Consider the following 72089-nt stretch of genomic DNA (forward strand, 5'->3'; position numbering starts at 1 on the left):
ATTAGATCACAAAGGAAAAATCCAAAATACTGATAATAATCTCTCAAAAATAGTTGTGTTGTTAAAGTCAAGAAGTAAAGAGAGAAAATATGAAAATACGCTGTCCAAAACTTAAGTTGTCGACCTTGTGAGGAATAATAATAATAATAATAATGTCTAGAAAACCTTAAAATAAAATTTTAAATAGTTTACCCTAAATAAGGAAACAAATTAATAAAAATCAGAAATCCTGTGGATTAGCCAACGACATTTGTGATAGCTTATCAGGAAGCTTGACGACTTATCACAAATATCGTCAGCTTCTACTTCAGTTTTGGCTCTTTCAGCTTAAGGCTGAAGACAAACTTGATAAGCTATCAGCTGCGTGACGGCCTATCACAAAATGTCATCAAGGCTTTGCTTCAGTTCTCCTTGCCAGCCTTAGGCTGATGATATTCTTGATAACTTATCAGACCCTTGACGGCTTATGACAAAATGTTGTCACAACTTCCACTTTAGGCCAATTCTCTTTCTACAGATGACGACCAACCTGATAGCTTATCATAGGGTTGACGACTTATCACAAATGTCGTCAGCCACACTTGTCTTCAGATTTCTTAAAATCTCAACTTCTTTGCTTTATTTCATGTTGGTTCTCTATCATATCATCTTAAACTACAAAATCAAACATAAACTAATCAAAAATAACTAAAGTTACTCAAGACCTTGCAATTATTTAGAGTTAAAAGCTTCAAATATGTTAGCATATGCTCGCACATCAGTGTTGCAATATAGGATTAAATAGTTCTTTTCATGGTTGTAATGCAGGCTAAGGGACGAGTAGGAAATATTTTGGAAATAGTGACTAATCTCCCTAAGCACTTTAATACATAGCTACCTTCAATTAAACTCACATTCTTTTCAACCAAACTTTCCGCTTCATTATCTTTTGACATCCATTGTTCCACCCAGATCTTTTAAAGCACATTAACATCACTTTGGCAAGAGTATTTTCTTTTATATTTCAGCTTTTTTTCAAATCCCAATTCTTGTTACGCACCCCTATAGTATCTACCTCAACCTAAGCAATTTGCCTTAGTTGAGGTGCACATTGTCCTTAACAGACCAGGGTCAAAACAGGTTCATTGTAATGCAATAATTGGGTAACACTAACAAAGAATTTTCATCACACATTATTTTGTTAACTCCTAACCATCACAATTAAATGCACAATTTACTTCTCTTATAGCTTGACTTTTCTCGTTTTCCCCTTTTTGTACTTCCAATTCCCCCTTATTCCATTATTTAAATTAAAGCACTTAGGAAATATGGATCAGATTAAGGTCTTACCAAAGAAAAGGATTCTGCTTCATATGAGGCTACTAAAGAAATCAAGCTATAGGCTCAACGGGGCTGACTATGAATATGCATAGGGGTAAAAAAATAAATTCTTTAAAATCTGGTTAACAAAGAAATGCCTAAATCACTTCCTACTCCCAACACCCTTTATTTCACTTTGTAAACACACCGGGCAAGTTCTAGCCATTCCCATACATGCAGAATATGAACAATTACTCACACACTCAGTGCATGCTAAGAATCAAGTCGGATCCTTAGGGTCTCCGACTTTTTTTGCACTTTATCAAATTCAATGATTAAGTCAATCAAATCGACTAACAGCTATTGAGATTTCACTTTTAAAAACACAGAATTCGCCCAACACTAATAGTTTTTAAATGTTGCAATCGGGATCTTACTACTTTCTCGGCTTCTAAAGACGCACTCCCCTTAAGACGGACGTCATCCATCAATCATAGAGGAAGGCATTAACTAAGACAATTTCATAACTAAATTTTTCAAAGAGGGCACACATAATTACTGTAATCTGAAATTATACCACAAAGGGTAAAAATAAAATACTATAATTAACATAAACCAAAAAAAATTCTTGCCAAAAAGGGCAATACTTGTCAACTTACAATTTTACCAAAAACATAAAACAAATAAATATTGTTCATCCAACCAAACCAAAACAACATAATCAAATAGAAGAGATGAAGATGAAGACTGACCACTCCATACTTTAGCCGAGCAATGTCCCAGTGATAGAAAAAAGGCATGGTGGCGTAATACTCCCTTCTCAGTCAAATGTCACCATGGCCAGCACATCATCAGCTTCAGCATCATTGCCATCACCAACATCATCGCCGGAGTCATCATAATCATTAGACTGTTCTTCTTCGTGGGACTCATCACAGAGTATGCTAGGCACCTCTCCTCATTTGTAGGGATATCATCATCGACAGGCTCATCAAACTCATCACCTATCCATAACATATTCTCAACAAAATGCCCTAATGGATAATCTAACTCTACATCTCAGATTTTCTATTGGGTGGATGCTCATCCAAAAGCCCTCAGCAGCAACTTGGTAAACCCATACATCTGGGCCATAATCTCGTCATTTTGAGTGTGATGCTCAGTCATAGTCAAATTTGTCCCATGAGGAGCTGGCCTTTTTGTGCGAGAAATGTAAAGTGGCATGTCACTGACAGGTGGTAAATAACCTGCATCTTCTTCTGTCACCCCCTATTGCCTCAAATATCTAGTCAACAATTCACCAAACCCGTATCTACGCCCCATAGAAATCTAGCCTTCCTCATTGCCGAGAAGATAATTGGACCCACATTCAAGTCCACATCCTTACACATGAATGCAAAAATCAAAAAAATTCTATCGCGGGTTACCTCCAACATGTGTGTCCCATGAATCAAGTAAGCATAAATAATTCTGGCCTATAAATGAGACTCCCTATTTAGATGAGTGAATGGAAGTAAAATATGCGTACCTCCTTCTTTATGGCGAATCCACCTCATCGTTGATCATGTACCGCAAAGAAGGTGACATATTTACTAATAAGATGGTGTGATTATTATCCTCTTCAAAATCTCAGGATCATCATAAGGGGCATATGCACCTAACAACTCATTGACAGTGTCTGCCGTGAAAGTGATTGTCCGACCACACACTTCAACTTTCGACTCTTTCGAGTTCCAGTTTGCGTAAAATTCCCTTACCAAACTTAAATTACATTCCCCTGGCTTCTTGAAAAGAAACCCCTTATGTTGAGCCTCAAGCTTCCTCACCATTGAAGGATACTCCTTCATCAAAGTCCTTCGATTGATGAACTGGTCAGTAGAATATTTGGATTCCTTGTGCTGCGAGTACCACTTTCTACCCACTTCTGCTATAACTTTTGTTCCAAACCTGTGGCGCCCCCTTGAAACATATGGTGCTGCTGGAACATGATCAGCTTGCCTGCTTCTTTTTTGCTTAGGCTCAGAGAGTCCAGTTTTACCCTTTTCCTTCACTTGGCATTGTACCTATTCAACATAACAGCCCCAAAAGTTCATCAGACAATAACCTTACTAAGTAGCAGCCATTAATTCTGCAATTCACCCTACACTTAATGTCTAGCATAGGTTTATAAACCGGTGAATCAAGGTACTCAGAATTCCCTTGTTCACCTTCAATTCCCTTTATCACTTATCCAACAAACAACAACATTTAATCTCAAAGGAGTGACAATACAAAAATCTATCATTACGATAACTTATAGCTCATCTACCACTTTCAAAACACATAATCCTCTGCTTAACATATTATCTTTCTTTAACCATTTCACAAGTATGTAGTCAGTCTCATTAATGATCCATGGTTTAATGTTGTGTGTATGTGACAGTGGTGCAAAAGTGGTAATTTGCTAAAAAAAATTATACTATGTGGTCAGTCTACGCTAAAGTTCGTTAAGCTATCATGATTCATCTGGTTAATTCAACAATATATGAAATTGCAACATCATTCAGCAACACAGTTCATCTATACAAAAACTACTTTAGCTTAAAGAGCAGGTCATTATTTCAGCTAGAACAAAAAAACACAAGAAACCCCATTTCATCAATACAAACATCACCTTCTCACAAACTCAATACTACTTCAGTGCATCCCACAATTTCAACAAAACATTACATGGTATTACTAAACTAAGTTCAATTGAACCGTCCCCTGATTTACACAAACACTACCACAAATTCAATTATGCGACCCTTTCTTTCACCTAAATTTCACAAGTCAAAACTAAGTCACATCCTATCTCACTATTCATTAAGCATTAAAATCATTACTAGTCATATAAAACAATTTGAAGAAAATGAGACAATGAATCTTACCTTCAACTTGGTAAAAAAAGAAGGGAAATTGGAATGGGATTCTTGATGCCACAAGAAAAAAAATTAGAAGAAATTAGTTGTTGGTTGGGGAAGGGAATTTAGGGGTAGCGATGGTGCTAAGGTTAGGTTAGGAGTGAAATGAGTTGAGGTGGTATTTATAGATGTGACCCAGAAATGAGGGTCGACGCGATGCTCTATATATCGCATTGAACATTCAACGTAACGCGTTAAGTTCGCATCGTTTCTCTAGAATTTACATTAAATATTGAGTCTAAGTGTTGCTTGCATGACACCCAACGTGGAGCGATGCTTAACGCTTCGACGGACTGAATTACGTAAGAAAAAGTGGGTTTCCTCCCACCAAGCGGCTTATTTTTGGTCATGGCATAACTCATTTTTATTTTTGTTCTTCAACTACTAAAAATTAAACTACCTATTACATTATATTTGTGGGTTGCCTCCCACATTGCGCCTTATTTTATGTCGTGGCACGACTCAGCTCAGCATCACTCATCAACAAAGGTGATAGATTCCTTGTGCTTATCCGAATGCTCCATCCAATAGTACTTTACACGATGTCCATTCACCAGGAACTTTTCGATCTTCTCTTTATTCTACAACTTCATAATTTCATGAGGTGTCAATCGCACTACCTCCTAAGGTCCAGACCATTTCAATCTCAATTTACCCGAAAACAACTTAAGCCTTGAATTGAACAACAAAACAAGTTGTCCAGGTTCAAATACTCTCTCCTGAATTTGCTTATCATTCTATCTTTTAGTCTTCTCCTTGTATAATTTGCATTTTCATAGGCATGAAGCCTAAACTCATCAAGCTCATTCAACTGCAATAACCATTTCTCCCTTGCAGCCTTCATCTCAAAATTCAACTTCTTCACAGTCCAATATGCTTGGTGTTCCAACTCCACAGGAAGATGACAAGATTTACCATACACCAAGCGATATGGATATGTTCCAATGGGCGTTTTGTAAGCTGTTTGGTAAGCCCAAAGTGCATCATCTAACTTCTCCGCCCAATCTTTCCTCTGACCATTTACCATCTTCTAAAGTATTTGATTTATCTCACGATTGGACACCTCAACCTGTCCATTAGTTTAGGGATGGTATGCGGTGGCAACCTTATGCCTACACCATACTTAGCAAGAAGATTTTTGAACTAGGTGTTAATGAAATGCGTACCTCCATCACTAATTATTGCTCTTGGTGTACCAAATCTGGAAAATATGTTATTCTTTCCAAATTTCAACACCACTCTTACATTATTAGTTTGACTCTTCATAGCTTCCACCCCATTTAGAAACACAGTCAACCACTACTAGAATGTACAGATTGCCTTTTGAAGGTGGGAATAGGCCTATGAAATCAATCCCCCAAACATCAAAGACTTCAACTTCTAAAATATTATTGAGGGGAATCTCATGATGACTAGATATGGTACCCAACCTTTGACATTGATCACAATTCTTTATGAAAGCAACTACATCTCTAAATAGGGTAGGCCAGAAAAACTTGATTGCAGCACTTTTCTCACTGTCCTCTCGCCTTTATGACGTCCACCATATGGAGATAAGTTTTAATCTTGTAGCAAGTCTAAAAATTCAGCCTTTGGGATACACCTACGAATGACTCCATCTAGACCCTGCTTGAAGAGATACGATTCATCCCAAATGTAAGCACGAGAATAATGGAGTAATTTCTTCCTTTGTTGTGTAGTGGCATCAGGAGGGTACACCTCACAAGCTATAAAATTCATAATATCAGCATATCATTAGAACTCAACTGCATTTACTCATAATAACTTCTTATCAGAAAACTCTTCCTTAATACTAAGAGAGTCATCAATAATATGGTCTCAATTTTCTAGCCGTGACATGTGGTTATCACTTGATTTTCAACCCCTTTCCTATCTCACACCTCAAGATCGAATTCTTGTAGTAGCAGAATCCTACCTAATTAGTCATGGATTCATATCCTTTTTGCTTACAAGATACTTATTGGCAACATGGTCAGTATGAACAATGACCTTAGTACCAACTAAGTAAGATCTAAACTTGTTGAATGCATACACTACTGCCAACATCTCTTTCTCTGTAACTGTATAGTTAACTTAAGCATCATTCAACACTTTTCAAGCATAGTAAATAGAGCGAAATACCTAGTCTCTTCTCTGATCCGAAACTGCTCCCACGGTAATATCACTAGCATCATACATCAGCTCAAAAGGTAACTCCCAAGTTGGTGTGATCAGAATAGGTGCTTCAGTCAACTTCTTCTTTAGTTTTTCAAAAGCCTTATGGCAATCAGCCCCAAACTCGAACCTAGCTTCTTTCTCTAACAATTTGCACATGGGACTTACAATCTTTGAGAAGTCCTGAATGAATTGTCTATAAAAACCTGTATGTCCTAGAAAGCTCCGCACTTCTTTGATTATGACTGGATGAGGCAATATCTCAATCACCTCAAACTTTGCCTTGTCCACTTCAAATCCTTTGCATGACACTTTATGGCCTAGGACAATTCCTTCCTTAATCATAAAATGGCACTTTTCCCAATTCAGCACCAAGTTTGTTTCTTCGCATCGAGCTAAGAATCTGTCAAGATTCTACAAGCACTTTTCAAAAGAATTACCATAGACAAAAAAATCATCCATGAATACCTCCACAAAACCTTTCACCATGTCATAGAACATCGCCATCATACATCTCTAAAATGTAGCAAGTGCATTGCATAAGCCGAAGGGCATGCATCTGAATGAATATGTACTATATGGATAAGGGAAAGTAGTCTTCTTTGGGTCTTTCGATGCTATGATTATCTGATTGTAGCCAGAGTACCCATCTAGAAAATAATAATACTTTTGCCCCTCCAATCTATCCAGCATTTGGTTAATGAATGGAATTGGATAGTGATCTTTACGAGTAGCTTCACTCAACATCTGATAATCAACACAGATCCTCCAACCGGTCACCATGCGTATGGGAATCAACTCATTATCATCATTGGTCACTACCATCATTCCTCCCTTCTTTGGTACACAGTGCACCAAACTCACCCATTTGCTATTAAAAATTGGGTAGACAATACCACCCAAACTCAGCCATTTGCTATCGGAAATTGGGTAGACAATACCATTATCTAACCACTTGATCACTTTTTTTACCACCTCTTTTATTACAGGGTTCAACCTTCTTTGGTGTTGTACTCTAGGTCTATAACCCTCTTTTATGTAGATTTTGTGCATGTAAAATACTGGATTGATTCCTATAATAACGGACATCTGCTAACTAATTTCCTTTCTCTTCTTCTTTCGAACTGCTATAGCTTCCTTCACCTGTACATCTGATAATCCTGGAGATATAATAACAGGAAAAGTATCTTGATGACCAAGAAAAATGTATTACAAGTGAGAAGAGAGAACCTTAAGCTCCAAGTCAGGAGCTTCTTCGACTGAAGGCTTAGGTGATGGACCAATTGGCCTATTTAAAGGCTCAAGAGGCACTTTCTTCATCTCAACCACTGCCAAATTCATAACTTAGACCAATTCCAATGCTTCTACATCTCCATACAGATCATGACTCATCAATGATTGCTTTAATGGATCATCTAACAACAACAAATGCCAATCTGAAGCAAGATCAATCACCAATATAGAATACAACTCCTCATATATGGCTGGCAGTTTTAACGCTTTATACACATCAAAAAATTCTACTTTATCGTGTGCTCACACTGTCATTTTTCTATCTGCTACATCAATGAGTGACTATTCTGTTGATCAAAAGGGTCATCCCAAAATAAATGGAACAATAGAATCAACCTCAAAGTCAAGAATTACAAAATCCATCGGAAAGATTAAATATCCTACTTCCACTAACACATCTTCAATAATACCATCCAACCTCGCAAGTGACCTATCTGCCAACTGCAAAACAATAGTCATGGGTTTGGGACTCCTAAGACCCATTTTCCAGTACCATGATGTGGGCATAAGATTTATGCTAGCTCCCAAGTCACAGAATCCATGTGCATAAATAGTCCGTCCAATAGTAATCTGCAAGGTGAAACTACCTGGATCCTTAAGCTTTGTGGGCAATTTATTTTAAATCTTGGATGTGCACTCTTGAGTAAGTGCAACTATAGCGTATTTGGTCAACCGGTTGTTATTTGCAACAATATCCTTCAAGTATTTCAAATATTTTGGCACACTCTACAGAACGTGGACAAGAGAAAGGTTTGCTTGAACCTGCTTTAGAAAATCTAGGAACTTCTTATAAATTTCTTTCTCCTGATGCTTCCTTGCCCTTTGAGAAAAGGGCATATGAAGAGTCTTCTTGTCTACACAAATTTCCTCACTTGAAGCTTTTTTCGTGACTTTTTCTCTACATTATCTTTAAAACTGTCATCAATGACTGTGGGGTTTGGCTGCTCCTAACCCGTCTCCTTAGTTTGTAGCCCACTCCTAGTTGTTACCACATTCACCTGCTTAGGATTGGCCTCTGTATCACTAAGTAATGCTCTTTGTGGCCTTAAATTCTACGATCCTACCATTTGACCCAACTGCAACTCTAGATTTCTTGTAAGCAATTATTTACTTTAACTCACCTACAAACTATGCCTTTTTAGTCATTATATCTGCTGTAAACTGTGTTTGTTGAGCCATAAACTGCTTAATTAATTCCTCCATATTTCTAGTTTGAGTGGAAGCCTGATTATTCTGAGTCGGCTGTGGATTTTGTTGCACTGGTCCCTTGTACTGATTTGCATTTTGTGCCTGATTTCCACCCCATGAGAAATTAGGGTGTTTTCTCCAATTGGGATTATACGTGTTGCCAAAATTCTGTTGACCTTGATGATTTGCATTCCCCACATAGTTAACTGAATCTAGATTAATAAAACATACATCTATTGTGTGCTCACCACTTTCGCAAACTTTACACTAAGAATTTACCTGTTGGATTGTATTTGTTGCGGCTGTTTGTTGCGGCTGTTGTTTGTGTCACACCCAACTTTAGGCTGTTCAGCTGAGTAGTCATATTATTTTGATTGCTGCAATCTATGCTTATAATGCAGTGAACTGATCTACCTCCAGTACCCCTATAACCTTCTTGGGAGCACTCTTTGATTCTGCATGCCAATCAGGATTCCCTTGTGAAATTCGATTCAATAATGTATACAAGTCTTCATAAGTTTTCTTCAAATCTTGGCCTCCTACTGCTGAAACCAAGAGAATCTTTGTATTAGACTCAAGGCCTTCTATAAATATGTGCACCAAGACATCATTCGATTGATGGTGATGAGGACAATTTTTTGAGCATGCCTTTAAATCTCTCTCAAGCTTGGTAGAGATTTTCTCCATATTTTTTTCTGAAACTCAAGATCTCACTCCTCAAACGCGCAGTATTCTGTGATGGGAAGAATCTAATAAGGAACTTTCAAGCGCAATCTTCCCATGAAGTGATGGAGAGTGGTGGAGCATATAACCATCTCTTTGCTTCCAACATTAGAGAGAAAGAGAAGAGTGTCAATCTGACATAATCAACATTCACCCCTTCAAGAATGTATGTATCACTTATTTCCAGAAAAGTCTGTATGTGCTGCTACGGGTTTTTATGTGAAGGACCTGTGTATTGCCCTACTGAATTCAACAGTTGTACCATATTCTACTTCAGTTCAAATCGACCTCCTAGCTCAGGCTTCCAAATGCTATTAGTCATATGGTTCGTGAGTAAGATTGTCACCTCATGAATAGGTCTTGCGACTGGTTGAACAGGAACAGCTGGAATAACCGGAGCTAGAACATTTCCAGCATTTGGATTAACTGGAGCATGGGGGTTAAGAACATTCGAATCTCGTATTTCAGCCATCTGATCCTGTTGAATGAAATGTTAAGCTCTTCGCCTTTGATGAAAAATCAATTTCGATTCTGCAAAAGGCTCTACCAACTCTTTATCTCTAGCCAATCCAGTATTTAGCTAGACCTGTAAAAATTCAGTCGCTAAGATCTAGTTTTTAACACTTAAACTTATTATCAAAAACCAAAAATTAAGAAATTTACTAATTATACTAGTCCCCGGCAACGGTGCCAAAAACTTATTGCGTCTCTATGCACACGCAAATGTACGTGATCGTACAAGTAGTATAAAGACTTAGACAGTCAGATATCGTTCCCACGAGGACTAAGCAACTAGAAATTTAACCAACTTTTAGTTTTAGACAACTAGGTATTAAGTGTTATAGAGTATCAAGATGTTTGAAAATTTGTGAATAAAAATGTAAATTAGTAAAGAAGAAAGAACAAGTTGTGACTAAAGCAAAGTAAGTAATGGTTGCAATCGATAATGATGAGGATTCCAGGGTTGAGGCATTTCAAAAGGTCATACAAATATCCATTCTTATCATAGTTTAATTGGTTATAGGGTTGTTGATTCGCAAGGTTTATACCACGATCTGGGTCTCCCGACCTCAAATCTTCTATCTATTGAATTTTGTAGCTACAACTCCCGCATAGATACAATAATTCTTCTAGATTCATAAAGTTATCTTCTTGCAATTGAACCAAGCAAGGCTTCTAGGTATATCCCTATCCTAGATGCTTATTCAAACCTCTTATTTTATAAAAGGATAAGAACCTTACTCCTTAATTTCTTTGTTTTATCCTACGATTCTCCTCCCAGATGCATATAGAAATATAAATATATTCTAATGGTGGTCACTCATCAAAATAGTAAGCTCAAAAAATTAAGAACAATCCAGATAATAATCCAAAAAGAAACTACGAATAAGAATATCAAAGAGTAATCATGTTATTGACCTCGACCTCAGAACAAGGGTGTTTAGCCACTTATGTTTGAATTCAACATCCAAAATAAGTAATTAATCATACCCAAAATAATTTTTGAAGTAAAGAAGTTCAAAAGAAATATTAAGAATCCTAAAAGAGAGAATTTTATGCTTTTCTGCCGTTGTTGTGCTTACCAAAGTCCTTGCAATTATGCTTACGTGTTCCTTTTATACTTAGTAAAATTTCACCAGATATGCACTCTTGATGCAATGCATCACAAATCGCATTGAGCTAACCAACGCATCGCGTCAACATCGCGATGTCACACTGGAATTCTTCTTTGAAAATCAGGTTAAGTCCATTTTTTCACCACACAACGCGATGCCTTGACATCGCGTTGTGTCACTGGAAGTTGCTCCTTAATATTCAGCTAAGTTTCAAGACTTGAAGTATCGACACGACACATTCATATTGCATCGATGCACTGAAGTAGCACATGGAATTTCTGCTGAGTCACAAAAATCATGCATCGACGCGATGCATTGACATCACATCGATGCATTGGAAATTGTTCTTCAAAATTTAGCTAAGGCACAATATATTACCAGTTGATGTGACGCATTGAGATCGCGTCGTGTCACTGGTATTTTTCTCCAGTTTTTTTCCTTCATCTCGTAAATCCTCAGCTCCTTTCTTTTCTCTTTTCTCTAGTGTATCTCCATATGTTTTTGCCTTTGATTCACATGGTCCTTTGCCTCATCATGATATGCATCCCATTTTATTCCAAATCCATGAGAAATAAATTCTGTTTCTCTAATCACATCGGTTAACCACAAAACACAATTTAATTAGTAACTCAATATGTTTAGCATACTTTTTATTCTCGAAACAAGTCTAAATATGGATAAATAGCGGTGTTTGGACATATAAATACACCCAAGATCACAAACCTATCAAGGAAACCTTTGGCCAATGTCCTCCAACTAGTCCATCTTTTCAATTCTTGAGACATGAACCAATATAAGGATTCGCCGCTTAAGTTTCAGCTGAATAAGCACATCAATAATGCTTCATTTTCCTACCCCCACCATTTGATCACAATACCTTCTCAGATGGGCCATTGGATTTCAAGTATTGTCAAACACTTCAAATTTAGGGACCTTGTATCCTTCTTGTAGATCTACTCCAGGGTGAACATATAGATCATCGTAACCCAAACTATCATTACCCCTCGTCCTATGAAATTCCCTGATCCTCATAATCTCTTCATTCATGGCAAGCAACTACATTTCATGTTTGGTCCCCCACTTTTTTTCCTTTTCCTCGTAATGTTTTACCTCATGATTGGGAAAGAAATTGTAGATTTGATGAGATATGATGACATGAGAAGGATTTGGAAAGGTAGCTTGATTTTAAGGATGAAAGGAGGTTGGGTGGTAGGTGGGGAGGACGTTTTGGAAATTAGAAAAGTTTTGTGGAACTTGAGAGTAGTTTGGTGGGATCAGAGAGATATTTTGCAGATTTGGAAATGAATTTGTGGATTCAGAGATGGATTTTGTAAATTTGGGAGCGAATTTTATGGATTTGGGAGCGGGTTTTGTGGATTTGGAGATGGATTTTGTGGATTTGGAGTGGGTTTTTTGGATTTGGAGATGGATTTTGTGGGGTTAGAGATGGATTTTGTAGATGGTAAGCATTTGGATTATTTTCTCAATTAGTGTTTTGGACAAGCTGAGAAGCGGAGATGGATGATATATAGTTTGGATGGTCCCTGAGAATAGGCGTGCTAAGGGGAGGGATTTACAGTGGAATTCCATGTCCTCCTGGAGCGAGGGGGTTGACATAGATAGCCAAATTAGCCAAATCTCAAGTACAATTCATCTCCTCCTGAAGCATATCTAATTTTCTTGTGAGTTCAGCAATCATCTCGCTTTGTTCCGCTATTACATTGTCCCTGATGTCAACACATTTTCTTCATCACTTCCAGACATGTTTGAATGATGATTAGGGTATGGAATCTTATGCGCTTTTGATCGAGTGAAGTAAGGATATTCTACCAGCTTATTTAAACACGGAGTAATTTTTTATTATCTGTAAAGTAAAATAACTCAAAGGTAGATGTGTTAGTTTCCATATGTGATAAGTAATGCAAGATACTTGATAAGAAGTAAACACATAGAGTTGTTTTGTGTCATAGCCAAACTGATCCATGGGAGCATAGTGGATAAATTTTTCTTTGACTCAAACAAACACACATAAACACATAAGGCAGTTATATCACATAAATATTATAATAACGCGTATCCTAACTGGGGTGACCCTTTTGAGCCAAGGGTTTAGGCCTGGCGAATTTTGAAGAAAATATACGCCTTTTTAAAGGCAACTCATTATCCCCCAAAACCTTCATAGGTATACATAAATGGCATAAATGCCTACAAAAGTTGCACAAAAGGGATACCGTCTTTAGGGAAGGGGAAAATAACATGAGAAAAAGAAAATATCCCGCGCAGGGATAGGAAATACTAGTTCCTGAATGCTCTCCTATCGGCCTTCTCCCTCTTAGCTTTGTCCACTTCTTGTCTTTGGCAACATCTATTGATGACCAAGCGATTTTTGTATAACTTTGCTCTAAATCATTAGTCTACAAAATCATGCAACCGTTCAAATCAATCAACATCTTGTCTGGCTCGCTATGATTAAAGCATCATTACACGAAAGTAAGCAAAGTAAGCCCTCTCCCAACCCCAAAGGATAATGGATTGGATCAAATAAATATATATTTCTTCAACACATAAATATGATTCATCGGTAATTGACTCGAGGTCAATAGATGCAAGGAACGTTTTCTAATGGGCCTAATACCCCCTCGGGTATTGGTCGTCCTAGGCTTATGCCTAAAAGAGAGTTTTGGTTTAGCTCTATCTTAAGTGTCTAGAGTGGGTTTGGAAACAGGTTCCCAAGTGGACAGCTTGAGTTTGGAAACTCGAACAGCCTTGACCGCCTAACGTGCCAGTAAACTGTCGTGTTTCCAATATTATATTTGGAATTGAACAACAAGGGTCGGGACATCCACGAAATCCCAAAACAATATAATAATCAATGCAGGAACATGCCATGAAATGCAATAATTAAATTCCAAAAGAATCGAAACACATAAACACGTAAAACAGTTAGTCGAAAAAAGACATCAAATATTTGGTTAGAACCTAGTGAAATATTCCCAGTGGAGTTGCCATTTTTGTTTTACAGAAATTTTAACTTTCAAGAGATTCGCCACTTAATTTTGAAAAAGACTTAATAAACCTTTATAACGTTGCTTTAAACAGTCCAAAATAGAAAAAATCATTTAAAATTAGAAAATTCTGTGTAAGCGGTTCCAATTAACGTTTTAGGAAGTGTTAAAGCACCTAAAACATCCGCTAACTTGAGGTTATTCGAACTGTTTGAAAACTATCTTTTGACTAACTTCAAAAAGATTGATTTGTTGAAAAGTGGCTGATTTTAGGAAAACAAGTTGTGTAAAAGTAAGTTTCGAGGCCCAAATGAATGTATAAATAAATAAATAAAATAAATAAAAACAACCATAAGTAAATAAAATAACAAATGAGACTTTTGAGTCTCTTAGCCGCTTCAAATGTGGGACTTTAACCCCTCGTCTTCTTTGATCTCCTCTTATCCATGCACTATGAGAATGTCTCCTTAGGGCCTTCGAAATTGACTCAGGGAGATGGGCGTCAATGGCTCACCTCGACAATGCAACTATGGGAAAGATTCCGCTTGAACTCGAAGGCGGGTTCATGCGAAGAAAAGATACATGAATTAATATACGTTCGCAAGAATTCTAATTCACATAACACATATAGACATATGAACTATGAAAGCACCTAAATACATAAATTCTAGGATTATAAGATTACAACACTTGCGGGCTCATAGTTAATGATTAAATCAATTATAACACTCCACAAATGAACTCACACTTCATAAACCCAAATTATTTGCACATGAATGTATGCTTTGGTCATTTCTAAACAAATGAGTACAAAACACATAGTATCCAAACTAATGCACCATAATTAGGATGAACAATGAAAAAAAATAATATACAAAACTTAAGATATATAGAGACTAATTTATTATGCTCAAATATATGAACTCTGACTTGATAGATACTTACAGTCATACAGTAAACAAACTATGAATACATTCGATGCTTTATTCTTAACAATGTGAATCATTCAGCATATCAATAACTCAGTTGTCACTTACAATAAGATGAACTAGAACTCTCAAATATGCAAACATACCACCTATGATCGATTAAGGCATACGAATAATTAAACTTAAAATTCTAGTCACATGGGCTTTGTAAATACATACTGTAAAAGGAAAAAATAATTACAACAGTCATGATAGAAAATAAGCAAGTCATGACATCTAATCATATTCAAATGAACAACCTTCAATATGCAGGTACAAAACATGTTAGTGTATAATTCTATTAACTTGAATGATGCAATTAAATGGAGTAAACTTCGTACACTAAAAAAGGGGGTCAAATGCCGGAATCTGTAGACGATGCTAGTTCAGGACTAGGGAAGTATAAAGAAATGCAAATCACTGAAGCATTTTCTCAACCAGAATAAGGCAAGATGACTAAATCAAAGAAACCAAAGAAGGTCATGCTTAAATAGAGAACACAACTAATTTTATCCCCATACTAAATCAAACATTAAGTCGTAATTTTCTATGAATCAAATGACACCAAAATATGATATTTTCATGTTACTAGAAACAAAAGAGAACAGTTTGCAGGTTATTTTGAGAACTTCATGCCTAAACATCACCACGCAATCTAGCCCAAAAGACTGAATGGACACAAAAATAGAAGCAAAAATGACATATAAACGCAAAATCCATCCGACAGGAGATATTCAAAAAAATAGACAGTCGTGATGCTCCATTCCCGTGATGAAGAAAAATCAGACTATTTTCTAAATGGACATATTTGGATGCACAATTATTGTGTTTATCTCTCTAACCCGACCACATACTGAAAAAAAGCTCTAGAGAGACAAAAAGAGGTAGAAATTCCAATCCACATATGCGAAGACATAGCAAATAAAGCTAAAGGGGAAGTGATGGGGCATTATTATCAACATCATCCTCTTTCTGACAAACTAAAAATAAATTTTGATAGCCAGAATGGTCATCGACGAATCATAGGATTTGCTAGGTTTTATTAGATGTATCCTCATTATTATTTATCATTTGAGAAGCCGAAGAAATCAAGAGGAAGTCCTGCTAACATTAAGCTAATAACGACAAACAAGTTGATGATAAATACTAACAATGAACAAAACACCCTCAGCCCAAAATCATTAAACAAGATCGAAGCAAAAAGGTTTTAACAATGAGGCCAACTACAACAAAGCACCATCAACCCAAAATGGTCAAAGCACGAAACTTTAACATAAAATCAGCTATAACAAGATACCATCAACTCGAAACTAACAAAGTACAAAATTTTAACATAGAATTAGCTATAATAGGATACCATCAACATGAAAAAACTATTAAACAAACTCAAAGCATGAAACTTTACTATGAAACAAGCTTATTCAAAATATCATTAGCCCGAAACTCTTAAACAAATTCAAGGCAGGAAACTTTACTACGAAACCAGCTTATACAAAACATCATAAACCAAAAACTGTACAAAACTAGCTTATTCAAAATATCATTTGCCCGAACTGTTAAACAAATTCAAATCATGAATCCTTGTCCCGAAACAGTTATTCACCTCAAGCAGTAAACAAAATGAGAGTGTTACATCATTAATTCATCAACAATATCAAGATTAGGCGACAGTATTTAAAGCTTAAGCGAAATTAGCAAAAATTGCATATTCGCCCGCTATGACAAGGATTATCCTAACGTAACAATACAACAAATTACATCTTTACTAAAAAAAAACTATGGCTTTTGAGGCCTCCACAACAAACAACCCAGCACATAATGTTCATAAAAAAATACTTATGGCTACAAAATAAGAGATGAAGCAGAATTTGATAGAAACTTAAAGGGAAACAAAATATTACCTATTTTAGAGTAGTAAAATAGGGCTATGAGCTGACGTCAAACTCCACCACCACCAAAAAATTCAACGTCGTGACTTTGAAAGCTCCGAGCATTCGTCGACCTTTGAAGAAAGAACTTATACTAAAAAAAACTATATTTCCTTTCTTCAGAATTTTTTTTCTTTCAAATTCTGAACCAATATTTCAAACCAATATTTTCCCCCTCTTCGAACCAAAATTACCAACCCCTTTTTTGATCCTCAAAACAACCTTTTATAGAGAAACTTCTAGGGTTTATTTTAGGGCTCCAATCGATGGGAAATGGGGTCTTTAGGGGGGTAATTTCGAAATTGTTTTGAAACGAAATTCAAAAATTTTACCACGAATAAGAGTTTTCATCACCAACTTGTACCAAATTTAGATTTTTTGGAAGAATTTGAAAATTGGGACATTGAGAAAAATTGAATTCCCCTCTCCACCAATCAAAATCGCCCAAATATGTACCAAATTCATACCATATCCTGAGATTTACAGATTTAGACGTTGGATGACCTACCTAGGCATGTTTCTTAAAGATCCTTAGGCCTTTCCTCATCATACCACTGCATGGTGTCATGTGAGGAGAGAAATCAGGTTGGATTGGGTATTGTCGGACAGATTCGAGCTGGCACGGGTTGGGTTCGTCGGATTTAAAGTTGTTGATGTGTTTTGTTATTGTATCATGTATTGGGGGTTGTTTGTATGATGGGTTGCTATTTTGTTGAAGAAGGGAATAAGGCAAAATGGTGGGCCGGGTTGGAGGTATTTTGGGCCTGGGCGTGTTGTTGGGCTGTAAGAAAAAAAGATGGGTTGCTGATGGAAATAGTGGTTAATTGGTATGTTAGGTAATCTTTGGGGTTATTTAATTTTATTTAATTTTTCACTAAATTAAAGATTAATTGGCTGATTGCGTTGCAATCATGGCTAATTTAATTTCAATTATGGCCCAAAACTAAATTGAAATCTTATACGAATCAATACCCCATTTAATCTCAAGTTTCTCGACTCAATAAAATAAAAAATACATATTTATCCAAATAAATTATTTTTGAGAATAAAATATATTTTTATCAAGACTTTATTTATTTAAAGTATTTTTCAAGACGGTCCTTAATTAAACATATATTTTCTTAAAATAAATATAATATAATTTCGTATAATTGAATACGATAGTGCATAATCTTTGTTTAAAATGATAAAATTATCTAGATATACTTTGAAAAGCTTTTCATTTGGATGAAATAAATGTTATAATTTTATTTAAAGATCGAAGAAGCTTGAAGTTAAACTTAGTCGTGGAGGGCAAAAGTTAGGTGTCAACAGGAGTTATTTGGGGGTTTGTCCCATCAACTCCTCAGTCAATTAGAGGATTTTCAAACTATTTTAGATAGTTAGTCAGTTTATCAGTTGTTATTATCAGTCTTCTCAGTATTATTTTCAAATATTTTCAAAACTATGATTTTAATTAAATGTTTCAGTATTTACACCCTTATGGCATTTTCAACTAAATTCTGCACATGTTATTTTTTTATTTATTTTATTTAGTGCTCACAGCAGGTACCAATTCATGGGTTAGCTTGTGGTCTCTCAGGACTGTAAGCACTGTGTGGCATCAAGGGTGTAATTCCAGGGCGTTACAAACTTGGTATTAGAGCCTAAGGTTTTAAAGTATCCTAGGGAGTCTAAAAGCCGCATTGAGTAGAGTCTTGTGTATGAGTGTGAAACGCATCACACTCATGGAAAGGAGGCTAGAAGACGTTTTAGAAAAAGATTCTCTTCTTTCAGTATTCATGTCGTGAAAATGAGCACAAGCTCTATTTAAACTCTCATTCCAATTCGATCTCCTTTTATTTACAGAACATGTCTCCTAGAAAAACTAATAGGTTCAAAAATATGAATCAGCCCGCACCTCCGCCTGTTCAGGAAGATCCCTTGAATGAGCATGTATCTCATGCTGATTTGAAAGCTATATTCACTACTCGATCTCACTCTGTAGCAGCTCAGAATAATCAGTGGGCTGATATCCTAACTAATACAATGGCTAATTCAGTTGCAGCTAGGATTCGAGACTTCACCTAAACAATTCCCCTTAGTTTTTGGGATCCAAGTCTGATGAAGATCCACAGGAGTTCCTTAACATGGTTCAGAAGGTAACAGATATTATGGTTGTGACATCTAGTTAAAGTATAGAGTTGGCTACTTACCAGTTGCAGGACGTAGCTCACACTTGGTATAAGTAGTGGAAGAGGGATAGAGGTGTAGATTTAGGGCCTGTAGAATCGAAGCAGTTTACTACAACCTTTTTAGATAGATTCTTCCCTTTAAAGTTGAGAAAAGCTAAGGTGCTGGAGTTTATTAATTTGAAGCAGGGTAGTATGAGTGTAAAAGAGTATTCACTTAAGTTTACTCAGTTGGTGAGGTATGCTCCTTATGCGGTGTCTGATAAAAGGGCTAGAAAGAGTAAGTTTATGTCTGGTGTATCTGATAGTGTGTTCAAAGAGTGTAGGACTGCAATGTTGATTAAGGAGATGGACTTGTCTAGGCTTATGATCCATGCTCAACATATTGAGGAAGAGAAGGTTTAGGATAAATAAAGAGAGAATAAGAGGGCTAGGATAGGTAGTTTTAACTTTGCTCAGCCAAGATCAAAGGATGGTAACCATCCTCAATTCCATCAAAAATCTACTACCCTAGATCCATTTTTGGCTAGTGCTCTAGTTCCAAGGTTCATAAACAGTATTAGGATAGGGCGCCAAGCTCTAATACTCAGGGTAGTATGAACAGAGGTCGAACTAATCCACTTTGCCAGAAGTATGGTAGAAATCATCAAGGTGTGTGTAGGGCTGGCGGTGATTTATGTTTTAGATATAGAAAGCCAGGCTACAGGATAAGGGAGTGTCCGACAGGTATGTGGAAAGGTAGTAATAATCGCCAACAGGGTCAGGCTAACTCTTCAGCAACACTAGCAGGTCGCCCAACTCAGCAAGGCGCTACTTCTAGTGCCACCAGCGGTCAGTTCCAGAAAAGATTGTATGTCTTCCAGTCCCATCATGATCAAAAATTTCTCTAAATATGGTTATGGGTACGTTACAGGTTTTTTATTTATATATTTATGCTTTATTAGATCCCAGGGCTTCACTCTCTTTTGTAACCTCTTATATAGCTGTCAACTTTGGAGTCAATCCTGAAACCTTAGTAGAACCCTTCTCAGTGTCTACCCAGTAGGTGTTTCTATTGTAGCCAGGCAGGTATACAGGAATTATTCGATCATAATATCCCAGAAAGTTACTTCAGCTAATCTTCTCGAGTTAGAGATGATTGATTTTAATGTCATTCTCAGCATGGATTGACTCCACTTATGCTATGCTTTAGTTGACTGTAGAAATAGAGTCGTTCAGTTTTAGTTTCCAGATGAACTAGTTATTGAATGGAAGGGTAGTACTTCAATGTTAGGGGTGAGCTTGTTTCATACCTTAGAGAGAGAAAAATGATATTCAAGGGGTGTGTTTACCATCTTGTTTAAGATAAAAACTCTAATTCTGAGACTCCTAATCTCGAGTCAGTTTCAGTAGTGAGGAAATTTCCATATGTGCTCCCTGAAGATCTTCTTGGAGTTTCTTCGAAAAGTGAAATTGACTTCGGAATAAACCTTCTTTTAGATACCCAGCCTATCTCTATTCTATCATACAGAATGGCTCTAGTCGAGCTTAGAAAATTGAACGAACAATTGAAAGACCTCTTAGATAAGGGATTCATTAGGCACAATGTTTCCCCAAGGGTCGCTCCAATCCTTTTCATACAAAACAAAGTTGGTTCTCTCAAAATGTGCATGATTATCGTTAGTGGAACAAAGTCACCATCAACAATAAGTACCCACTCCCTAGAATTGATGACTTGTTCGACCAACTTTAGGGTGCCAATTTTTTCTCTACGATAGACTTCAAAATTGACTATCATCAACTTAGAGTCAGAGAGTGTGACATTTCAAAAATAGCTTTCAAAATCCGATACGATCACTTCAAATTTCTATTCATGTCTTTTGGACTAACAAATGCCCAACAACTTTCATGGACTTGAAGAATTGATTTTTCAAGAAGCACTTAGACATGTTCATCATAGTCTTCATTGATGATATTCTTGTCTATTCTTGTAGTGAAAACGACCATTCAGACTACCTCAAAATTATATTGCAGACTCTTAGAGCTCATCAGTTGTTCACCAAATTTAGTAAGTGCGAATTTTGGCTAAGATCAGTAGCTTTTCTTGGCTATATTATTTCTGGTGATGGCATTGGAGTTTACCCTCAAAAGACTAAAGCAGTGAGAAACTGGCCCAGACTCATCTCTCCGACAGATATCAGGAGTTTCTTAGGTTTGGACGGCTATTAACGATAGTTTGTTGAAGGGTTTTTGTCTATTATATCCCCCATGTACAAATTAACCCAAAAGAAATTCAAGTTTCAGTGATTAGATTCTTGTGAGAAGAGTTTTCAAGAGTTGAAGACTTAACTCACCTCAACCCTAGTTTTGGCATTGTCAGATGGTTCAGATGGGTTTGTTGTTTACTGTGATGCTTTCAGAGTTGGCCTTGGTTGTGTGTTGATGTAGAGAGATAAAGTCATAGCCTATGCCTCTAGACAGCTTAAGCCCCATGAAAAAAATTATCCTACCCATGATCTTGAGTTAGCAACTGTTGTGTTTGCCTTGAAAATTTGGAGGCACTATCTATATGGGGTGCATGTTGATGTGTTCACAGATCACAAAATCTTACATACTATGTTTTTATAGAAAGATCTGAATATTTGTTAGAGAAGGTGGTTGGAATTGTTGAAATACTATAATATGAGTGTTTTGTATCACCCGGGCAAGGCCAATGTAGTGTCAGATGCCCTTAGTATATTGTCTATGGGGTAGTGTTACTAATGTTGAGGATGAGGGATACTGTTACTAATGTTAAGGATGATAAGAAGAATTTAGTCAGGGAGGTTCATCAACTTGCTAAACTAAGTGTTTGTTTGGTTGATTCAGCAGAGAGTAGTGTATGAGTTCAGAATAGTTCAGAATTTGCTTTGGTTGCTGAAGTGAAAGAAAAGTAAGACGGGGATCCCAGTCTAGTTAAGTTCAAGAAATTAGTCAGGGATCAAAAACTAGAGGTTTTCTCCCTAGGGGGAGATGGTGTATTGCAATGTCAAGGTAGGCTGTGTGTGTCGTGCGTTGATGGGTTAAGGCAGAGAATCCTTGTAGAAGTGCATGGTGTGTGTTACTCTATTCACCCAGGGGCCACTAAGATATACCATGATTTGTGGGAGATCTATTAGTCGAGTGGTATGAAGAGAGATATTGCAGAGTTTGTAGCCAAGTGCTCTAATTGTTAACAGGTTAAGGTTGAGCACCAAAGGCCTGGTAGCATAATGCAGAAGTTCAGCATCCTCACTTGGAAGTGGGAAAAGGTGAACATGGATTTCGTGATAGGGTTTCCCCGTACGCGTCATCAACATGATTCGATATGGATTATTATAGGCAGAATAACCAAGTTAGCTTATTTCTTGCTAGTCCATACTTCTTATTCAACTAAGGACTATGCCAAGCTTTATCTCAGAGAGTTGGTTAGGTTGCATGGATTCCCAATGTCTATCATTTCAGATAGAGGTACTTAGTTTACCTCTCACTTTTGGAAGGCATTTCAGAAGGGTTTTGGTAGCTAAGTTCATCTCAGTACGGCCTTTCACCCTCAGACAGATAGTCAGGCAGAGAGAACTATTCAGATCTTAGAGGATATATTGAGAGCATGTGTTATCAACTTTAAGGGTAGTTGGGATGATCATTTGCCTTTGATCGAGTTCGCCTATAATAACAGATACCATTCCAGTATTCAGATGGCTCCGTTTGAGGATCTCTATGGGAGGATACGTAGATCTCTAATTAGTTGGTTTGAGGTAGGTGAGACTGCGTTGATAGGGCCTGATTCAGTGTTTGATGCATTACAGAAAGTTTAGTTAAGGGAGAACTCAGTCCCCGATATATTGGCCCTTACAGGATCTTGATTCTTTATGGGAAGGTAGCGTATGAACTTGAGTTGCTCATAGATTTGTCATCCGTTCACCAGTATTCTATGTTTCTTCATTAAAGAAGTGTATTGGTGATCTAGATGTAGTTGTTCTTTTAGAAAATACAAATGTTCAGGATAGCCTTTCTTACGAAGAAATCCCAGTCGGGATCCTAGATCGTCAGATTCGTAGACTAAGGAACAAAAAAGTTCCCTTGGTCAAAGTTCTTTGGCGAAACTAGTCCATAGAGGGAGCTACTTAGGAAGCAAAAACAGATATGCGAACCAAGTACCCTTACCTCTTCTTTGCATACTCAGACTTCGGTTAAGGTAACAGTTTTCCTCAGATTATATCTTTCTGTAATAATCTTCATGCCATTGCATACATTCACAAATCAATTTAGTTATATATCAAGTTTCAGACTCAATCATGTAACCATGTTTTCAGTTATCCGCATTCAACATGTACTCTCAGTACCTCAGTATTCTCAGCTTAATCAGTGACATTCAAGGATGAATATCTCTAAGGGGGAGCTATTATATGACCCCGTAAGATCCTAGCTTATTTCAACTTACTATTGCATGTTAAAGGGGTCCAAGACTTGGAAAATTTCACTAAGTGTTAAGGCTTAGTCTTCTCCGAATCCCTTTAAACTTTGATCATTTTATTTTTGACCTTTCCAACCTCAGAACGTTAGTTTCTAACTTGATTCATGATCAGGGTTGTCAATAGTTCATCTCGGATGAGTTTCAGACTTTTTAGATGATGTTTGAAACCTATTTGGATGATTAAAATCGTGAGGCTCTGCAATATGGCCGCGGTGCGTTGGTGGGGAGCAAGTTCAGTCCAGTTCAGTTTAATGATTTCGGGTCCATGGGGAATAATTGAGTCATTTCCCTCACCCTATCCCAGCCATAACAAGGGGTTTAGGGTCCCAAAAGCATTGTTTGTGATCTTTTACACAAAATTCTCTCAACAGAAAGCAATTCTCTCTCAAGAACAAACCCTAGCCTCTTCAAAATTCAAGCTCAAGCTTCAAGAAATCACCAAAAACTGTCACTAATTCATCAATTAAGGTATGTGTGATGTTCATCCATAGGTCTTTTTCACCCTTAGAGTCCAAGAATCCATTTTCAAGTTTAAAGCTATGATTTTTACATATTATTATGAGTTATCTTCTTGAAGCTATTATGAACTTTGATTACAAATTAGGGTTACCATGTATTTTCATTGAAAATTGTCCTTGACACGTTTGAATGATGATGTTCGCATGTTTAATCCGAAATCCATGATTTTAGTATTCCAATTATTTTAGTATCATATGTTTTAACTATTCTCACGCTTAAGCCAATAAATTTCAAGTGTTTGATGAAATGCCTAAATGATTGAGTTTTGCACAATGACTACTTATTATATTTTGAAGCTTCAGTATGTTTCTATTGTTATTGTTATTGAGTCCTGGGGGTTATGAATACCCGAAATTTAGTTGATTACCTAGTTTTCATTATTTACAAAATAAATTCAGTTATACTATAGGCAATATCATTCAGTCAGTTAATAGGGTCTGATGTGAGTTCAATTAAGCTTAGTTTAGTCCAGTAATCAGTGTCTTTCAGTTGGGAGTAAAACTTAACACCGAGTGAATGTCGGGATGGCGTTTCCCTCGTCAGTAGGCATGAGGCACTTGTCTCCCTCGTCAGTAGGCATGAGGCACTTGTTTTCCCCATCAGTAGGCATGAGACGTTAGTAGCAGTCCCTAGGTTCTAGACTTACGGTGCCACTGTAGACTTTGAGGGGTCCCCCGTCAGTTAGGCATGACACCCTCGTTCTTTAGGATATCAGATTAATGGATTCATACAGCATGTTAGTACCTGTGGCACGGTACTGACACCCTTCCAACTGGGTTAAAATTGGACCCTGATAGTATATTGGGGCATGTCGGTTATAGCTAGCTCCCACAGTCTCAGTTCAATATTCAGTACAGATTTCAGTTTCAGGTTTGCTTGACCATAGCATATAGTTATCAATCATTCAGTATCAGTACTTCAGTTTACAGACTATATCATAATCATGTTTTATGCTTGGTCATGCATTCTCAGATTTTACAACTTTTATGCATTCATACTCAGTTATCTCATGTTATTCAGTCAGTTATTATCTCATGCATATAACCCATACATTTTAGCCTAACCTCATCTCATATACCACTTTATTTAAAGTACTGATAGCATACTCATTTCTTACGCTATGATATCTTATATCATAGGTTCGGATGCTCGGGTTCCCGATCATACTTAGACATTCCAGCGCATTAGCAACAGTAGCAGTGGTGAGTCTTCAAATATCAAGGACCATTTATGTTTATTTCAGTCTTTCAGCTCACTAATCAGTCGGAGTTAGTTGGGGGCTTTTCCCATCAACTCCTCAGTCAGTTAGAGGTTTTTTAGACTATTTCAGACAGTTAGTCAGTTTATCAGTTGTTATTATCAGTCTTTTCAGTTTTATTTTCAGACACTTTCAGAACTATGATTTTAATCGAATGTTTCAGTATTTACAACCTTATGATGTTTTCAGTTAAATTTCGTACATATTATTTTTGTTATCTATTTTATTCAATGCTCACAGCAGGTACCAGCTTATAGGTTAGTTTGTGGTCTCTCGAGACTGTAAGTACCGTGTGTCGTTCAGGATGTAATACTAGGGCGTTACAGTTTGATAACTACATTGGAGTCCAACTAATACGAATTCACGCTGGATAAGATTCATTTAGGGATAGTACTTCCTACCAAGGATTTTTTCATACCCAAAGGTCGAACCTGAGATCTTTGATTAAGGAAGGAGCAGCCTCATCCACTGCACTACTTCCTTTCGTGGTTCACCTAGTTTACTCAACTTGCTTCAACAAGACATTCTGTCCAAAGAGAAATTGGCCTGAATCTTGGGCTTGTCTATACTTTAATGGGCTTTATTGACATGCTGGCTCAGGCGTAACTAGTCCACAAGTGGCAAAAATATTTTAAATTGAGACATTTTGATCAATCGTCTTAAGGGTTTGTTTAGCTAGGTAACATGTTATCTCGAGATTAATAATGATCAAATTCTAATATTGAGACTAATAATAATAAAATTACCTAGTGGGTGTATTTTTTGTGAAAGATGTTCGGTTCATTCAACTAAAACTGAAATATACGTATATGTGTGTAATATGTAACAATCTTTTAATTCAAGTAGATAAATTGAGACAAATTTTTATTTCAATTTTAACTTTATCTTTGTTTAAAAATTGGGAGAAGGGAAAATCTCTGTTTTTTCTTTTATCCCGGAATTGCTATGACCCTTAATGTAGGATAAAAATATTATCACAATCTATATATATATATATATATATATATATATATATATATATATATATATATATATATATGGGGATGATGATGTGGCATGCTTCTAAAGCCACCATTCACATTTATCTTTTTTGTGGTTTTTTAGCATCTTTTTCCCTTTTTTTCTTATTTTCTAATTAAAATGTTAATAACATTTTACCCTATTTATTGACTATCATTAATGTTTATTGTGATTAAGGTAATGGAGAATTGAAAAACCTAATCAATCTTCAGGATTGAGCTATATATAATGATCACTTTATATTATTTTTTTCATATTCGTTTTTGTTTCTTTGATTGGTTACAGATGATGTGAGTCTTCAAGTATTCTTTGAGCATCTTCAGCAGCTGGCTATGCAATCTTCTCGACACAAGAAAAAAGGTGGAGCTTTACTGTTAAAACTTGTCTTAGTTATGTGAAACTCTTATTGAATTTACCTCATCTTCCTGCCAGTCTCTTGTCGGAAGTTACATTATTTTCTTCCTATCATTCGTACGCTGAGAGGTCAGAACCAGATACTATTGAAAAACTAGAACTACATATGACATTCTTTCATGTATGAGGAGGTACTTTTGCTTCCTATGAAAATAAATGGGTAAATCGACTTATTGTTCTCTATAGTTATATCGAAAGTGGTTTTGTTGCATGTTTTGCTCCTTCAGGCTATTGAACGAGAAGATAGTTTATGTTGGCAACTTTTTTTTTTTGGTTAGTCATTAACAGGCAAAGAGTTTGTGTTTTTTTTGTATTGAGTTTGTAGTTGTAGTTTATTGGGATTAAGGCTTGTAGGCGTCTTTATTTTAATATCCTAGACATGTGAATAGATAACTTTTTTTGATATGTCATGTTTCTCAACAATTTAGCTAACATATATACTCCTAACTTGTAAATTGTTAATTTGAAGGTTTTTGGATTGTCCAGTATGAGTTTTTAGAACAGGGATAAAATGAAACTTTTGATATGTGTTTCATATTTTATTGATATCGAAGGGTAAAAGGAGGGGGGGCTTAGGAGGAGCAAAACAAGCAGAAACAGAAGAAGCAAGAAGAAGAAGAACGAATTAGAAGAAGAAAAGAAGCAGGATCGATAACACTTTTGAAGAAGTTTTGGCCTAAATTTATTTGTAATTTGTTAGTGTTTATTTTTGTCAAACAATATAAAAAGATGATCTTGATGGAGATAGATCTATTTTTTAGGAAGATTTTATTGTTAATGATTTTTAGGAGAATGCCATAAACTTGGCAATTATATTAGATGTGGGTCAATTTGTTGTTGATTTTTAGGAATTAATTTTATTTGTAATCTCTATATCTTTTTTTTTTTTAAAAATAACTTTCGTCAATAATAGTCAAGCAAATTTCTGATATTATTATTTACTCAATTTCAACATAATTTTATTTATTTTTTAATCAAGACTCTTGCATGAATGTAATAATTTTTCTTATTTTCACTTCTCTACCTTTTTCACAAAAAATTATTTAAATTTATATGAGAAAAAAATAACAATATTTTAGAAAAAGCTCAATATTAAATTTTTTTATATCAAATTAGAAAAAGACAAAATGAAAATTGAAAAGTATATGAAATTCTTTCTCAAAATTGTGATTTTTTCGATTTTATGTACTACTCTTCTAATTAAATAAAATTAATATCTCTTTCTTTATTATTATCTTCTATTATATTTCTTGAAGTCTCTCTCTTATTAAATATAATAATTAATATATCTTACTATGGTTAACTCTTTAATTCCAAAGAATGAGTATTGTAACGTCTAATAACGTAATTTATTTCACATCATGATTCATGGTGCAATTAGTGCACACTATAACAAATGCTAATGAAACGATTGCTCTTTTCATTTTTATGTCATTTCTTTTTTTACTAGCAATTCTCTTCCTCTTCGCATTTTTACACATCTTTTTTTTCGTTCTATTTTTCTCATAATTATTTTTTGCACTTTGTTGATCTGCTTTTTAATACTACAAAAAATTTTTAAAAAAATTATGATTTTACTCTATATTTTTTGAATTTATCATGATAAGATTCGATAAAATTACACTAATTAGCCTCAAATAATTCTAAAACATCAATCTTAGTCCAATCCAGTTAAGACTAGTGTTTATAATTAAATGATATGACATATTTATTGTGGTTAACAATAAATACCTAATAGAGATTTTAGAATACACACATTTTTTTCTCAAAAAGTTTAACGCTAAAAAATTCATGATTTATATAAGTTTCAGGTCAGTGAAAGGGAGTGCAGAATATATAAGCCTTGGACAACTAACTACAAACTTTTTTGTGAATCAATTGCAAAAGATATAAAGAAAGAGGCATAATACATAAATGTTTCATTTAACTTAGTTTAACTGACATCTAATTTCTTCGACTTTGTGTGTATAAATAGACACTTAAATTTGTATAAAATTGAACAAGTAAAAACATGTGTATTATTATTTCATTTTTCAACAATGTTTAAAATGTAAGTTTCACTTACTGATGTATTTGTTTAATATTTTACCATTATTAACATTATGAGATATTTCAAAGACACTAAAAAAAAACACTAAAGTATACGTTGCAAATTAAATGTTCAACTTCATTATATGTATAATAGAGATGATATAAAATTATTATTAAAAATATAATTTTAACTTATAAAAAATATATACAATATCCCTCATTTAATAAATTTTAAATTTGTTAACATTTATTTTCTTTCATCATTTGAAAACCGTCTTCATAATATAATTAAACAAGTGATAATATTATTAGTAGACGATACGATAAATATAAAATTGATTGAAGAAAAAATATTTAAACTTTTAAAGACCGCGCGAAGCGCGGCAAAATTTTCTAGTTATGATATAATTAATCCTAAAATTATTAATATCTCAGAATTGCAACTCCAATCATATGTGAGATAAATCAATTTCAAATTAACCTCGAGATTGTAATAGTCCTTATTCCTCAAATCAAACGGCCCTACTAAACAATAAACAAGTTTTCTACATTCTATCTCGTGCATCACTAGTCCCTAGACATTTATTGAAAAGGTATTTAGACAATAGATTAAAATGATTAAATACACGTTTCTTCAAAATAACCTGAAACTTCCATTGGAATTGAGGTAACTGACGACATAGTTCATTTCTTTCAAACAAAAATAAGCTATAGAAACTTATAAACTGCTCCTTTGTGAATTGTGACACAAAGGTTATTTCAAAAGTTAAAAATTTATCCACTGAGAAATAATTAATAAATTGTAGTTATTGTATAAAATTATTTCAAAGATGTTGACTAGAAGACTACGAAGAGTAATGGACCCTACTAGAGACAACAACCAATCTGGATTTGTCCCTGAAAAAATATTTCAAATAATAATATTCTTTTAAGTCATGAACATTTGAAATCTTAAAAAACTATTGTTAAGGGTATGGAAGGATTGACATTCGTCTAAATTCATACTTAAAGTGTATATATAAAAACCTATGAATACGTAGAATGATCCTTTAACATCTCCGGAGGCAGATTCAGAAATTGAGCATAATGAAGGCATCACTAATTAGCATGCACGTTATATAAAGTTTAGCGTTATTTTATAGCCTATATCAACTTAGTTCAAGCTTAAGGTCTAGTTATAGTAGTGTCAATGCTGGCACCTTTCTATTATTATATGTAGAAGCAGGATTTTCCACAAAAGGTACGAAAATTATTGTCACCAAGTTTTGAACACGATCCACCCACTAGCTCGCATCAAGGTTCCACGAGGCATGACAACCAGCTGCTCAGAGGTGAAATTAGGAATTTCGTAAAGAGTGTGCAAATTTTTTCTCAGTTACTTTAAGAATGTGTAAAATTAAATACATACTCATAATAGTTAACATTTAACTTATATGCACGACATAATTTTTGAATGAAGGTTATTCACCTGATTACCCTTTGATATGAGTCACTCCGCCGATACAGCTGCCCCAACCTAAGATGTGTCTGAGGACTCATTTAAAATATAAATAGTTCTTCGAGATATATACATATATATAGAAAGTTTTTTTTTTTGAGATTAGGTCAGATCCGCCCTTGACCATCCCTAACATCTATGTTAAATGGATAATGACACGTGTAAGGAAGGTATCATATATAATTACAATTATTGAGAAGCCAATCGCATTTTTATTTTTTTCCAGCTAAGAGGTGATAGGCGAAGGGGCCCTTTATTTCTCTTTCTATTTGTACTGATTATGGAGTATCTTCACAGGTCATCGAAGACATCAAAGCACAATTAAATTTTTAAGTACCATCTTACGTGAGCCAAATTACAAATCATCAAGTTGGGATTTTGAAAATGATTTATTAATTACGTAACTATTTTGCAGAGGGGATGTAACCTCAGTACAAATATGTTCTTTGATAACTTTACTGGTTTATCTAATTAAAAATTTTGAATTGATAACTTCGAACATAATGATAATACGAATAGAGCTTTAATGAGCTTTCAATAAATTTTGATGGAGTTAGTAGAAATAGACGTGATAGGATGACATTAATTATCGATACATTGAGATTTCCTTAGATACTATGGCTTACAATAAGATATACTAATTATAAGAGGTAAGGAGTTGAAAGGGCTAATTTTAAATATCGTGGGTTATTGAATCACGTCAATAAATTTAAATACCGTTTTAAGGATAAATAGAAATCTTCCAAAATATGTATAATAATCTTCTTAGCATGAAATAAATAATGATTGTAGTAATCTATGATCAAGCAATCATTTAAGGTTGTACATAACCGGTAACTCTATTAGGTTCTAAATTTTCTTAATTACCAACAACCAAAATACAACCTTGATCTTTTTAAATGATTATCAATATCAATCATTACATGTAAAATCTGATCTCTAACAAAATCAAACTAGGGCCAAGCTTATGGCTTTAAAACAAAATTGACAAAAATTATACTGCTATTAAATGAAAGATTGCTGTTTGGTAAATAGTAATTCAACTATAGATGTAGGTGAAAAGCTTACCTAAAATTTTGCATACAGATTTTGACTTTTATTTTTTATATTATACAATAGTATTATATTTTTTGCGACGAGGACCGTGATCTCTCACGAGTAGTACTGACTAATTTAATGTCGGTGGCTACTGCATTATTGCACTTTGCTCATTAGTAATTCGTTTTTCTTTTCACCCTCCGTTTTACTTTATGTGGCTTAATTCTAATATACATGTCAAATTAAATAATGCTCGATGTAAACTCAAATATATTATTAAATTTTTTAGAACAAAGTTTATATATTTAAAAATACACAAAAGCTACCATAAGACACCATAGTTAACTATCCAAATATTTTTAAAAATATCCTTTAATTATTCAAGTAGAACTAAAATAAATAATTCAAAATGGAGAGGATATACATTTTTTAATTATATGGTCATTGCTATATAATATATTCTATCAAATGGATAAATAAAGTATAAGAGAATTTCGTCATATAATTTTCTTTCATTCAAATAGCAACTGATCATACGAGAACATTTATCGAATGACATCTCAATTCCTACATGAGTTTTGGTCTTATTGACAGGCATATCCGAAAATTACATATCGTGAGTTCGATTTAAATTTTTATCATAACTCATTTAATTTACTATTTAAAAAATAATTATTTATACTTATTTAATGACTTTAAATAAATAGAATTTGAGCCGAAACTATTATGTTTATCGAACTCAACCCACAACTAAATGTATGAATTCGAGTCATGGAAGCAATCAATAAATATTATATATTAGAGTAGATTGCTTGCGTTACACTCCTTAGATGTGACTTTTTTTTTCAGATTCTATAGACACTAAACGCTTTGTGCCTGGGTTGGCCTTCTTTACAAAAATATTTTCTTCGTTTTGTTTTAGTTGGCCTTTGTTGATTTCGCACTCCGTTAAAAAAATATTAATTAGGAATTTATTTTACTAAAATATCTCTGATAAGAGCCCGTTTGAAATTATTGTTACAAATCTACTTATTTGAGAAACACTTTTATAAAATGGCTTTTCAAAAAAGTACTTTAAAAAAAAATCTGCGTTTGATAAATTCACTTGAAAAGTACTTTTGATAAAGAAATTGTGTTTGAATAATCTTTTTCAAGAAATACTTTTTTGAGTCAAATGGCCAAAAATGATATCTATCCATAGACTTTTATTACTAAAATCAATTATAGAGAAAATTTATTTTAAATTTTTTGTTATAGTATTTTTAATTAACTTTTTTAATTAATTAAATAGTACGTACTCTAAAATTTTCAATCAATATTTATATACATAAATACATTAAAAATACTAAATAGTGACATATTATTTAAATAATTTAAATATTACTTAAAAACATCAAACAAAAATGAATATAAAAATTATTTCATAAATTAAATCACTACATATGAAAAAATTAACGACAAAAATAATTAGTCCTTCATACATCACAAAAATTCTCAACAATTTCTTCCCTAATTTTATCAGGTAAATATGAAATGTAAAATTTTTAAAATCAAATGTTAATCAAACTTATAAGATATGTTAATTAATTAATATGGAATATATATGTGTGTGTGATAGACATTTTTGTCATAAAAAAGTGTGTCTGTGTGATAGAGACATTTTTGTCATAAAAAAAAAGTATGTGTATATATGTGTGTGATAGACACATTTTTGTCATAAAAAATAACTCTCTGCATTTGCTTCTGTTTTTTGTTTTTAAAACAGAAATGTAGACATTGAAATTTTGTGGACTCTACAAAAAGAGTTCAATTTTGGTTAGAGTTTTTGGGGGCTAATTTACCCTAAATCTAGTTTGATGACTACTCAACCAAAACCCTAAATTATGCCTATATAAAGCGGGCAAATATCCCTTTAAAGAGGCATCTCCAGTATCCCACAAATTCACGGGATATTCACAAAGAGATCAAAGATCTGAAAAGTCTCAATAAATTCATGGGATATACATAAAGATAAAAACCCTCTCTTCTTGATAATCAAATACCTCAAGAAGACAAACCCTCCTTCCATGGAGATCAGACAAAACCTCCTTTCATGGAGATCAAATTCAAATATTTCTACGTTCGAGAAATATGCCACCAACGACACTCGACTTACGAAAAAATCTATATCAAATCCTACGTTTGAGAATACGCTACTGACAACTCTCGAATTATGGAGAAAATCAAGGGAGGAACAGATTTATACCCACATCGTTTATCAATAAAAACTGTTGTTTCTTTATATTTTTAATTGTGATTGCAATTTATTTCTATCACCGTAAAAAATTGTTGGAAACAAATTGGCACGCCTAGTGAGACCAAATCTGCCCTTCATCTCTTCTCTCATAAATCAAATATGCAAATCTGTAGCCGCCGTCTTTGAGTTTCTTCTTTAAATAGGTGAGATTTAGGGTAAAGTAGCCTTCTAGAACTCTAACAGAATTTGGATTCTTATTGAAGAGTCTACAAATTTTAGACAACTACAGCCGCATAAATCAAATATGCAAATCTGTAGCCGCAGGATCGTAAAGATGGAAGCGGTACTTCAAGACTCGTTTTTGAGTTTCATCAAGTCTACACTCCGACAAGCCTTGAAACAGGGAGCATTTATAGACATTGAAATTTTATCGATTCTACAAAAAGAGTTCAATTTTGGTTAGAGTTCTTGAGGGTTACTTTACCCTAAATTTAGCTTGATGGCTACTCAACCTAAACTCTAAATTATGCCTATATAAAGGGGCAAATATTCCTTTAAAGAGGCATCTCTATTATCCCACAAAAGGGGCAAATATTCCTTTAAAGAAGCATCTCCAGTATCTCACAAATTCAAAAGAGATCAAAGATCTGAAAAGTCCCAATAAATTCATGGGATATTCATAGAGATCAAAAACCCCTCTTCTTGATAATCAAATACATCGAGAAGACAAACCCTCCTTTCATGGAGATCAAACCCAAATGTTCCTACGTTCGAGAAATACGCCACTAAAGACCCTCGAATTAGGGAGAAATTCATATCCAAATCTTCATACATTCAAGAAATATGCTACTGACGGCCCTCGAATTACGGAGAAAATCAAGAGAGAAGAATCAAGGGAGGAACAGATTTGTACCCCATCGTTTATCAATAAAACTGTTGTTTTTTCATATTTTTATTTGTGGTTGAAGTTTATTTTTCATGAATTAAATTATGTTGGAAACAAATTGGCACGCCCAGTGGGACCAAATCTTCCCTTCATCTCTTCTCTCATAAATCAGATATGCAAATTTGTAGCAGCAGGATCGTAAAGATGGAAGCGGTACTTCAAGACTCGTCTTTGAGTTTCATCAAGTCTATACTCTGACAAGCCTTGAAGCAGGGGGCATTTGTAGACATTGAAATTTTGTGGACTCTACAAAAAGAGTTCAATTTTGGTTAGAGTTCTTGGGGGCTAATTTACCCTCAATCTAGCTTGATGGCTACTCAACCTAAACCCTAAATTATGCCTATATGAAGGGGGCAAATATCCCTTTAAAGAGGCATCTCCAGTATCCCACAAATTTGCGGGATATTCACAAAGAGATCAAAGATCTGAAAAGTCCCAATAAATTCATGGGATATTTATAAAGATAAAAACCCTCTCTTCTTGATAATCAAATACCTCAAGAAGACAAACCCTCCTTTCATGGAAATCAAATCTAAATGTTCCTACGTTCGAGAAATACGCCACTAACGATCCTCGAATTACGGAGAAATTCATATCCAAATCTTCATACATTCGAGAAATATGCTACTGACGCCCTCGAATTACGAAGAAAATCATGAGAGAAGAATCAAGGGAGGAACAAATTTGTACCCCATCGTTTATCAATAAAACTGTTGTTTCTTCATATTTTTATTTATGGTTGAAGTTTATTTTTCATGAATTAAATTATGTTGGAAACAAGAAGTTTTCTGCTTCTTTCCAGAAGCAGAAAAACTGTTTATTTTTAAAAACACTTTTGTGAGTTTACCAAACACCCTTATTTTTTAAAAAAAATATATTTTTTCTCAAAACAAGCGCTTATTTTTTGAAATAAGCAATCCCAAACAAGTACTAATTATGTTTTGAAAATATAAATTTCATTATGTATGCTTTACGTAGTGATTTAATAATAGAAATAGTATTGGAAGTTTTACACAGTGATTTAATAATAAAAATAGTATTGGAAGAATATAATTAACTTCTCTTGATTTTATAAATTGAATAATTATATTGGAATAAATATTTTTAATTAAAGGATCATTAAAATAAAACGGAGGGAGTAATAAAGTAGTGTTAGCGGTCAAAATTGCCATATTTTAAAGCATGATGAAGAAAAGAGCAGCGTGATTGACTCCCTAAATCTAAAAATCCTAAACTCTATTTGCAATATAAAATAAAAAAAGTTCTACAGTCAAAATCGTTGACCACAAGTGACAACAATTAGGGGTAGAGCGTTCAAGACTAATGCAAAATATTATTTATTAGAAAAACTTGCGATGGACTAGTTATGTTTGTATAAGTTATGTTTTTTTTTTTTATTATACAGTGTTTGATTTGATGTATTAGAAATAATATGAATTACATAATCTCTAAAAAAAAAAAAATTTTTACAAAAATATCCTCTATAAATATTGTGTAAAGGATGTGGCAAAATTTTTTAGGAATAACTGTAACTTTATCTATATTAATGCAAATTCACCGCATCACTAATATCACGAAAATTTATGCATTAGTAATACAAAACTAATATAAATATTAATTTTTTTAACACACCCTATCAAACGAGTCGTTAATGAAAATGTAGAATTAAAAAAGAGGAAAGTCTATATTGGTCATATCATAATCAAAGAATTAAAATACAGAGGTAAAGTCAGATTCTTCTACCAAAATTTATAACCTACACTTTAATTTAACAATATCATATGATTTTTTGTTGCCATAGGATCTAGACAATTTAATTTTATGTCAACAAGGGGACCATATCATAATTAAATGGATTTGTTTATTTCTGTGAACAGAATACTTATATGATGATAAAATTATTGTCGAACAATATAAGGACGATACTTTAGATAGTAAGTTTGACAATAATTAATTTTTGATTTGACAATTATATGAGCTTTTATTGTACAAAGAATCAATATGCACTTTTTTGGTTGAGTGTATGTGAAGTAAGGAAAAATTCCTACATATAGAAAGGAGAAAAAAAAAATCACGTAACAAGGTGTCGAATACCTTTAATAATATGAGATTTTTTTTTTTTGGTTGGGGGGGGGGGGGGGGGGCGGGAATTGCATATTAAACCCAAAATAAATATTAATATTTACATACCGTGGTTTGTTTTAGCCAAAAATAATATTAAAGATAATAATTCAATGAGACGAATATGAAAATAATGGGAACTATTTATCCGTCTATTGACTATTAACTAGCTTTATTCGTAGCTTGAGCCTTGAAGACACATGCATTCATAAAGAAGAAGTGTGTGCGCTTGAACTCCAAATAATCTCAAAATTAGCTTGTGAATATGATAGGTCATGAGAAATTTAGTTTGAGGAAGAAATAATTAAATGTACTTGAATAAAGTCTCCAGTAAAAACTTTAAAAGAAAATTAAATTATTTATAGAATGTTGAATACTTTTAGATTTTAATAGAGTACTGATGAGTCTTTTTGAAGAAGAAAAAACCCTGCAAATTTGCTCCAAAACGAATTATGTTATATCTTTTGGTTTATTAGCCTAACACTTTTTGTCATATTACATAATTACATTATATACTACTTTTAGAAACATAGGGACTACAAAATTTTGCAAAAATAGCCAAAAGGCAAGTAGTTTGATTCACGAAATGCTTAATATTTTTAGGCAATTATTACCATTAACTTTGAAATAAAAGAACCTATTATGATTATTCAAGCTATGATTAATCCATTTGAACCATAGCTAATGATGGACTACAATTTAACATTTGACTACAATGACTGAGGAACCTATTAATTAAGGATTATAGATTAATCAATTAATCGAGTGTGTTCAAAGTGGAATTAATTACCGTTTACCTAATTATTATTCAAAATTGTTTTTTCCAAATTTAGTTAGAGACACATCATTTGATTATTTAGTCCGACAGCATCTTAAACAAAGTTGGTAAATGTCTATAATTTGGATTTAGGATTGTGTTTTGACGTGTTTAACTTCTTTGCTGTTTTATTTTTTCTCATTTTATGGCCTAATTTCTTTTTCTAGTGAAAATACCATCTTTCCCAGTTTACTTTTTCTAAATTATATAGTATTTTATTTTAACATAGGAGTTGGGGGTTAAATTATATAGTATTTTAACATTTAATCATGTATTCCATCTAATTTAGTGTTATTATTTATTTAATTTAAAAGTTAGTGAAGTGTATTTTATTAGTCCAACATTAAACTTAGGACCTTTCTATTTTGGAATGATATACGATGTATTAGGAGGATTTTAAAACATACATACATGATCTGAACAAAAGTTATTGAGTTCTGTCGAATCTGTAGATAGAACTGTAGCTCCATACTAGAATCTCCACCTCAAAATATAAAAGGCAAGGGGTCTAAGTGAGCTAACATATTTCCTAAACAAAGAGAAAAACAACATTAATATATAACGAGTTTGAATTTTAAATCAAAGACATTTTAATCTATAATCCCTTTCACATTCAATATTTATACCAAACTATATCATCAATTTGAAATGAGAACACATATAAACATTATGGTTAAGTAAAAAATTTACTTAAAATACATGTAATATATTTATTGAATTTTAAATAAGATAATTCATCTTCATTGAACCCCGTTCAAAAGGGAAGAAGAAAAAGACTTAACATCTGTTGTTTTCTAATATAACAGACTATGAAGAAAAGAATATTGGAGTATAAAAGTAGGGTTTCAATAATTTCCTCCATTATTCATGGACCATTCAATATTTTTTATTGGATGTAATATAAATGTTGTACTAAAAAGAAGTTGTTGAATTGATTTCCATAAAAATTGGGGAAAAAAAATTGATTTCCACAAAAACCGCCTAGAAGATGGGCTTGATTGGTGTTTAATGTTTGTAATTTCTCAACAGACCGTGCTAATTAGTCAGGGTTGAGTAATAAATTAAGATCAAAATGTGAGTATTAATTTGTTTATTTATACATGACTAAGTTTTATTGTTTTATGATTTTAACTTCAAACAAATTTTTAAAAAATAAAAATGACTTTCAAATAGTGTGGTCTTGAACTAAAGTTAGATAATGTAGAAAAATGTCATTTAAATAGAGTAAAAAAAATAGGACAAACAAACTTAAACAACGAAATATGAAACCAGAGAATCTTAATACCACAATTAGTTGACTACTGAACTTTTAACTTGTTAGTGAGCGTTCGATTAAAGATCTCAAAAGGATTACAGAACAGAGCAAGGGGATCTCTTGAGAACAGATGCTTCGCGACGAATCACAAACATATCGTCATCGACAAAACTCCCACCTAATGCCTCTATTCGTACGACTGAAATGATGTGAAAGAAAAGGACAGATGACAAAGATAACAGGACTATCAGGTGCGTAAATACATAATGTACCCGTCTAACCTAGGCAGAAGATATATATAATGGCTAGCACCTACGACGAATAGGGCACCAAGCGTAACACCATTGGCGTACTATCAACGTTCTCCAGGAAACCATATCTCTATCATGTTGCAATTCACTCAACATTGTATCCTATAAATAAAGATTTCTCTTCACTTGTAAAGCATCTCGAATCAGACTCTAAGCAATACAATATAATTTTACTTATTCTCGAAGTAATAATTTTCCTCTTTACTTCCTTGCTCACATTAGCTCTCGTAGAAGGACCCGAGCTCTCGAGGAGCACTGTCAAGGACTCTATTTCGCCAATCTATCTACAAACTATAGAGGAGTCAGGATTTCTGCGGAGAAAGTTTAAAATTTGAAGAAAAAATTAATTAAAAAGGATTCAATATCTATAATATATAAATAAAAATTATTTTAATTATATATTAATAATATAATTTTTTTTTTTTGACGAAACCTCATCTACAAAATCAATTCTACTACTAGTACCATTTTTAAGGTAAACAATTATGAAACCACCAACGATGTGGATTAAAGATGACGAAACTATAAAAAGCTTGCTCAGTTCTCACGTGGGTTCTTACATTTTGGAAATCTTAGAAGTCATATTTGTCAGTTAATCGTAATCCATGAAACTTCAACAAATAATATGCTAAAGATAAAAACTTTAAAGAAGAATATAATTACAGTACACCGTACATTGTATCTTGGTTCTGGTGAAACTAACAACCAATAAACAGGTGGAGTAGGCACATGACCAAAGAATATAAAATTACAAAAAAAAATAATGAATATAATTTATAATTACTAGTACTATATAGTACTCCCTTCGTGGTATTTTATATGTCATCATTTTTTTTAATTCGTTCTAAAACGAATGTTATTTTTTTTTTATTTAATAATTATTTAAAAATATAATTTTATTTTTATTTTTAATAATCTCACTTAATTAAAAAAAAGATAATAGCATATTTTTTTGATGAAGGACAATTTGATAAATATTATCAAATTTTCTCTTATTTCTTAAATTTCTTGTATGGCGATTAATAAAATAGGATAGAGGAATAGTAAAATATGAAAGGCTTATATCAACAATGGCCCAAAGTTTGGTTCTCTACAAAAAGATAAAATAAAATTACTAGGTGTATTATTCAACAAAAAAAGATAAGCTAAGAAATCAAGATTTCAGATCTAATCAAGCATTTTTGAAAACCAACATTCCACCTCACTGTCATCTTCATCTTCCTTATTCATGCATCTTTTTTATTTTCCTCAAATTTATCATAATGTTTTTGACATGATTGGTTACATGTTAGGTGTACCTTTTTTTTTGTGTCTAAACCTATAAATGTCTTAATTTATAAGGCATTAGAAGACAAACCCACTTCAAAAATATTAATTTCTTGGATTTTGGCTCCACTTGAAGTAATTTCTAGTGTAAATTTCCTAAAAGAGATCTGGTTATTGTTTCAAAATCATTTTTTCCACGTGGGGTTCTTAAATCTTGATGAAATATAGAGATCTAAGGTATAAAGATTCATTTTTTCATCAATTTTCTTGGATTTGGAGCTCAAAGTTAGCATTTTTGAACTCCAAAGGATAATTGTGGTGTTCTTGTTGTTGGAAATCTTACGGAAAATACTTCATCTCGAACACTTGTATGGTACTTTTGAGATATTAAACATATTTTGCCTACACTTGTTTCTTTAGTGGTAATGGTTAAATCATCAATGAGCAGAATGCTAGCAGGAAATGGTTTGTTTTATCCAATTATTGGATTTGCATCATTTATTGCTTTTCTGTATTTGTCATTTGGGGACTTATGGGTGAATTATAATAAGGAGATAAACTTAAGTTTTGTTGAGAGGAATGGAACTCAGTTCTTTGTTGATGGTAAAGTTTTTTATATCAATGGATGGAATTCTTACTGGTTAATGGATCATGCTGCTGATTATAGTACTCGACCGCGAATTCGAACAATGCTTCAGGCTGGTGCTAAGATGGGACTTACTGTTTGTAGAACTTGGGCTTTTAATGATGCTGGTTACAATGCTTTGCAGATTTCACCTGGAAAATTTGATGAGAAAGTGTTTAGGGTAAGAAAAATATTGTTTTGTTTTTTTGAAGTTTTGTTTGTATAATTATGTTATCTACTTTAGTACTATGCCCTTTTTATAGCAATTATGGAGTAATTATTAGTTAGTAATGATCTCTTGTATGTATAGTATGTGCTTTAATTATGACTAATTTTAAGTTCAATATGCAATTCAATTAGTTACCTAAATCTGAAGTAACCCAATCTGGGGTATGATTGCTTTAATCTTTAAAGTACATCCAATCTGGTTCCTAGTTTTCTCATTTTCCAGTTTTCTTTTAGTTTCATCCGTGGTGTCAGGATCAGATTGCGTGCACCTTGAATAATTTCACGGTACCTCCCACCAGCATTGGTATCGGGTAACTCTGTCCACCGAGGCTTGGGCAGATGGGAAGAAATCACCTAGGATTTTGACTCCACTAGGAGTTGAACCTGATTCCACAAGTCTCCTTAATTTCATAACTGTACATCTGTTCCGTAGTTTTTTCTGGTCCTTAGCTTCTTGTTGCTTTCTAGATCTACTCCCTCTGAAGTAGTTTACTCCTAGTTCTAGTTGTAAAAAACATCTAAAGATTTAATATTTTCTGCTTCTGTCTTCTTTTGTTTAATATAGAAATCCGTTGTTGCAGGCGTTAGATCATGTTATTGCAGAAGCCAGAAGAAATGGAATCAGGCTGATACTGAGCTTGGTTAACAATCTGCAAGCATATGGTGGGAAGACTCAGTATGTAAAGTGGGCATGGGAGGAAGGTGTTGCTTTGAGCTCTTCCAATGATTCATTCTTCTATGATCCATCCATTCGCCGTTATTTCAAAAATTATGTCAAGGTAATTTTCCTTTGAAGTGGTTTTCCGTGGATAACCTTGCGCTCCGTGAGTGTACGTTTCCAAATGCAACAATATTTATTGTTGGACAGCGAACAAGATACATTACATCCATCTATATGATTGGGTTTTTTCTGTATTCTTGGGCATTATCTTTTGCCTATGATGAAACAATTATTTACTCCACGAGTTTGCTCTGCTGTTTTCTGTTCGAGGCATTTATTATACAGGCCTTGAAAATCTTTCCCACAAATTTGAACTTCTAATTTCTATTCGAGATAGACTTTAATCCTATAGCTTAGATATAAGTTGCTGACTCACTTATCTTTTCCGCCTTTGACAAATTCTGTGGTGAGGTATGGGGATTTGGAAGGCTATGACGCTCCTTGGTTGTAGTTTCCGCTATGGTTATAGAAACGTTTATCTTGTGAAAGAAATGTATTATGTCAGTTTTCCTGAATTTTATCATCTGCTTTGTTTGTCCACAAACTAACACAAGTTCTTAATAGTTCAAAATTAGGCCATACCACGAGCAAAGATTTCATTGGCTCTTTTGTCTGCACTCATATACGACATCCTGGAGTTGATATCAAAACTACTTTCTATGCTAAAGTACTGACCTAAGTCATCATCCTATTTCATCTTTCCCAGACAGTATTAACAAGGAGGAACATATACACCGGTATCGAGTACAGGGATGATCCAACCATCTTTGCATGGGAGCTAATTAATGAACCTCGCTGCATGACCGATCCTTCTGGTGATACACTGCAGGTAACTTCTAAACTTGATCTCATTTTAATAGTTAAATGTTTGAACAAGAGAGCAGTCCATCATTAGTGAGACAGTTATGCAGTTCATCTAGCATCTATGTAATATCTGCCGTCAATTGGATTTTGCTTGAGAAAAAATCATTCAATTATGTCACTAATACTTCCTGTCCTGAGCTGTGAGACTTCACTTTGACGTCCACAATTAGTTACTTCTCCATCCCAAAAAAGTTTGGCACCCTTTTGTACTGGAAATTACTTAGTTGGTTGTAACGCTTGCCTGAAGAATTCTTATTCATTCCCTAATCCCTCTTAGACATACCTACATTGGCATATGAATTTCCGAGGGTGTGTTCCATCATTCTTGTTAGTAAATTTTCAGCAAATCATTTTTGGAAAAGTAAACTCTGCTTGCTTATACTTCTGCATGAGTATGGATTAATAGCATTATGCCAATTTTCAGGACTGGATAGAAGAGATGTCAACATTCGTGAAATCAATTGACAGGAAACATCTGCTAACAGTGGGTCTTGAAGGATTCTATGGTCCTAAAAGTCCCAAAAGGACAACTGCCAATCCAGAAATTTGGGCTGCTGATCTTGGATCTGATTTTATCCGCAACTCTATACTCTCAACTGTTGATTTTGCCTCTGTACATGTGTACCCAGACCATTGGTAAGATTTTTCATACGCTTAATTTTGTGAATATGTGATAAATAGAAGAAGGAAATGAAATGAGACATTCAAGGAGTCAAAAACGGATATATCCATCAAATTTAAAGCCAAGAAAACCTTAAGGCCTCTGTATATGAGCCAGGTCAACTTAAGAGTGCACTAGAATTTTGTTAGTTCATACAAGTTCTGCCGCAAAAGTAACTTCGGACTAGCGCTTCTAAGAAACCGCATAGTGCCAAATATCAACTCATCAAGGTTTAACTAGAGGCGCGTCATAGGACTTCTCTTGGAATTTTGTCTGCTTAAGCAAAAGGCATAATATATAAACTACACTCAAACTTGGTCTCAGTTGGCAAATAAGCACTCCAATTTTGAGAGTGCTCATCTGGATACTTCAACTTGAACTCAACTGGCTACCAAACACTCAAACTCGTCCCCACTTTTATCTCGTGGATATCCGATACTGACATGGCACATAAACTTCAGAGGTGTCTAGATGATCAGTTGTAAGTCGGAGTGTTCTACTAACATAGTGGAGACGAGTTGAGGTGTTTAGATGTGTACTCTAAAAGTTGGAGTATTCACTTGTCAATTGAGGCTAAGAGTGTTTGATTATGTGTTATGCCTAAGCAAAATTTTCGCATCACTCTTATACAGCTGAACCACAGAACCAGCAAAGTTTTCTTTTTTCTTTTCTGCACCTGTTGCTTCGAAACAGATTTCATGTTTGTGAGACTCGTTTATTCTATAGGTTTCACCACAAAAACTTTGACGAAATGTTGAAATTTGCGGCCAAATGGATGCTGTCTCACATTGAAGACGGTGACAGGGAACTGAAAAAGCCTGTCTTGTTCACTGAATTTGGTTTGTCAAATGATAACGATGATTTTGAACCAGCTCAACGGGATAAATTCCTCAAAATGGTTCTTGATGTCGTATACAAGTCTGCTAAAAGAAATAGATCTGGAGCAGGATCATTCTTCTGGCAGTTCCTGGTTGAAAAAATGGAACGGTTCAATGACGAATATGGAATTGTTCCATGGGAGAGTACATCAACATATCGATTAATTACAGAACAGTCGTGCAGACTGGCCAAAGTACAGGGATTACTGTCTACACAAATCGAACACGTAAAGAATTTTTGTTCCACGAAGAACTAAGAAACGTTGATTTGATTTTGGAAAAGAAAGAATACATATTATGATATAACTCCAGCATCATTTTTTCCTTACTGAAATTCATTTTAAGGGAAGAACTGTAGGATATAGGTTTACTCCTTTGTATCATTTCTCACGTTATAGATGTGTACAATTTTCATCAAATGAAACTTATGCAGATTATTCCTTCACTGCCTCTCATTTTTTGTCTACTTGCAAAAGGACATTTCTACATTTGTACAGTTGGGAGCATTTTGCAGATTATTTACCCGAAAACTTTTCTGAGATTGTTATATAACACGTATCTTTTGATTTGAGGGTTTATTGGAAACAACTTCTCTACCCTCCAAAAGTAGAAGTAAGGTCTGTGTACATCTTATCCTCGCCAAACTCCTCTTGGTATATAAATTCGGTATAGTTTTTGTTGTTATACACCGATTTCATTTGGGATAGAGAATTGTTTGAATGGGAAGAAGAAATACATGCAAACCGTTAATGCTTTTAGACAGTTTGTATGTACCTCGATTATTCCATGCATGTGTGCTACCTCAACAAAGATGTTGGGTAATTGTATTCTATGAGGCTTAGGCAGACGGTAAAAAATTATCCAAGTGTTTATGTCTTTACTAAGATTAAACCTAATTTATTAACTTCTTGATCACATCATAAGCATCATACAATGATGTAATTAAAAACATATTTTCTACGACAGATTAAAGTTTTTGATGATATGGTTATTGATCACACACTTTTTCAACATGGTGACACAGCAGATAAAGGTCCTAAAATTGAATCAATGTGTTTAGAATATAGTTAAGTGCATAAAAATGTATTTTTACAAATAACTTATATTTTTAGATGAGATGATCACATACTTCAATAGTGAGAACAAGACTTGTGGAATTGCTTGACCAATTGAAACCTCGAAAATAATGGATTTCTCCTTTCAAGAGCAGAAAGGGCTAAAACCATTGATAAAAACTAAAAATGTCAATTTTTCCCCGTTTGGCCATGAAAATCATAATTTTCCCGAGTTAAAGTTGGAGTTGGAGTTGCGTTTGGCCGTGCCGTGAATATAAATTGAAGTTGTTTTTGTGAGAGAAATAGGAGTGAAAAAAGTGAAAACATATTTTACTTGTTTCATTTTTCCAAATACAATTTCAAATTGTATTTGAAATTTTCATGACCAAACACACACTATTTTTACTTTTTTCACTAAAATAAAATAATTTTTCCAAAAAAAGTAGAAAAAAATTCATGGCCAAACGGTTGAGTTGGATGGGTTGAGTTGACAATGTACTTATTTGAGAATCAATTTAAGAACCACCCAGATTAGTCATCCCAAAAGTTTAGTTCAATTTGGATTTGATAAAATTGCACCAATTTCCCTCAAAATGAGTTAGTTTTATATTTTGGCCTTAAAAGGATCTTATCCTTAATTTTTGCTCTCCAGCAATTAAATTATGCTTAGTAGACAATTTCTTAGTAACTTAAGAAATGTCAAAGATAACTTGTAGAATATTATAATACAACAATAATAATATACTTAGTAAATTCTATAAGTAAAAATTCTATAAGTAAGGTATAGAGAGGATAAGGTGTACGCAAATCTTATCACTACTTCGGAAAGATAGAGATATTATTTCCGAAAGACTCTTGGCTCAAATATAGCAAATCCAAATACAAAGAAAAGAAAAACAATGTAGAAAAATATGGCAATTAACAAGTGAACAGTGCAACATCTACCATAGAAGTAGTAATCAATCACAAAATAGTACAATATTCAAAAAATAATAAATAACAACAATGATAGATACGTATGGCCAAACCCTAAGCTACCATAATGTGGATAGTTACAGAACACTCCGACCCAACTAATATTCTACTCTAATATGCATCCTCCACTTCCTCTCCCTAAGATAATGAATATGTGTCATATCTCATCTAATCACCTCTCCCTAATAATTTTTCGGCCTACCTCTACCCTTCATCGTATTTATTACATCCAACCTCTCACACCTCTCCACTGGAGTGTCTGCACCTTGCCTCACCACATGTACAAACCACCTCATTGTTTCCTCATCTCGTCCACCAAGAGGCCACTCTCACATTATCTCGAATATAAACGTAACTTATATTATGATACAAAAGATAAACGCATGCCACTTTTCTTTTTCTTTTTTTACAAAAGGCACGAGTTAGAGACAAGGGAAAAGAACATAAATAGCACTTCGTACGAAATTATTGACATGAAAATGATCATTGAATTTTAATTTTATTTTCTAGCCATTTATTGACAGCTTTATACAATAGTAATACAAATTTGATACATATATATGCATCTTATACACACACATATATATATTATACAATATTGATAAAAATTCTATGCACATCATAAAAGAAAATGCATGTTCTACATAACAATGATATAATTTTACTCATAATTCACGGTTCTATTATTTTTTTACAAATTGTATTAATATAGTGCATGAACTGTATTTGAATTATCTGAGCTAAAATAATTTTTATTTGAATCGACTGATTATGAATGTCCAATAACCTAAATATGTATCAATTATTTTGAAAAAGATTAGACATGTCCTTTTTCCTAAAAGATAGATCATAAAATAAGGTCATAAGTGCAAACGACCCATTTGAGTTCAATAGGTAAGCCCAATTACAAGGCTACTTTAGTAAGATCCAATTATGGTTGAAACCCTAATCCCTCCCCTCCTCTTTGCTATATAAACACTCTCTACCCTCTCCTTTACAATCCCATAGTACTAATCTTCGTCTAATTTGCTGAAAAATTTTCAATTTTCCAAACTTTATGTTAACAAATCTTTTGCTTTTTCTATTAATGAATTTTTAGATTTGATGAAAATAAAGAAGGCAGAGATTGTGTGTATCGGCTTTGTGCTATTACTAATGCACTTTGCTCGAAAGTGTTCTCTGCTAAATTAATATTTATTGAGGAAGATGGGCAGTTGTGTTTCGTCTATTTCGCTGGAAATTTTCAACAATCATTTTCCCCACATCTGATTTTTCATATAAATTCATTTGGTTTCTCTTAAATGTTCATTTTTTTTTTTTAATTTCACATTATTGGATGTGAAGATGTGGAGTGATGGTAAATAATTGAGTTAAGTATTTTGAGTAAATATGGCCATTGAGATGAAGAAAAAATCTGAAATTAAGAATTAAGGGGACATAGCAAACATGCTCTCTTAAATACATTGTTCTATGCTTTCAAAAAATTTTCTCAGCTATTTGTTTCTGGTCAATTAATAAGATATATTTGCTAACGATAATGGATTAGCAATTATCAACTAATAATTTGCTGATTTAATTTCGCTCTTATCAAATACAGTGATAGAAAATAGTAGTACTAAAGACATTAAACACTTGGCACTTGAGCAACAGAGATCAGAATAATCCGTAGGAGTTTGATCATTAAAATCACAACTCTTTGAAATATTTTGGAAATAGAGTTTAGAGATGTTATTTTGGAGTTAACATTTAAAATTTAAATATATTTTTTTAAAAAAATATAAAAAGTGAATTAATTTTTAAAGATCTAAAATTTTATGAAAATAGATTATATTATGAAAAAATAAAATTTAAAGTGTTTTTGAAAATGGAGAAAGTGAAATCAAAACTAGCGTCTAATCTGTCCTAAATAAGTTATGAGGCTTTGGGGTTAATAATATGTACTGTACTTTATATAAATAGGGATAAAAGTGAGGATTCTTCACTAATTAATGATTTATTTGATAAAACATTGAGTAGCCTCCAATCGTTAATTATTACTCTCTCTTTAAAATCTAAACATGTTTAGAATTATAAGATCAAAGGACATTTTGATACATTTGATAAACTTTAATTTACGATCACAAAATTTAAAATATATTTTATTTTATCCTTAAATTCAAATAGATTTGATTTTATAGTTCAATTCATTTTAATATTAACACTTTGTTTTAATCTTTTTTCCTCTGGACTCTAACCTATCATTACCTAACGTATTTGTTTGGAATCCAATGAGATGACAATATTTAAAACATAAGCATAAACATTAAATTTATGGGCTAAAGAAAACAAGCATAATTTTCTTATCATAGATAAGTAAAATAAAATTACATCACTTTACTTTTAAGCTAAAAGCAGTTATTTCTATCATTAAAATGTCATTTTGTAGATTAAAGTAACCCAAAATTATTAGCCAGAATATTTTGTTGATATCGAATACAAAGAAATAGATATAACAAATCACATTTTTTAGCCTCGAGTAATTAGCTTTGAAATAGATATAAGGGAAAATTAGAGTAATTAGCTTTGAAGTAATTGAAAGGCTAAGGTAATTTACATAATTAAATGCAATTGAAGTCATAGAAATGTGTCATATCATTTTGTTTATATTTCTCTTTTATATTATATATAAATTCTCAAAAACTTAACTATTTCACATACTCTCATACTCTTTTTGTGGTTGCTAACATGAAAAGTAGATACCAAAGAATACGATTAAAATTTGCAGGCATTTTATATATATAAAAAGAAAAATTCAATTGCTTAAGAAAATTAATCTTATAAAGAGGTAAAAACTACTTAATCTAACCTTCACTCATTGCATAAGAAACATCTATAACAATATATATATATTCTCGAAGAACTATTAATGGTGTATTAATCTTCTTCTTCTTCATCATTACCATTTGTAGCAAAATCTAGAGAGACTTAAAAAATAAAATAATAAAAGATTCTAAAAAACTAATGAAAGACAACAATATAAAAAAAATAATCCAATACAGAACATAAAAGAGTACCTTCACTTTCAGATTTTCGCACCTTTAAAGCATATGATCTAGACATGAAGCAAAGCCCAAAAAGAGAGAAATATATATATATAGATAAAATTAACTATAAAAATATATATATATATATAATTGAAGTTCATAATGAAATATCATATCACCTTATTTATTTTAGCTCTATATAGATCCAATTAATAATAAAATAGACCAAGCTAAAACATGAATAATGTTCACTTCAAATCTATATATATAGTACAAAAATAGAATATGCAAAGGCATAAAAAGTAATAAAAAATATATCATTCAAGAGTTAATACACATTAAAAACCATTAGCTACATATGATGAGGTAAAACAACGCTAATCAGTACTATTCAGGAGCAGAGCTACTTGTGCTCCAGGGGATTCATCCGAACTTTTTTGACGAAAAATTATATTATTTTTATATGGTTAAAAATATTTTTTATGTATATATAATAGATTTTGACCCCCCCCCCCCTCGACTAATTTGTTTATTTATTTTTGAACCCCTAAATAAATATCCAAATTCCGCCATTGAAATTGTATATAAAAGTATATGAAAAGCCATTGTAATTAGCATAATATGGGTTGACAAGAGAAAAAGGTCTTAAAGAACTGATTGTTCAAACATGGGTTTTAGCTCTGCATTTATTTTTATTTTGTGAGTGTTTTCAACATAATTTTATAGTGATAGAAATAAATTGCAACCATAATTAAAAATATGAAGAAACAAGAATTTTTTTTGATAAACGATGTGAGTACAAATCTGTTCCTCCTTTGATTCTTCCTTCTTGCTTTTCTCCATAATTCGAGGGTTGTCAGTAGCATATTTCTCGAATGTAGGAAGATTTGAATATGAATTTCTCCGTAATTCGAGGGTTGTTAGTGACGTATTTCTCGAATGTAGGAAGATTTGAATATGAATTTTCCGTAATTCGAGGGCCCTTAGTGACATATTTCTCGAACATAGGATTATTTGAATTTGATCTCCATGAAAGGAGGATTTGTCGATCTTCTTGATTTATTTGATTAATCAAGAAGTGAGTGCTTTGATCCCCTTTGAGATATTCAAGATTTATGAATATCTCATGAATTTGTGGGATCTTGGAGATCTTGATCTCTTTATGAATATCCCATAAATTTATTGGACTTTGGAGATGCCTCTTTAAATGGTTATTTAACTCTTTTATATAGGTGTAATTTATGGTTTAAGGTACAGTAGCCACCAACCTAGATTTAGGTTAAAGTAGCCTCAAGAACTCTAATAAAAATTGAACTCTTTTTGTATAGTCCACAAAATTTCAATGTCTCCAAATGCCTCTTCCCTTGCTTAAAGGCTTGTCCGAGTGTAGACTTGATGAAACTGAAAGACGAGTCTTGAAGTACCGCTTTCATCTTTACGATCCTACGACTACAGATTTGCATATTTAATTTATGAGAGAAGAGATGAACGACAGATTTGGTCCCACTGGGCGTGCTAGAATTTGTTTTTAATATAATTTTACAGTGATAGAAATAAATTGCAATCACAAATTTTAAGATTCTTTTAAAGATAAACACGTAAGAGGCCAGCTTAAGGTGCAAAGGGGCAAATCTTGTCCACTTTAAGATATGAAAATTTTGATACCCTTTTAAGGATAAACCCGTGAGAGGCCAACTTAAGGTGGAAAGGGACAAATATTTTCCAGCTTAAAACATGAAATTTTTGAGATCCTTTTAAGGATAAACTCGTGAGAGGCCAGCTTAAGGTACAAAGTGGTAAATTTTGTTCACCTTAAGGCATGAAAATTTTGAGGCCTTGATTTGAAGACTTGGAGATTTTGTCAACTTTCACTCCCAAATTTGACGTTTTGAACGGTTCAACTTCCAAATTTAGGGAGTTTTGAGACTTCATCTTATGTGAATGAATCTCATAGTTCATTGGAGTTTGTCCCCATGGAGCCGCCAATACTTGGAGTGAGTTCAAAATTTAATTAGAATATTTTTGTACTTGGTATCCATATGACGGATACTGCAGAAACATATTTCTTTTTTGACACTCATGCAACTGAACTCAAAATCAAAATTTCAAGCGCCTACGTACCTCAATAAAGAGGATCAAGTCACAATGTAGTTCTGGGCTGAGTGTTTTTTTTGTGTGTGTCCAAACTTTTTCTCAAGCCACCTCTTTCGAGATTTTCAACTTGGCGGACTTTTTTTTAAGCCGTACACAGTTTATACTCTTACGGGCCATGAGTGAACATGCAGTTTATACTCGTGCTTGAAGGAGTGTCATCTTCCTTCATGGATAGTACTTCTTCAAGAACCTGGCATTGATGGGGCCGATTTTTACTCCATCTGCATCGACAAGTTTGTAAGCACCATTTGAATATGCCTCTTATACAACATATGGTCCATCCCACTTTGGAGTAAATTTGCCCCCAGACTTACGAGAAGTAATAATAGGCCTTCTTATTGCGATGACTTGATCTCCCACTTGGAAGCACCTCAAAATTTGTTGGACAATAAAATTCTCGAGATCAAAAATAAATAATTTGAGACAAGAAAATACTGCAACAATCAATTTGTTGATTTCAATATGTGAGTGTTACAATCTTTATGAATCCTCTGATTCGCCTTTTCAAATATAAATTCAAGGGCTTAAAGTTTGATCTTAAATTTGAACTTGATTTGCGGATTTGAGGGACTTAATCCTGACTTGTGCTTGAATTCAAGGACTTTTGAGCTTGTTCTTGAATATTGCGGTCTTGATCTTGAATCTTGATGAACTTGATTTGAATGCTTGAACTTTTTAGAGAAATTGGGGCGTTTGATCCAAAAGCGTTCTCTTGCTTCTTGTTAGAGTTCTGGGGGGGTCCTTTTCTGAATTATGAGATCCCTATTTATAGTTGTGGAAAGGGAAGAGTCATGATGAAAATGAACTTCTTTTGACCAATCAGATTTGAGTGACGTGACGACTTTTATGGGCTTTGATTTCATGGGCATGCTGCATCATTTTAACATGTGGCATGATCCTATTAGATCCTTCCCTTGACTTGGCCTACCACGTTATTTGACACGTGGTTATTTGGACCTCTAGATGGACTAATTCAATAAATATTGAACCTTATTTATATCTATACATGCTTGGAGTTAAATAATTAATTCAATTATATTAATCTGTAATATTTATTTAGGATCAATATATTTTGAATTTAATGTAATCTGAATTTTATACGAATTTAAATTGAACAAAATTTCATTATCTACACAGTTCTCTACTTCAAGACTTATCTAGTATAAAATATTAATTTTTTGGAAGACTAGGCTTGAAGTAATGGAAAATGTCGCAGCACTTTAACTCCAAATAATGTACTTTGAGCAGAGATAGTACATGAGATCATTTTCTTTCTCTGAAGAATTTGATTGGTTAATGCCAAAGTTATTGTTTTTGCCTTTTTAACTCCTAATTGGTGTAGGACGCGAGACATTCTAATTTTAATTTACTGCCTCTTCTTTTCTATTGAATTCATATAATTCAACTTCCAGTTAATTTGCCACCGCCTTTTCTTGATGCCGCCTCTCCACGTCTATACCTAAGCCAATTAGATTTGGGAAGCACGCACTTAACTAGTTCTACTCAACTAGTTCTAGCCACCGCCTCATATTTTCCAATCCTATTTCCCTTAGGATGTAGTTGCCGCTTACCATCTCTATAAATACACACCATCAACAATTAAAATTCCATCATCTGCACTATCGTAAGTTGCGCCCGTTATTGTGGGAAAATTTTATCTTCAATAGATCGATCGTTGCATCATGGTTAAAGTATTATAGGTGAGTTATTTTCTTTAATTTGTTCATTATTGATTTGTTTTCTTTCCCCTTTCTTTTCTTTCTAGGGCTAAAACAAATAGTAATATGCAATAATTAGCCGATTTAAGGTGCGAGAGTTTAACTTCTTCTTTGTCACCTTAAGACTAAAAGACAACATTTGACCAGCTTAAGGTGCGAAAGTTTAACTTCGTCTCCGTTATCTTAAGATCGAAAGATTCTGCTTGAAGACGGAGAACACCGACTTAAGGTGTGAGAGTTTAACTTTGCTTTTGTCACTTTAAGACCGAAAGAGTTTGCTTGAAGAGGGTAGTTTTCTCTGAGTATGAGCCCTTTCACCAATGTATTTATGCGATGATCTTCTTTAAGTATGGGCTCTTTTACAGACACATTTATGCGATGGTCTTCTTTAAGTACGGACCCTTTTACTGATGCACTTATGCAATGGTATTCTTTAAGCATGGACCCTTTCACCAATGTACTTATGCAATGGTATTCATAAGTATGGGCCCTTTCACTGACGCATTTATTCAATAGTCTTCTCTAAGTATGGGCCCTTTTACCGATGTACGTATGCAATGGTATTCTTTAAGTATGGACTCTTTCACCGATGCACTTATACAATGATATTTTTTATGGGCTCTTTCACCGACACATTTATGCGATGATCTTCTATAAGTATGGGCCCTTTTACTGACGCATTTATGGGATGGTCTTCTCTAAGTATGACTCTTTTCACCGATGAACTTATGCAATGGTATTCTTTAAGTATGGGCCCTTTCCAATGGCCAGCTTAAGGTGCAAAGGGACAAATTTTGTCCACTTTAAGGCATGAAAATTTTGATACCCTTTTAAGAATAAACCCGTGAGAGGACAGCTTAAGGTATAAAGGGACAAATTTTGTCCACCTTAAGGCATAAAAACTTTTAAGGATAAACACGTAAGAGGCCAGCTTAAGGTGAAAAGGGGACAAATCTTGTCCACTTTAAGGCATGAAATTTTTGAGATCTTTTTAAGGATAAACCCATGAAAGGCTAGCTTAAGATGCATGGAATTTTTGAGATCCTTTTAAGGATAAACCCGTGAGAGGCCAGCTTAAGGTGCAAAGGGACAAATCTTTTCCACCTTAAAACATGGAATTTTTGAGATCCTTTTAACGATAAGCTCGTGAGAGGCCAGCTTAAGGTGCAAAGGAAAAAATTTTGTTTTTCTTAAGGCATGAAAATTTTGAGGCCTTGATTTGAAGACTTGGAGATTTTGTCAACTTTCACTCCCAAATTTGATGTTTTGAACGGTTCAACTTCCAAATTTAGGGGGTTTCGAGACTTCATCTTATGTGAATGAAACTCATAGTTCATTGGAGTTTGCCTCCATGGAGCCGCCAATACTTGGAGTGAGTCCAAAATTTAATTAGAATATTTTCGTACTTGATATCCATATGACGGATACTGCAGAAACATATTTTTTTTGAGACTCATGTAACTGAACTCAGAATCAAAATTCCAAGCGCCTACATACCTCAATAAAAAGGATCAAGTATGGGGTTTTTTGTGTGTCCTAACTTTTGCCTAGGCCTCCTCTTTTGAGATTTTCAACCTAGAGGATTTTTTTAAGCCGCATACAGTTTATACTCTTGCGGGCGAGTGAACATGCAGTTTATATTCGTGCCATAAGGAGTGTCCGATTTTCACTCCATCTGCATCGATAAGTTTGCAAGCACCATTTGAATATGCCTCTTGTACAACATATGATCCATCCCACTTTGGAGTAAATTTGCCCCCTGACTTATGAGAAGTAATAATAGGCTTTCTTATTACGAGGACTTGATCTCCCACTTGGAAGTACCTCAAGCAAATCTTTTTATTGAAAGAACGAGATAGCCGGGCTTGATAACATTCTAGATTTTGTTGAGCTTCCAACCTCTTCTCATCAAGAGCTTCTAACTCTGTAAGATGCAAGTTAGCATTTTCTTTATTGGTGAGCCCTTCGTGAATAGTCAGTCTTAAAGAAGGTATTAGACGCTTAAGTGGCAGGACTACTTCAACTCCCAAAGCAAGTGAATATGGGGTTGTTTGTGTTGGTGTACGGTAAATTATCCTATACGTCCATAAAGCTTCTTTCATTCTCTCATGCCAGTTTCGTTTAGATTTGGAATTGATCAATTTCAATTCCTCGATGTCGCACAATAAAGCCAAGAAACTTTCCGGAAGTTACTCCAAAGGAACACTTCAATGGATTCATCCTAAGTTGATATCTTCGAAGTAACTCGAATACCATTCTTAGGTCTTTTAAGTGATCGTCTCTCTTTCTTGACTTCACCACTAGATCATCCATGCAACATTCAATATTTTTATGGAGCAGGACATCAAAGATGTTCTACATAGCCCTTTAATAAGTAGTGCCAGCGTTCTTCAAACCAAAAGGCATTACCTTGTATCAATAAATACCTCTAGGCGTGCGAAATGCAGTGGGTTCTTCATCCTTTGGCACCATGCAGATTTGATTGTAGCCGGATGAACCATCCATGAAGGACATTGCCTCATAACTAGTGGTGGCATCAATCATTAACTCTGATATGGGGATCGAAAAATCATCATTAGGGTAGGCATTGTTGATATCTCGAAAGTCGATACAAACTCAAATGAAAAGAAAAAAGAATGAAAAAAAAGAGATTGCTCTTGTGACTCGAGATGAACCTTTATCGGTGGAGGAAAGAAATATCAATGGATTCCTATAGATCATCCAGGTAAAAGCAGATTCAATCGGACGATGAATTCTTACGTTGGCCATTCTTCTTTCGTACTGGAACAATACTTGAAATCCACGTGGGGTATTTGACTTCCTAAATAAAGCTAGCTTCAAGGAGCTTGTGAACTTCATTTTCAATCAATGGAACGAACTCTGGCCTAAAACGTCTTTGGGTTTTCTTAATAGGACGAGCGCCATTCTTGACCGCCAACTGATGGACTGCTAATTTTGGATCTAAGCCAAGCATTTCCTTATATCTCCAACCAAAGACATCCATATATTCTTTGAGTATGTCCATATAAGCGATTTCCCCCTCCATAGGTTAACACCTACCGATTTGGCCAGAATACTGCCCATTCATATCGTTTTGCCCATTTGACCACCCAAATGGCCCCGTCAATATCATCGGGCCATCCCTAGCTGATCCACATCCTGCAAAAAGCCGCCGATTGATTTTCAGATGAAAACACGCTCGGGTCTCTGGCATATACAGAAAACCATTGGCTAACACTCACTAATTTGGCCTGAAAATGGCCCGTTCATACCATTTCACCAGATTGACCATGCAAATGGACCTATCGATATTGTCGATCCATCCCTGGCCGATCGAAAGCTTGTCTGGGAGCCACGGTCAATTTTTAACATAAAAAATGCCCAGGTCTAAGGCACACACAAAAAAATGTAGTCTAATACCCACTGATTTTGCCCGAAAATAGCCCGTTCATGTTGCTTTGCTAGTTTAACCACTTAAATAGCCCCGTCGGCCCACCTTGGCTGATCCACAGCCTGCCTGGGAGCCCCCGATATATTTTTAGCGTAACACATACTGAGCCTTGGGCACATCCAGAAAACCATGGGCTAACACCCACCTGTTTGGAGTAAAAAATAGCTCATTCGCCACATTTTGTCTTTTTGACCACCCACCGTCGGTGCACCTCTAGTTGATCCATAGCTTGCTTGTGATCCCACCATCAATTTTAGACTCAAAACATGTCTAGTATTGGGTAAACCCAAAATACCATGGGCTAACACCCATCGATTTGGCTTGAAAATGGCCCGCACACGTTGTTTCGCCCGTTTGACCACCCAAACAGCCCGCCGATACCATTGGCCTACCCCTAGCTAATCGAATGCCTCTCTGAGAGCCCCCAATAAATTTTTGGCTCAAAAAACAAACCTAGTCCTCAGGAATAACCAGAAAACTGTGGGCTAAGACCAACCGATTTGGATAGAAGTTGGCCTATTTGTGCCGTTTCGCCTGTTTGATCACACAAATAGCCCCGCCGACAATGATGGTCCACCCTTAGCTGATCAATAGCCTACATAGAGATCGATTTTGATTCTAGGACTTTAATATGCCCAGGCCCTGGGTACACCCAGAAAATTGTGGGCTAACACCCAATAATTTAACCCGAAAATGGCCTATTCACTCCCTTTCGCCCATTTGACCACTCAAACAGCCCCGCTGAAACCTTTTGCCTGTTATCTTATTGATCCATAACCTATGTAGGTTCTATTGATTGATATTTGAGCCAAAATACGCTTGGCCCCGGGCACTTTCCTAAATCGTTTCGCCCGTTTGATCACCCAAACGACCCCACCGACATTGCTAGCCCACCCCTAGCCAATCTATAATATAACTGGGAGCCCCCGATTGATTTTTGTCCTAAAGCACACCTGGACTCGGGCACACCCAAAAAATTGTGGGCTAACACCCGTTTGTTTGGCTCGAAAATGGCCCGTTCGCATTTTTTCACCCGTTTGACCGCCCAAATGGCCTCATCGACACCGCCGACCCATCCTTGGCCGATCCATAACCTCCCTAAGATTCCTTGATCTATTTTCATCCCTAAGCACGCTTGGTCCCCAGGCACACCCAGAAAACCATGGGCTAACACCTATAGATTTGGCTTGAAAATGGGTTGTTTGCGCCGTTATGCCTGTTTGACCACCCAAACAACTCTAAAGACATCGTTGGCCCACCCATGTCGATCCACAGCCTGCCTGGGAATCCTAGTTTAATTTTTAGCCTAGAACACTCTTGGGCCCCATGCACAACTTAGAAACTGTGGTTTAAAACCCACTGATTTAACCCAAAAAAGGCCAATCCATGTTGTTTCACCCATTTGACCACCTAAACGGCCCCGCCAATACCACAGACCTACCGCTGGCTGATCCACACCTTTTTAGGAGCTCTTGGTCGCTTTTTGGCCAGAAACACACCTGGAGCCGGGGTACACCTAAAAAATATGGGTTAAACACACCGATTTGGCTTGAAAATGGCTCATTCGTGCTATTTCGTTTGTTTAAGCACCAAAATAACCTCGTCGATGCCGTCAACCCTCCCCTGGCCGATCCACACCCTCATTAAAAGTCCTTGATTGATATTTTACCCAAAACATGCCCTGGACCCATTTACTCCCTGAAAACCATAGGCTATCACCATCTATTTGGCTCAAAAATTGCCCCTTCGCACTATTTCACCCGTTTGACCACCCAAACGGCCCCACCAACATTGGATGCCCACCTTGGACTATCCACAATCTACTTGGAAGCCCCCGATCCATTTTTAGAAAAAAACACACCAGGGCTGCGAGCACACCCGTGGGCTAACACCCACCGATTTGGCCCAAAAATAATCTGTTTACGCTATTTCGCCTGTTTGACCACCTAAATATCCCCCTAGATATCGTCGTCCCCCCCTGACTGATCCAAAACCTACCTGGGATCCCCTAGTCATTTTTTAAATCAAAACACTTCCTAATTCGAGGCACACCCAGAAAACCGTGGGTTAACACCCACCGATTTGGCCTGAAAATGGCCCGCTCACGTCGTTTTATCCATTTTACCACCCAAATAACCCCGCCGATACGTCGATCCAAACCTAGCTAATTCGTAGCCTACCTGGGAGCCCCCGATCTATTTTTGTCCCAAAATAAGTCTGGGCCCTAGGCACACCTAGAAAACTGTGGGCTAACACCTACCGATTTGGCCTGAAAATGGCTCGTTCATGTTTTTTTGCCTGTTTGACCACCTAAACTGCCTCGAAGAAACCACCGGCCCACCTCTGGATGATTCATAGCTTGGCTGGAAGCCCTTGGTCAATTTTCGGTCCAAAACATACTCGGGCCTCAGGCACAACTTGAAAACTGTAGGCTAACATCCACTGATTTGTTTTAAAGATGGCCCGTTTGACCATACAAACGGCCTCGTTGACATAGCTGACCCACCCCTGGTCGATCGATAACTTGTCTGTGATTCCTTAATTGGTTTTTGGACTAAAACACGTTGGATTCTCAGGAACACCCACCAATATGGTCTGTGTGCCCCATTTTGCCTATTTGACCATCTAGACGACTTCGTCGATGTCCCCGACTTACCCATGGTCAATACATAGCATGCCTGGGATCACCTGATTATTTTTTTGCACAAAACACTCCCGAGCACCAGCACACCCATAAAATAATGGACTAACACCTACCGATTTGGTCCAAAAATGGCCCGTTTGCCCTGTTTCACCTGTTTGACCACTGAAATAGCCCTCACCGTCCCACCTCTGGACGATCCACACCCTGATTGGGATCCCCTAATTGATTTTTTGCCTAAAACATGCTCGAGCCTCGAAAACACCCGACCATGGGCTAACACTCACCGAATTGGATCAAAATTAGATTATTCACATCGTTTGACCTCCCAAACGGCCCTATTGACATTGTCGGACTACCCTTGGATGATCTACAGCAAGCCTAGGAGCCCTCGATTAATTTCCAGCAAAGAAACACATGGGCCTCGGGCCCACCCAGAAAACCATGGGCTAACACCCACCGATTTGACTCAAAAATAGACTATTCGCGTTATTTTGCATGTTTGACCACCCAAATGACACCGCCGGCCCATCCTCGATATATTTTTAGCCCAAAATATGTCTAAGCACCGAGCACGCAAAGAAAACCGTTGGTTAACTGATAGTGACCAAGCGCACACACAAGTGTACGTGGTCTATCAAGTAGTAAAGTGGTCTAATAAAAGACAAGTATCAATTTCACAGGGACTTGATATAACAATGATTAAATTTAAGTTCACAATTTAGATTCAATTGGTGCAAGAGTAACTAAAAGAGAGTTTGGAAATTGTAACTGAAAGTAAAGTAAAGATCTTGAAACAATCAATGAAGTAAAACCCAGGGTTAAAGCACTTCGAACAATCATACTATGTTATTGAATTTCCTTCGTTCACTTGATTATCTTGGTTGTTGATTCATAGGGTTAATCGCATGATCATGGTCTCCCGGCCTCTAATCCTTTAAGCTATCATCCAACGTGTGAATCCAGTAAGGCATCTAAGTACATCCCTGTCCTAGACACTAATTTGAATTCCTTATTTCATAAAAGAATACAAACCATACTTTGTCCATCTCCATGTTCTATCTCCCTATTCTCTTTCCCGAGATTAAAAAAAGGTAGACAATTGATATATTTATGGGTGATCAATCCATCAAATAGTTAAATAAAAGATGAACATACAACCAATAATGATAATCAAAGTTAAATGAACTTAATTCAAAATAATAGTACTCATGTTCTTGGCTTTAACCCCGAAAAAGGACGTTTAGCCATGTATAGTCATAATCGTAATTACAAGGTTGTAATTAACAACTAAGAACATGAATGAACTAAAATTAAAATAATAAAAATCTAAAACTTGAAGTTATAGCAACCTCTTAATCCTCCAAGACGTCCAAATATGTGTAAAAATGTGACACAATATGTGTATATATAATGAGCCAAGCCTTATCCGTGTAGGAATTGGATTTGAAGTTGACATTGAGCCCGGGAGTAGAGGAGGAGCCGCCCTGGGTAGAGCCCTGCTCCATCCAAGGCTGAGCTTACTGTACAGTACTGCTCCAGCCAAGGCTGACCTCGTTCTAGAGCCCAGCTCCATCCAGGGCGCCACAGGCTAATTTATGTGGTGCCACTGGAATTTGCAACCGAAATTTTGGCTAAGTGTTGAGTGCCTCCTTCCATCTCTTGTCTTATGGTGTATTTCCCATGAAATTTTAGACTTTATATCCTTATATTATCACCATATTTAGGTCAAAAATCTTCCTACATAATCACACACCATGAATAAGAGACAATCACAACACAATATCCATGACGACGAATTAAAAACACAAGCTAAGAGTAGGCTAGTTCACAATGATCTTTAACTTTATGTTCCGACTCTTAACTTAATCAAATTGAACCTTGCACATTACCAACAAGTTATTACACTCATAAATACACATTTAAACCACTTAAAACCCTTTAAGCACAATAGTATCCAGTGAAACCAACTAGACAAACACCTAGCTCAAGCTGGTGACGCTAGTTTCCTCGATTGAACTCTAAATGATTCATTTAATTACAAACTTGTTTGGAATGCTCTCTGAACATTGTAATCACGTACTTTACACTTAGATGCAAATTTATCTCATTATCAACCCATATAGCATACGAATCATCCTCAAAACAAGGCTAAAATGACTAGAATAGTGACACTAGAATGCTTAAATATATCCAACATCACCACCCCACACTTAAAGCCTTGTTCGTCCTTGAACAACTCTTAACTATAAGCATCATCAACTAAGGAGACTATTCACTTCTACTTACATGCAAAACACTCAAGCTAGTACTATAATGACTACACATATTGTAAGTTTCTTCACTAAGCATGTTATTTACATAATTGAAAGCTCGAGAATACTACTCCAAAACATCCTAGCCTCAAGAATTGACTCACCTTAGTGGAAAAATCATGCATATTGTTCAATCAAGGGCATCATACAAATCACCCACATTCATCAAATATGTGTCTCTCATAACAAGAGAGTTATCCATAATCACTCACACTTAAGCAATTCATAACATAATGGGTACATGAATCAAATTACACTCACCCTCACAGGGAATTCACAAGTTACACACAATGAACTATAAGCTTGCCCTTAGTATAGTACTCCATTAATATCAGAATGTCAAGTATAGGATCAATTAGGTCTTTCCTGGGTTGTAATGTAGGCTAAGAGACGGGTATGAACTATTTTGGAATAATAGTGACAATCTTCCCTAGGCGCTTTAATGCAACACATTATGCAATTAAGAACACTCTTCAACAACCAATTTACACCACTTTTATCTACCCATATCTTTTGTTTTCACCCCATCTCATTAAGTTCAATTAACAACACTATGACCGGAGTATACCACTCTTACAATTTTTCCTTTTTTCATACCCATATTACACTACGCACCTCTATGATAGTCACCCTCAACATAAGCAATTTGCCTTAGTTAAGGTGAAAAATGTCCAAGATAGACCAGGGACAAAATAGGTTCATTGTAACACATTCGGGCAAAAATTTGGAGCTTTTTCAAATAATTTTTGCTACTCCCAACCACAACAATGAATGGAAAGACCATGATGATGAGTGGTTAGAGAAAAACAAAGAAGAACTTGAAAATTGGGAGGATCCTATCCTGGAGAAAACTGAAAAGAACTCATCCACTTGCCTGGTCCTACGATGATATGCCAGGATTGATCACCAACATCATGTCGTAAGAGTTGCCAATCACTCCCAAGTTTTTGAAGGAAGTATATGCTTTTTAAAACCAATCCATTATCCCCTCAAAACCTTCATAGGTATACATAAATAACGTAAATGCCTACAAAAGTTGGACAAAAGGGATACAATCTTTAAGGAAAGAAAAATAACATGAGAAAAAATAACATCCCATATAGGGGATAGGAAATACTAGTTCCTATATGTTCTTCTATCGGCCTTCGCCCTCTTAGCTTTGATCACTATTTGTGATAGGCGACATCTATTGATGATCAAGAGATTCCCATATAATTGTGCCCTAGATCATTAGTCTGGGAGATCATGCAATCATCTAAATCGATCAACCTCTTGCCTGGCTCGCTTTAATTTTCCTCAATTGGTGGATGATTGAAGCATTCTTATATGAAAACAAACAGAGTAAGCTTTATCCCTACCCAAAAGAATAATGGATTGGATTAAATAAAATATGCTCCTTCAATACATAAATATGGTTCATTTTTATTTGACTCGTGGTCAATAAATCCAGGGCAAGTTTTCTAATAGACCCAACACCCCTAGGGTATTGGGTTGTCCTAGGTTTATGCCTCAAAGAGGGTTTTGTTTAGCTCTATCCTAGGTATCTAGAGTCAGTTTGGACACAGGTTCCCAAGCGTATAACTTGAGTTTGGAAATACGAACAGCCTCCGATCTCCTAACATGTTGATAAACTATCGTATTCCCAACACTTGATTTGGGGTTGATCAACAGGGACAAGGAAATCCATGAAACCCCAAAACAGTTTAATAATCAATGCAGGATTATGCCATGAACTACAATAGTTAAATTTTGCAGAATTAAAACACATAAGCACATAAATGATTTAAACCGATAGTCAAAAGATAAATTCAAACATTTGGTTAGAACCTAGTAAAAATCTCCAGCAGAGTCGCCATTTTTGTTTTATCGAGAAAATATGACTTTTAGAGTCACCACTTAGTTCATTTAGGAGAATCAAGAAAAATCTTTATAAATTACTCAAATGATTCAAAACTGAAAAAATCATGTAAGTTTTGGAATTCTAGGTAAGCGGTTCCTATTAATATTTTAGAAAGATTTTTAAGGCACCTAAAATGTCCGCAAACTTACAATTATCTGGACTGTTTGGAAATGATTCTTTTGACTAACTTCTAAAAGAAAAATGATTGTTGAAAAATAATTGATTTTAGGTAAAGACTTGTCTAAAATAAATTTTGATGACTTAGTAAGAAATTTAACTAAGTCTAAGCGAATTAATAACAAAGCATGTAGAATGAAAGGGGAGAAAATAAAAGACTTAGGTTATTAGACCCAAATCAATAGACCATGTCCTTTGATAACTTGGGATTTCGACGCATCACCTGTCCTAATCTAACTATTGGGCCTTTTGACCAACAACTTATCCTAAACTACGTTTTTTAGCCTTTTGGCCTAAAATCTGCCTTACCTATATTAGTTTACAACTTTGGGTTTGAGGCCCAATTAAATTAACAATGGAATATGAAAATAAATAAATAAATAAATGGCAATAGGAAATAAATAAACAAATAATAATAAAAGATGACAATAAGAAATAAGTAAAAAATGAGGCTTTCAAGTCTCTTAACCACTTCAAAGATGAGATTTTAACCCATTCTTCTTCTTTCGACGCCTCGTATCCATGCACTATGTAACCGTTTCTTAAAGTCTTCCAAATGGTTGAGCCTTAATGGCCCATTGTGTAATGCAAGGAAAACGCTGGACCGATCACCAGCCTGCCTGGGAGCCACCAATCAATTTTCGGCCCAAAAAATGGGAAAGCCTCAGGCACACCTAAAAAATCGTAGGTTAACACTCGGTGATTTAGCCCAAAAATACCCGATAGCATGTAGCCCACCCCTAGCCAATACACTGCTTGCTTGGGGGACCCCAATGGATTTTTAGCCCAAGACACACCTGGGCCCTGGGCACATCAAGAAAACCATGGGCTAACACCTATTGATTTGGCCAAAAAATGGCCCATTCGCATTGTTTCATCCTTTTGACAATCCAAACAACCCCGTCGATACCTCCAGCCTACCCCTAGCTAATCCACAACCTACTTGGGAATTTTGATCAATTTTTGACATAAACGACGCTCAGGCCCCTGCCACACCCAAAAAATCATAGGCGAAAACCCATCGATTTAGATCGAAAATAGCTCGTTCATGTTGTTTGTCTCATTTGACCACCCAAACTTGGTCCTGAAATCACCGTCTGACCTCTCGTTGTTCTACAACTCGCCTGAGAGAGCCCGATCAATTTTCAACCTGAAACTCATCGAGCCTCTGGTACACCCAAAAAATTTTGGATGAACCCCTACTGATTTGGCCTGAAAATGGCCTATTTTTGTTGTTTCATCCGTTTAACTACCCAAACAGCCCCATCAATACCGTCGGCCCACCCCTATCAATCCACTGCCTACCTGGGAGCCCCTGGTTGATTTTTGAACCAAAACATGCTTTGGCCCTGGGCAGACTTAGAAAATTGTGCGCTGACACCCACCAATTTTACCCAAAAATGTCCCTTTCCGTTGTTTCGCCTATTTAACCACCCAAATGGCTTCACCGACACCGTCAACCCATCCCTAGCCAATCCACAGCCTACCTAGGAGCCCCGAGTTACTTTTCGACTCAAAACATTCTTGGGCCCCGAGCACACCTAGAAAACTCTGGGTCAACACCCACCGATTTGGCACTAAAATGACCTGTTGGCATCATTTTGCTCATTTTACCACCCAAACGGCCTTGAAAACCCCGCCGACCTACCCCTGACTGATCCAAAGCCTACCTAGGAGCCCCTGGTCAATTTTTGGCCTAAAACACATCCATTCCCCGGGTACACCCAGAAAATCGTGGGCTAACACCCACTGATTTGGCCCGATAACTATCCGTTTGCACCATTTCAGTTGTTTGACCGCCCAAACGACCCCGATGACACTGCCAACCCATCCATGAATGCCTTCTTGGGAGCCCTTGATTGATTTTTGGCTCATAACACGCTCGGGACCTAGGCACATCTAGAAAATCATGGGCTAACCCCACCAATTGGCCCGTTCGCACCGTTTTGCCCATTTTACCACTCAAATGGCCCTTCCGACACCATCGATTTATTTTTGGATGATCCACAACCATTCTAGGAGCCCTCAATTAAGTTTTAGCTAAAACATGCTTGGGCTCTGGACACACCTAGAAAATTATAGCCTAACACCCAATGATTTGGCCGAAACAATGCCTATTCCCATTGTTTCGCCCGTTTGACCACCCAACTGACCCCGTCGACATTGCTGGCCCATTTCTGGCTTATCCACAACCTGCCCAGGATCTCTCGATTGATTTTTGGTTCAAAAATGCTCAGGCCGTGGTCACACCCAGAAAATTATGGACTTTACCCATCGATTTGGCCCGAATATAGCTCGTTCACGCTATTTTGCCTGTTTGACCACCCAAACGGCCCCAGCAATACTGTCGGACCATTTTTGGATGATCCACAACCTATATGGGAGACCTCAGTCAATTTTGGCCCAAAATACGCTCGAACTCGAGCATACCTAGAAAATCATAAGCTAACACCCATCGAGTTGGTCCAAAAACTGCCCGCTCCTATCGTTTCACCTATTTGACCACCCAACCGCCTATCTAGGAGTCCTTAATTGATCTTAGACCCAAAAATTACATGGGCCTCAGTTACACCTAGAAAATCATGCGCTAACACCCACCAATTTATCTTAAAAATAGTTCATTCATGCCGTTTTGCCTGTTTGACCATACAAACGATCCAGCCAATATTGTTGACCCACCTCTGGATTATGCACAACCTACCTGGGATCCCCAAATTAATTTTCAACCTAAAACACGCTCGGTCCCAGGGCACACTAGAAAATCGTGTGCTAACACCCACCGATTTAGCTCAAAATGGCATATTCTCATTGTTTTATCCATTTGACCACCCAAACAGCCTCGCTAACACCACTGACCCACCCCTAACCAATCCATAGCCTACCTGGGAACCCTCGATTAATTTTTATCCCAAACACGCCCAGGCCCCGGGCACACCTAGAAAATTGTGGGCTAACACCCACCGATTTGGCCCGAAAATAGCCCATTTGCATTATTTTTCCTATTTGACCATCCAAATGATCTTGCCGACACCATCTGACTATCCCTGGACAATCAACAGCCTTCCTGGGATCCCCCGATTGATTTTTAGCCTAAAATATACTTGGGACCCTGTGCATACCCAAAAAATTGTGGGCTAAAACCCACCAATATAGCCTAAAAAATGCCCATTCACGCCTTTTTGCTCATATGGCCACCCAAATGGCCCCGCCGACACCACCGGCTCACCCCTGCCGATCCATAGCCTGCCTAGGAGCCCTCGATCAATTTTTAGTGCAAAAGACATCTGGGCCCTGGGCACACCCAAAAAACCATAGGCTAACACCTATCTTTTTAGCTCAAAAATGTCTTGTTCACGTCGTTTTACCTGTTTGACCACCCAAGCCACACCGATGAAACCTCTGACCACCCTTGGATGATCCACAACCTGCCTGGGAACCCTCGGACGATTTTTGGCCTAAAATATGCCTGGGCTCAAGGCAACCCAGAAAACTATTGGCGTCTAGCCAGAAGGCTAAATTAAGGATGTTTGCTTTGGGTTTGTCTTACAACCTGATATTGGAGTGCAAGGCTGCAATGCTGAATAATGATATGGAGATCTCTAAAGTTGTGCTCTACGTGCAACAAGTAGATAATAAAAAGAAGAAACAGGCAGATATCTTGAAAAAAATAAGAAGCTCAAATATTCACAGCAGGGAGAAGGCTGGCAGAATAGTGGTAGAGATGGTAGACAATCGGGCAAGAGGAAGACTTGGGGAAATTCTATATCATATTCCATGGCTAGTGCGCTTTATCCTAAGTCTTCTTGTGATCGTCGCTTTCAGGATAACAATGGGTTAAGGCACAAGGTGCCTAGTCTCAGAAAAGTGGAGCTCAGTCGACCCTATTTAATCCATCGTGTTATTTTTATAGGAAGCTCTATCATGGTCAGTGAGAGAATGGGAGGAATCAGTGCTATAATTATGGTCAGTTAGGGCATCTGCAGTAACATTATTCAGCTAAGGTTGCTTATGGAGCTAATAAGGTCCTTATTTCTACTTTTTCACCTCCAGCGCTAAAAGGTGTTATTTTTGGTACCAGCACTGTCTGAAATTATCTTTATGCTCTTGCTACCCATCAGGAATTTGAGTTTTCTCCAGATGTTGTTATCGGTACGTTACAGCTTTTCTCTCACGCTGTGTATTATTTGCTTGATTTGGGTTCTACCCTTTCTTATGTGACCCCATATATGGCTGTGCATTTTGGTTTTGGTCCCAATAATATTTATGAACCTTCATTGTGTCTACCCCGATGGGTGATTCTATTATAGCTATAAAAGTTTATAGGAGATATATGGTATCTATCTTCAATAAAGAGATATTGGTAGATTTGGTAGAGTTGAATATGGTGAATTACAATGTTATCTTAGGGATGGACTAACCCTATTTATACTATGTTTCTCTTGATTATAGGACCCTAAAGGTCAATTTCTAATTTTCTAACGAGTCTGTGATAGAATGGCAGAAAAGTTCCTTAGTGCCTAAAGGAAGGTTTATTTTTTATCCTAGAGCCTAAAAGTTGATTTTCAAGGGGTGTCTATACTATCTAGTTCGGGTTAAGGATTCTAATTCTAAAGGTCCTTCTTTGCAATTTTTCCCTTTGGTTAATAAGTTTCCTGAGGTGTTTTCTGACGATCTTCCTAGTATTTCTCCCGATAGGTAAATAGACTTTGGGATTGATCTTCTACTCGATACCCTTGCTATTTTTATTCCTCCCTATAGAATGGCTCCGGTTGAGTTGAAGGGACTTAAGTAAAAGTTAAAGGATCTTTTTGATAATGTTTTTATTTGCCCTAGTGTATCTCTGTGGGGTGGTCTTTTACTTTGCAAGCGTAAGAAGGATAGGACCCTTCGAATGTGTATAGACTACTGCCAGTTGAATAAGATGACTATGAAAAATAAGTACCCTCTTCCTAGGATTGATGATTTCTTTATCCAGTTTTAGGGTGTTAGATGCTTCTTTAAGATTGATCTTCATTCGAGTTACCATCATTTAAAGATTAGGGATATGGATATCCCTAAGAATGCTTTTCGTGCCTGGTATGATCACTATGAGATTTTTGTCATGTCCTTTGGTTTTACAAATGCTCCAACAGCATTTATGAACCTGGTATTTAAACGATTTTTGGATTTGCTTGTATCATATTTAGTGATGATATTTTGGTGTATTATAAGAGTGGGGTGGATATGCCAATCACTTCTGATTTGTGTTACAAACTTTGAAGGATCAACAATTATATGCTAAATTTTCTAAGTGTGAGTTCTAATTGAATGTTGTGACTTTTCTTGGTCATGTGGTTTCTAGTAAAGGGATCAAAGTAGATCCATAGAAGGTTGAGGTAGTTAAGAAATGGCCTAGACCCACGACTCCAATCGATATTCGAAGCTTCTTAGGTTTAGCCGGGTTATAGGAGGTTTGTGAAGTGTTTCTCATCTATTGTTGCTCCGTTGATAAAATTAACGCAGAAGAAGGTGAAGTTCTTGTGATCCAATGCTTCTGAGGGTAGCTTTGAGAAGCTGAAAGATAAGTTGACTTCTGCTCCAGTTTTTACCCTGCCTGAGGGTACTAAAGGTTTTGTTATGTAATATGATGAATATCATGCGGGACTGGGTTGTGTTTTGATGCAGCATAGTAGGGTTATAGCTTTTGCTTCTAGACAGTTGAAGGTTCATGAAAGGAATTATCTGACTCATGATCTAGAGTTGACTGTTGTTGTATTCACTTTAAAGATTTGGCGTCACTATCTGTATGGGTTTCATGTGGATATGTATTCAGACTGTTGACACCTACTTTTTACCCTCCACGACTAAAGCTAACCTTGGGTTTCTTCATTGTTTAATAAAATTAAAATATTTATTTCATCCGGATAAATTCGCTCTAAAATATTTATTTGGTTTAATTTCGTCATACGTTTTAGTATTTACATATGCAAATTTGTATAAATTTTGTCACTTGAATGAATATTTTTATCAAAATTGAACTTTTACTGATTAAGCTTGAAAATTAATCTAAACCGATAAAGTCTTGATTTAAATAAAATTTGTTCTTAAAATTAATTTATTTAGAGAAATCTTAATTTGATTTTATTAAATCAAGAAGCTCAGGATTAAAGGAAGTATTAATTCGTCTTGAATTTTAATTTAATTTAGCCAATATATTATATTTGACCATATATGAAATCAAATTGGTCATAATTGCAATGCAATTGACCAATTGATTTTCAATTTGGTCAAAATTAAATATATTTGGCTAAATTTTAAATTCCAACTGGGGTTATATTTTAAATAACTCTAAATTTTCAAAAACTCTCATAATTTCTACCCAATTTGCACCAAAATCAAAATCAAATCCCAAAATTTAAATTTTGAAATTCAAAAATTGTACTACATTGTACAATTCCCTCCCTCAACCTTGTCCTTTTTCCAAATTCAAATTTTGAAATTCAAAAATTGTAATACATTGTACAATTCCCCCTTAATCTTGTTCTTTTTTCAATTTTAAAATTCAAAAATTGTACTACATTGTACAATTTTCCCCCACCTTATCTTCAAATCCCTAAATACTCTCTCCCACATTGGTAGATTAATAGAATTGGATTCCCATCCTTTTCTATAAATGCTACCACTATTTTGATAGAAAGATCAAGTCTAAAGGTCAAAAAGAAGTTTCAAAGTTGCAAAAAAAAAAAAAAAACCTTTGAGCAAAGAAGAGTTTTTTTTTAGTAAAAAATTTCCTTTTCCATGAAATTCGTGGGCTAATCGATGTTCTCGAGTTGAACACTTTTTGGTGGTGATCAAAACTCCAAAGAAATCTTTTCGTTCCGTTTTGCTACCCCAAAAAAGGTAAACAAACCTTTTCCCTTTTTTCAGTTTTATTATTATTTTTTCATCATATTTTTCTTCTTCGTAGTTCATAGTTGTAATTTTATTTACTGGAATTGTTTGTTGTTGACGGCCTTGAAGGCCATAGGACGTTGTGGTATCGATATTATGGCTATTTTCATATTCATGGTATAAAAAAATGAGCTAGCGATAGTTGAATTATTTTGGCTTTATTCTTTGATTATTATGGATAAAGCTTTGATCTTTGTTTAAAATATGTACTCATGCTTTGTTTGAATTCATTGTTGGTGTATATGTTTGTTTTTAGCATGTAAAAATTGTTTTCTTTATGTTTGAAAAGCATAGTTAATATTGATTGTTTCGTCTTTTGGCTTTATTCTTTGATTATTATGGATAAAGTTTTGGTGTTTGCTTAAAATATGTACTCATGCATTGTTTAAATTTATTGTTGGCCTATATGTTTGTTTTTAGCATTTAAGTTGTTTCCTTTATGTTTGAAAAGATAGTTAATATTGATTGTTTCACCTTTCGACTTTATTCTTTGATTATTATGGATAAAGTTTTGATCTTTGCTTTAAATATGTATTCATACTTTGTTTAAATTCATTGTTGGTAGATGTGTTTGTTTTTAGCATGTAAAATTATTTCCTTTATGTTGAAAAGAATAGTTAATATTAATTATTTTGCCTTTTCCATTTCTTCTTTAATTATTATGGGTAAAGTTTTGATCTTTGATTAAAATCCATGCTCATTCTTTATTTAAATTCGTTGTTGGTGGATGTGTTTGTTTTTAGTATGTAAAGTTATTTCCTTTATGTCAAAAAGGAATGTTACTATTCCTAAGTGTCTGTGAAATTATTTCTCAATTTGAAGTAGTGTGTTATTCGTTTCTGTAGTCAAAATTGTTTTTGATTTTCTATTGTTTAGAATGAAAAGTTGTTAGGGCTATAGGTTTTGTTGAAATAGTGTAAAACTAAAATAGGAGTTGGTATAATTGGACACTTTTTTTTTAGAATTAATCTTTTACTATTTCTCCTATTTGTATCATTTCTCAAATATGCTTAATATATGTTATTTGCTTCACTTTGCTTATTGTTTTATTTCTTAAAGTAGTTTTATTCGTTTAGACGTCTCATTGTTATTCACATGCTATAGTGATTTTTTTTCTTCTAAGTTATAGATATGTTGATTGATCCACTTTGTATTAAAAAATATTGTTGTATTAGTTTGTCTTGTATTTCATATTTGAGGTGCTATGAAAGATTTTCTCATCTCTTGCTCATTCTCCTTTTCTTTGCTTAATGGAAACATG

General features: G+C 35.0%; 1 protein-coding gene and 2 non-coding genes across 3 annotated transcripts; all 3 read left to right on the forward strand.

The window, feature by feature from the left end:
* The first annotated feature begins 9513 nt into the window (after positions 1-9513).
* LOC124886201 lies at positions 9514-9621 on the forward strand. Its single transcript, XR_007043287.1, has one exon. It is a non-coding gene; the product is annotated as a small nucleolar RNA R71 (small nucleolar RNA).
* Positions 9622-40280: 30659 nt separating this feature from the next.
* Positions 40281-44934, forward strand: LOC107878370 (mannan endo-1,4-beta-mannosidase 2). Its single transcript, XM_016725327.2, has 5 exons — positions 40281-41318; positions 41947-42144; positions 42793-42915; positions 43375-43586; positions 44338-44934. The coding sequence occupies exons 1-5, from the start codon at positions 40938-40940 to the stop codon at positions 44744-44746; spliced, it is 1323 nt and encodes a 440-aa protein (XP_016580813.1). The 5' UTR covers positions 40281-40937; the 3' UTR covers positions 44747-44934.
* A 2701-nt stretch (positions 44935-47635) lies between these two features.
* Positions 47636-47786, forward strand: LOC124886335. The gene has a single exon (XR_007043421.1). It is a non-coding gene; the product is annotated as a small nucleolar RNA snoR135 (small nucleolar RNA).
* Positions 47787-72089: the final 24303 nt, after the last annotated feature.

The sequence above is a fragment of the Capsicum annuum genome, chromosome 7 (genome assembly GCF_002878395.1).
Source record: "Capsicum annuum cultivar UCD-10X-F1 chromosome 7, UCD10Xv1.1, whole genome shotgun sequence".
Classification (NCBI taxonomy): Eukaryota; Viridiplantae; Streptophyta; class Magnoliopsida; order Solanales; family Solanaceae; genus Capsicum; species Capsicum annuum.

Excerpts from the sequence above, each read along its gene's own strand:
- LOC107878370 (XM_016725327.2), top strand. The coding sequence starts at position 40,938 with ATGGTTAAATCATCAATGAGCAGAATGCTAGCAGGAAATGGTTTGTTT. Across the intron at positions 41,319-41,946 it reads TTGATGAGAAAGTGTTTAGG|GCGTTAGATCATGTTATTGC; the intron begins GTAAGAAAAATA and ends CCGTTGTTGCAG. Across the intron at positions 42,145-42,792 it reads ATTTCAAAAATTATGTCAAG|ACAGTATTAACAAGGAGGAA; the intron begins GTAATTTTCCTT and ends CATCTTTCCCAG.